The sequence below is a fragment of the Vigna unguiculata genome, chromosome 4 (assembly GCF_037176805.1).
Source record: "Vigna unguiculata cultivar grain cowpea cultivar isolate G323 ecotype 2 chromosome 4, ASM3717680v1, whole genome shotgun sequence".
Lineage (NCBI taxonomy): Eukaryota > Viridiplantae > Streptophyta > Magnoliopsida > Fabales > Fabaceae > Vigna > Vigna unguiculata.
This window is the reverse complement of record NC_140795.1, coordinates 17,791,840-17,863,928: the sequence shown is the minus strand read 5'-3', so window position 1 is coordinate 17,863,928 and position 72,089 is coordinate 17,791,840. Positions and strand designations below refer to the sequence as shown.

Below are 72,089 nucleotides of genomic sequence, written 5' to 3'. Positions count from 1 at the left end.
TGATAGGTTACAAAATTTTTTGTTTTCCAACCTACCTAACCTCAATCAAATGAAAGTGATTACCAACTTTGATGTGCGAAAACTATACATATTCAATCTCAACTCATTAGTGCAAACAAAACAACATGTGTGCAAAAGTAATACCCTGCCTTAGCACTTAAATACTAACAGGTTAGCATATATTTTCATTCCCACATTACATACATTCAAACCAATGCGTTGCAAACCAATCTGACTTCCTATAACAAATTAACCTTGCAAACCAATATCCCAATTAATCACTTCCAATAACAAAAATAAATTTATATTACATCAAGTCTATTTACCTTATGTAAGACCCGGGAAAAATTAGACTAAAAGAAAACACATGGAAAAAAAATTATAGTTTGATTAATATTGTTGAATTATTTAATTTAATTAGGTTATAAATTTATTAAATATGGAATAATTATTATTTAAGTGATGTTTGTATTTTATTTAATTAAATGAGTTATTAAAGTTGCTATTTATCTAATTTATGGAATTATGGTTTATGGAGTATAAGTGTTTTAATACTTATAATGCATGTTATGTGTTGTTTGAAGCTTTACCTTATTTCTTCTCTTTATTTTGTTGATTGGTGCATGAGGATTTAATAAATATACTTGATATATCCTTCTTCTTTTTGATGGCCTGCATGTGTGATTGTTTTCTCTTCATTCACACTGTTGCAGCAAGTTTTTTTCATGAGATTAACTCTTCTACCTCTCCTTTTTTATTTACGTGAATGTGGTGACGAGTTATTAGCTTTCCTCTTTCTTTTTTTTGATATCATGTGTATTGATGTGGGTGCAGTACAAGATTTTATATTTCAATGAGGCCAAGGATTGATTGAACACTTGCTTGTACATGAGCTATTTATTTTGGTGCAGCCACCTTTCCTTTTCTTTATCTCGTTTTGAGCCACTACCCATTTTTCTACACTGCACACTTTTCATAAATGGCGATTTCTACTTCGTTAACCGTTGGATCGAGCTGAAAGTTTAGCAGTTTATCCTTAACACATAGTTCTTGACTTTGATCGGTCGGATCTTGAATCAAAGCTCTATAGTGAGAGCAGTTTTTATCACAAGGTCCTTGTAGTTTGGTTGTTGACAACATTGACCTTTGTTGTTTGTTTGATGCATAACTTTCTCTATAGTTATTCAATTAAGCTGGTTTTTGTTGCATTTGATTCTTGATTCAATCATCTTTAATTTGAATATAAATACATAATTTTTGGAGTTTTACACAAGCTGCAGTTTTACTTATAAAATCCCAAATCATTTGCCTAATGTGTTGTTAAGTTGGATTGGATAAAAAATATAAGAATTAGTTATGTTGCAAGAGAGAGAGATGTAAGTGAGGATTTTGAGGCATGAAGGTGTGCAAGGTTGTGATTCACAGTGGGAGAATGACGTGAAGAAAGAGGTTATGTGATTGGTGATTTTTTCTTGGTTTGTATGGCTTGCATGGTTATGTAGTTTAAACATTGGTTTGAGGATACTTATTTGATTGTGATGTTATATTGTGTTTGAATGAATGTCACTCGTTGGGTTCATTGTATGAATGTATTATTTGATAAGTTGATGGGTTTATGTTATGGTTTATTTTCCATGCATGTGATGGTGTATATTTTGTTGGCAATATGTAATTCTCATGGGTTGCATTATGGGAGTGTTTTGCCTTGTTGAGACTCTTGGTGGAATTAAATGTTGTGTGAGGTTTTCCATACCTAGGAACCCAGTGAAGACTCTTTTGCCTGTGTGAAGAAGTGGAAAAGGTTATCTTGTCTTGTGTGAAGCAGTGGTAGAGGATTGGTTTGAGTGTTGTACCCTCTCGCCTGAGTGAAGCAGTGGGGAGGGGGTAGATGTTTCACCTTATTTTGGCTCGTTGCGAGTATAGTGCTGGTGTGCGATGCATTGACATTTTTACTCATAATTCCTTGAGGAATAAGGAAGATAGGCTGACTGCGTTAAGTGGGACGCATCGAACCATAAAGCTTGATTATGATCACTATATTTGAAGATTTAAGATGAATGTGATGCTATGTTTGGTTTAGTATGATTGTTTGGATTTCGGGTTTGTGTGTTCAAACGAAGGATGGATTGTGATCATAATGTTTTCGTGTTACTTGAATGCGACATTGAGTATTATTGGACATGTTTTATTTGCTAAATTTCTTTTATGAATATCATTGTTTATGGTTAGCTTACCCCTATTTGTTTGTTTGTGTGTTTGTTGTATGTGCGATGATCGTTTAACGTGTGTGTTATACAGGAGCAGATGATATTGTAGATAATCTTGGCATGGAGTAGATGGACGAGAGGCTGGGGTAGACTTGGGAGTTTTTATAATATATTTAGTTATTTGAAATCAGATACTAAAAATTATGTAATTTTCTTTTGATCGCAAATGTTATTTGATGTTTTTGATAAAGTGACGGTTTGAACTATGTAATTTAAATTAAGTTAAAAGTTTTTATTAGTACATTTTCAATGTTAATTCTATTTTCCACTAAATGCAAAAATTTTCTAATGTTCCGTGACATCCCAAATTTGGGGTGTTACACCTTACCCCACTTCCCATAATGGGTTGGGTTCAACAATGGCTTTGCTTACCTCTTTACCAATGTAGAGCCACAACACAACGAAAAAGACCAATCCTTTAGATTCTGATTCAGAGTGATTCTTTTCAACAATAGACCTTCCTCTTCCGCTGTTCAACAACACTATAACAAAAAAAATCCAAACTTTATCAAATATTCTCCAAAAAGCGAAACAAAAAGGCCTCATTTCCACAAACAACACGAAATACCAGGACTTTGTTGCAGTGGGTAAACCAAATATTTTTTGTGCACCACCAACAGAGAAATCACCAACCCCGTCGAAAAGAAACTTGGGGGAGGGAGGGAAAACAAACTTGGAGGATGGAGGAAGAAAAAACTTGGAGGGTGGAGGAAGAACAAACCTGAGGGATGGAGAAAGAAGAAATTGCTCTCCACTTCTCTCACGAGCTCCACTATTCTCTCTCCTTACTCTTTACCCACTTCTGTCACGAATCAACCTCCCTTTCTCGCGCGCTGTCTTTGACAAACATGGTCAATGTGGAAATTGTGTAAAAAAAAATAAAAAAAAACCTTGCAAGGTCAAGTTGTGAGAGAAGTTGTCACTTTTTGGTTGTTACTATATCATTTTTCAACTTAAAATCATAAAGCCACGTCATGGGAACACGTCATGGGGTAAGAAAAGGGTTAAATGATGAGGATCATTGTATCACTATTTTTTTTCTCTCACTCTCATTGCTACCACATGATAATAGGAAAAACAAATGGGTTTAAATTTTTTGAATCTTAACCAAATGTCAAATAACACAAAATGGAAGAAATATTTATTGGTTAAGGTTAGGGTTTTTGGGAGAGGAGAGAAAATGGGAGATTTAAAAGCAGAGATAACCCGGGGGAGGGAAGGAAGAGGCTGCAAGAGAAACACAGGTTGGAAGAACCAATCAAGGTAGAGAAGCTTGACCTTGTCTTTATGTTGATTCTTTTATCTTTTGTATTTAATGAATGAGACTTTGAAGGGTGTGCATAAGTGTATGAGTATTGTTCATGTTGTTGTTTTGTTGCTGAATTGTGACCATATCCTTGAGGTTGAGTACCACCATTTTCTTAGTATGCTTCGAGCAATGCACGAATCATTGGATTGTCCGAAGTTGGTGTAGGTGGGGCTTCCAAATGTCGTTCTATGGCCGCATATGGGTGTCCAGGTTTTATGGGATGCTCTCCATTTGGGGTGGGTTGGGTAGTGCAACTTCTATTCTCCTTAATAACCTACACCATGTAAGGCCCGCTAAATTCCTTTTTCCTTTTCTGCCCTAAATTAAAAGGGTTGCCCTAATGTAATGGGCCTAAGGGCTGGCCTAATAGGGATTCAAACCCTAATCTACCCTAATTCCATTCTTTCATTCACTTTTCAGAAAACACGTTCCACCTTGCCTCCTTTAAGTAGTCGCAACTCTTTGCTAGTGTTAGCTGTCAACCTTCTTCCAGCTAGCTCAAGTCAGGTTTCTGCTCCACGTATGTCATTCCTCAGCTCATGATTCCCCTTTTTTGGGCTTATTTCCATTTTTACCGTTAGGGTTTGGTAGTAACTCGTTCCTTTTTTCTGTTTTACCGTTTATTCCAACTCTTTGGCCATCCTTAGGACAATCGTGCTCACTGTGTGCATGTCGGAGTGTTCCGCTAACTTGTTTTCCAGGTACGGGAGGTTAGGGTTCGCCCTTTCTTTTGTGTTATGCTGATTGTGCTACTGTTTCATCATTTTAATATGCTTGGTGTGTTGATGCGAACTTGTGTATGGTAGTATTCAGCCATTTGTCACCTGTTGAGTGTTTATGCACGAGAGAACAGTGGTGAGCACTGGTTTCCTCGCCCAAGCGAGCATGTGTCGCCTAGGCGAGATCAATAGAGGCTCGCCCAAGCTGCTTCACGCGAGTGGTCGCTCAGGTGACTCACGTTGCTGTTGAGCGAGCGTGCATCTCGCCCAAGCGAGAGGGGTCTCGCCTAAGCGAGATCCCGTGTGAGGCTACTGTTCCCCTTTTCGAGCCCTCTCCTAGGCGAAGGAGGCTCGCCTAAGCTAGAGCCTCTTGCCTGAGCCAGAGCCTCGCGCCTGAGCGAGACCCTTCAGCCTGAGCGAGGAGCCGAGCGAGGTAGTGTGATGTGTGATTGTTTCCTTGAATCTTGAATTGTTAATGCTTGCTTGGATTTGACTATTTTGTTAACAAATAAATATGCATGAGTGATGTGATTCATGAATTGTGAATAATGGGTTTGACATGAACTTAGCATGTGATCTTAATGAAGAGGTTGGTATTAAAGTGGAATGGTAACGAGATGAGTTGGAATGGTATATTCATGGATGAAGTATGATGAATTGGTATGGATTGATCTGGAACCTGAAAGGGATTGGTTATAAAGGGACTGACTCTTGTGGTGAGAGTAACAGGAGGCCTAAAACTCATTAAGGGCTAACCTTATGCGTGAGGTATTGATTCATCGTAACACTTGTAACACAGCTCGGGGGTGAGCAGAGGTATCAACCATAAGTGCAAGCATCCGCTGAATCCGACCAGATTATATATATCTAGATGAGTCGAGTCAGGGTCTAGTGTATTGCTTGATAAAGTCATAACATGTGGGGTGATTTATAAATACTGCTTGAATTGGGTGATAGTATGTGATTGCATGATAATTGATTTCTACTCTAGCTTACCCTACTATTGGTGTTGTATGTTCTGTGGTGTGGTATTTTCTTTTACAATGATCATCAACTTGTTGATGTGAGTAGAGGTGAGAACTCCCCGAAATAATCAGGGTGATGAAGGTTCCGCTGCATAGTCCGCTTGGACTAGATCTGTATCTTGATGGGGTTATTGGTTGGATGTTGTAACTAGTTTGCTTTGGCATCGTGGTGTTCCTAGTATCTTGTAGGGGTTGTGTTTAATAGCCCAGAACTGCGCTGCTATACTATTTGTGCGTGAGTTTCTTTAAATTACGCTTATTAATTAAATGGGACGTTACATTTATGGTATCGGAGCGGTCATTCCTTAGGTATGTGGACTTGGATGTCTGCTTAGCTTTCTCTATGTCTTTCTGAGTGTTCCAGTTAAATTTCTTGTCTTATCAAGCCTAACGAAGTGATTTTCTGTGTGCCAATGAACAATGGCACCTTCTCGTAAGACTCCACAATCCTCTAATGGTGACATACCCGATATCGTAGGGCAATAGAGGCGATGGTAGCTACTATGACACAGCAACAGATAGCGTCGCTCGAGCAACAACAGCTAGTGATGCAGCAGATGGGGGCTGCTAGGGTCGTTACTGAGGATGCTCATTGGTAACAAATGGAAGCCCTCCAGCAGCTGGAAGAGAACAGGACAGTTGCACCTGTTTTTGGTCCCGAGCCACAACCGATAGTTAGGGAGTGGAGCCTAGAAGATTTTCTGAAGCATCATCCGGTGAAATTTGACGGTAGAGTCAGCCCAGATGCAGTAGACCAGTGGCTGAAGGATATAGAGAGGATCTTCGATGCGAAGATGTGCCCGGTAGAGAACCGATTATCATTTGTTGTATACATGCTAACCGGTGAGGCGAAGCATTGGTGGATTTGCATGAAGTCCATCATGGAGGAGAGGGAGGAGTCGTCACATGGGAGGCTTTCAGGGGGAAGTTCCTCTCAGAGTATTTTCCCAACAGCAGCGTGAGGTATGCCAAAGAGGTGGAATTCCTCTAGTTAACTCAGGAAGGGAAATCGGTGACTAAGTATGCTGAGAAGTTCAAACACCTCAAACGCTTCTACACTCTACAGCTCGACAAGGAATGGAGATGCCGCAAGTTTGAGAATGGTGTCCGCGGTGATATTCGCTTGATGGTGGCTCCCTTATCCATCAAGGACTTTGCCGCTTTGGTAGAGAAGACCAGAGCGATGGAGAAGATGAAACATGAAGTAGAAGGCCAGCGCCCTCAGCAGCCACAGGAACCACAGAGGATTGGTGGACCATCTGGGTCCAAACCCAGACATGAGGAGCGGAGGAGGCAATATGATAGACCCCACCTTCAGTCTTAGGTCTCTAGGAGTTTCCCTCCCTAGTAGGGCTGAGTACAGTGTTATATATGTGGATGCCCTCACCTGAGGAACGCTTGCCTGTGTATGGAGTGTTACTGCCGGTGCAACAACTGTGGCAAGGAAGGCCACTTTGGGAAGGACTGTCCCACCATTGCTAGGGCAGTGACACAGCCTCTAGTTCAGACACCCCACCAGCATCAGCAGAGGGACAGAGGCAACAAGCCTTAGGCGACGGGCAGGGTGTTCGCCATGACAGGGACGGAGGCGGCAAGCTCAGGTAACTTGGTTATTGGTTATTGTGTGATCGCTGGTGCTAGTTGTTGTGTGTTATATGATAATGGAGCGACACACTCCTTTGTGTCAAATGCTTGTATGGAACGTTTGGGTCTGCTGGTGTGCGAGCTGCAGTGTGAGCTTGCGATGTCTACTTCGGCGTCGGGTTTTGTCAAGACGTCGTCCTTATGTGCTAGGTGTTCGGTGGAGGTAGAGGGACGCAGGTACAAGGTGAATCTAATCTGCTTACCTCTATAGGAGTTGGAGGTAATCTTAGGGATGGATTGGCTCTTTGCCAATCGAATTCTTATAGATTGTCGAGAGAAAAGATTGTTGTTTCCTAACTCAGAGGAGCCTGAGTTTGTATCTCCTTAGGGAGTGGTGAAGGAGATTCAGAGTGGCGCACAATGCTTCATAATCTTCGCTCATATGGAGGTAGAGAAGGAAGAAATGTTAGTTATACCGGTGGTGCACGAGTTTGTGGATGTGTTCCCGGACGAGGTATCGGGGTGGCCTCCCAATAGAGAGGTGGAGTTCTCTATCGATCTAGTACCAGGAACCGACCTAGTATCGATGGCTCCATACCGTATGGCTCCAGCAGAGTAGGTGGAACTCAAAAAACTGATTGAGGAGCTGATGAAGAAGTAGTTCATCCGACCCAGTACTTTGCCTTGGGGAGCACCAATGTTGTTGGTGAAGAAGAAGGACGGCAGTTCACGTCTGTGTGTGGACTACAGGCAGTTGAACAAGATGATAATCAAGAATAAGTACCCTCTCTCGAGAATTGATGACTTGATGGATCAGCTGCATGGGTCATCAGTGTTCTCGAAGATAGATCTACAGTCAGGATATTATCAGATATTGGTGAAGGCCGATGATGTGCAGAAGACGGCTTTTAGATCCAGATATGGCCACTATGAGTACGTGGTTATGCCTTTTGGTGTGACCAATGCTCCGGCTGCGTTCATGGACTACATGAACTGGATTTTCAGACCGTTCTTAAATAAGTTCATCGTGGTCTTCATAAACGACATTCTCATATATTCTAATACTCAGGAGGAGCATGCTGAACATCTGAGGTTGGTGCTTAGTGTCCTAAGGGAGAAGCAATTGTATGTCAAGTTGTCCAAATGCGAGTTCTGGATGGATGAACTTCAGTTTTTGGGCCATGTAATATTTGCGCACGACATTGTAGTGGATCCGGCAAAGGTCAAGGCAGTGGTTAAGTGGGAAAGTCCCAAGTCAGCAATAGAGATCAGGAGCTTCGTGGGTTTAGCAAGCTACTATAGGAGATTCATTGAGGGATTCTCCAAGATAGTGGCGCCCCTGACGCAACTCACACGGAAGGACCAACCTTTCACCTAGACAGATAAGTGTGAGGAAAGTTTCCAAGAGCTGAAGAGAAGATTGACCAGCGCTCCGATACTAGTGATCCTGGATGTTAGGAAGCCTTTCGAGGTCTATTGTGACGCCTCCCATCTCGGACTTGGTTGTGTGTTGATGCACGAGAAGAAGGCTGTGGCATATGCCTCGAGACAACTCAAGGTGCGTGAGAGAAACTACCCCACTCATGACTTGGAGTTGGCAGCCATAGTATTTGCCTTTAAGATCTGGAGGCACTACCTTTATGGTGCACAGTTTCGGGTGTTCAGCGACCACAAAAGACTTAAGTATTTGTTTGATCAGAAGGAGCTGAACATGAGGCAGAGGAGGTGGATGGAATTCCTGAAGGACTATGATTTTGAACTGCTATATCATTCGGGGAAGGTGAATGTAGTGGCTGATGCATTGAGTAGGAAGACTGTACATGCTACACACCTTATGATTAAGGAGGTGTAACTACTAGAGCAGTTTAGAGATATGAAGTTGCAAGTGAAGTTGGGTCCGAGTCCATTAGGTGTAGTACCTTAACTATATCTAATGATTTCTTAGATTCAATTAGGGAGAGGCAACTATTGGATGTCAGCTTGAACCGAGTACGAGAACAACTTGGGATAGATGAGGCAAAGGATTTTGCTTTGGGTAATGATGGCATACTGCGGTTACAGAGCAGAGTGTGTATACCTGATGATGCTGAGGTAAAAAGGTTAATCCTTGAGGAAGGGCATAAGAGTCGTCTTAGCTTGCATCCTGGCATGACTAAGATGTACCAGGATCTCAAGGAATCCTTCTGGTGGCAGGGAATGAAGAAGGATGTTGCACAATTTGTATCCGCTTATTTGACATGTCAGAAGACGAAGGTGGAGCATCAAAGACCCGGTGCGAATCTACAACCCTTGGAGATACCAGTGTGGAAATGGGACAGTATCTCCATGGATTTTGTGACCCATTTGCCACGGACTTTTAGGGGGCATGATACAATATGGGTTATAGTGGACCGATTGACTAAGAGTGCTCACTTCTTGGTGATGAACTTGAGGATGTCCATGGCAAAGTTGGCCCAACTGTACATCAAGGAAATTGTAAGACTGCATGGAGTACATTCGAGCATTGTATCAGACAGGGATCCTCGGTTTACATCACGATTTTGGCAAACCTTACAAGATGCTTTTGGAACCAAGTTGACCATGAGGACGATCCAGTCACTTGAGGACTTATTACAGACATGTATACTGGATCACTTGGGAGCTTGGGATGAAGTGTTACCGTTGATTGAGTTTACCTACAACAACAATTTTCATGTGAGCATTGGCATGACGCCATATGAGGCTCTTTATGGCAGAAAGTGTAGGACCCCTCTCTATTGGTATCAAGATAGGGAGGCAGTGCTTGTTGGACTAGAGTTATTAGAACAAACCATCGAGAAGGTGAGAATGGTGAGGAGCAAAATACAGGCTTCTCAGAGTAGACAGAAGGCTTACGTTGATCGTAGAAGGAGACCTTTAGAGTTTGCAGCTGGGGATCATGTGTTCTTGAGAGTGACCCGAACCACTAGCGTGGGAAGGGCCCTCTACTCAAGAAAGCTTTCGCCCAAGTTTCTTGGTCCTTATCAGATCTCTAGGAGGATTGGACCAGTGACATATGAGATAGCTTTGCCTCCTCAATTGGCAAACCTTCATCTGATGTTCCATGTGTCACAACTGAGGAGGTATGTGTTTGATCTGGCTCATGTGTTGGAATCTGAGGATATACAGATCAGAGAGGATCTTACTGTGGAAGTGCCACCCATTGCCTTGCAGGAGAGTCGAGTTAAGGAACGTAGAGGAAAACCGGTCAATCTTGTCAAAGTTATCTGGGATCGGAGGACTGGTGACTCTACTTGGAAGTTAGAGGAGGATATGAGGAAATCACACCCGCATCTTTTTACCTGGTAAGTTTTCATTTTCGAGGTTGAAAATTTTCTTGTTGGGGAGAATGTAAGGCCCACTAAATTCCGTTTTCCTTTTCTGCCCTAAATTAAAAGGGTTGCCCTAATATAATGGGCCTAAGGGTTGGCCCAATGAGGATTCAGACCCTAATCTGCCCTAATTCCATTCTTTCATTCAATTTTCAGAAAACATGTTCCTCCTTGCCTCCTTTGAGCAGCCGCAGCTCTCTGTTAGGGTTAGCCGTCAACCTTCTTCAAGCTAGCTCAAGTCAGGTTTCCGCTCCACCTAAGTCATTCCTCAGCTCATGATTCCCCTTTTCTGGGCCTATTTCCATTTTTACCATTAGGGTTTGGTAGTAACTCGTTCCTTTTTTCTATTTTACCGTTTATTCTAGCTCTTTGGCCATCCTTAGGACAGTCGTGCTCACTATGTGCGTGTCGGAGTGTTCCGCTAGCTTGTTTTCCAGGTACTGGAGGCTAGGGTTCGCCCTTTCTTTTGTGTTGTGCTGATTGTGCTACTATTTCATCATTTTAATATGCTTGGTGTGTTGATGCGAACCTGTGTATGGTAGTATTGAGCCATTTGTGACCTGTTGAGTGTTTGTGCACGAGAGGATAGTGGTGAGCACGTGTTTTCTCGCCTAAATGAGCAAGTCTCGCCTAGTCGAGATCAATAAAGGCTCACCCAAGCTACTTCACGCGAGTGGTCGCTCAGGCGACCCACGTTGCTATTGAGCGAGTGAGCATCTCGCCCAACCGAGAGGGGTCTCGCCTAAGCGAGATCCCGCGTGAGGCTACTGTTCCCCTTATCGAGCCCTCACCTAGGCGAAGGGGGCTCGCCTGACCGAGAGCCTCTCGCTTGAGCGAGACCCTTCAGCCTAAGTGAGGAGCTGGGCGAGGCAGTGTGATGTGTGATTGTTTCCTTGAATCTTGAATGGTTAATCCTTGCTTTAATTTGAGTATTGTGTTAAATGCATGAGACAAATAAATATGCATGAGTGATGTGATTCATGAATTGTGAATAATGTGTTTGACATGAACTTAGCATGTGATCTTAATGAGGAGGTTGGTATTAAAGTGGCATGGTAACGAGATGAGTTGGAATGGTATATTCATGGATGGAGTATGATGAATTGGTATGAATTGATCTGGAACGTAAAAAGGATTGGTTATGTAGATTGATGTCGTGTGTGTGTGTGTGTGTGTATATATATATATATATATATATATATATATATATATATATATATATATATATATATATATGCATGATAGGTCTTTCTTGATTGAACGAACATGATTGGTTGATGGTCAGTGCATAAATCCTTGAGATCTCTAGGTGGGATCTAAGGGTCGTGCTTTAGTGGTCGGGATGTAATTCCATGGCCCCTGTTAGTGGGTGGGTGTCCATGGTGGTGCCCCATCTATATCGTCTGGTAAGTATTCAAGGTAAGGTTGCATCCTGACACTCTAAGGAGTCAGTTAGTGTCACTTAGAGCGGACGGACTCTTGTGGTGAGAGTAGCCGGAGGCCTAAAACTCTTTAAGGGCTAACCTTGTGCGTGAGGGATTGATTCATCGTAACACTTGAAACACATAGCTCGGGGGTGAGCAGAGGTATCAATCACAAGTGCAAGCATCCGCTGAATCCGACCAGACTATATGTATCCAGATGAGTCGAGTCAGGGTCTAGTGTATTGCTTGAGAAAGTCATAACATGTGGGGTGATTTATAAATACTGCTTGAATTGGATGATAGTATGTGACTGCATGATAATTGATTTCTACTCTAGCTTACCCTACTATTTGGTGTTGTATGTTCTGTGGTGTGGTCTTTTCTTTTGCAATGATCATCAACTTGTTGATGTGAGCAGAGGTGAGAACTCCCCGAAATAATCAGGGTGATGGAGGTTCTGCTGCATAGTTCGCTTGGACTAGATCTGTATCTTGATGGGTTTTCTTTCTGGGCTATGGCCCATGTATTAGTTTACTGTTTTAATTCCCTTTGGGGTTTTCAGTTGGATGTTGTAACTAGTTTGCTTTGGCATCGTGGTGTGCCTAGGATCTTGTAGGGGTTGTGTTTAATACCCCAGGACTGCGCTGCTATACTATTTGTGCGTGACATTTCTTTAAATTACGCTTATTAATTAAATGGGACGTTACACACCACATGCTTCTTTAATCTGAGGAACCCATGGCCTGCATTAGAAGTGGATAGTTTCAGGGTTCTTTCTTTTTTACGGTGCAGCCATGCGTTTCTTTTTGGGGTTAGTCTCCCTTTAACACATAGAAGGTCTTCTCTTCTTTTCCTGGTGCTATAGTTGGGTTTTTTGAAGTTTTCAGCGCAAGCAAATAGGCGCAACCCTCGTATCATTTCTCTAAACTTGGAGCCTGGTTCGTGGTAGTTTCACAATGAGTGCGAGGAAATCGTGGTTGTTCCATGTTGGTGCAGGTGGTTGCGAGACTTTTTATGTTGTGGGTTTTGGGTTGGATATGTGGTATGGGTGCTACCATTTGGGTTCCAATTTGTGTGAGTTATAGCGTGTGTAGTGGATGGATAGTGTAGTACTTTTCACGATTGGTTCTAGGATTGTTTTCTTTTGGAAGTGGTTAGTTCGGAGTTTTCTTACGTTCATGGATCAGGTGAAGGGCTTTGAGTAAAGACAAGTGGGTGCTATCAAAGGATAGAAGGGTTCTTCATTTTATGGTTTTGACTTTTCTTTACGTTCCTAAAACTCATTTGTTTGAGGGTGTAGTGCATGCGTTTCTGTGGTGTTTTATTATTGGAGGTTGCGTTTCTTTTTCTTGATGCATGGGGTGGTCCATGAATAGTTTTCCTCGACTTAATATATTACGTGTGTTGGTACAACTTCCTTGGTTCTCATTAGTTTTTTATACAGAATTGATTAATTGACAAACAAAGTTTGATAAAGCTGAGGTGGCTTTATGTATCACATGTTTTCATTTTTTTAATTTTGATAAAATTTACCACGCTGGCTTCGAAGGAAAGAAACTCTAGTTTTGAAGAATTTTTCTTTCATACTTTTCTCCTTTCTCACACTCTCCTTTCTGTATCTTTGTCATGCGTTCCCCTTCCTTTTTTCGTGCACCACTACATGTTAGTTCCATTACTCTTGCTTTGTTTTCAAATTTTTGGGTTTACTATTTTTCTTTTTGCACCCTCCAAATTCACAACACACGTCTCTATTGTTTACTACAAGCGCTAGGCAACCCTACTCTTTGCACCCTATAGAAAATGTGCAGCAGAATGGTTAGTGTTTGGACAAAAACCAAGAGAGGCTGAATTGGACACAAGTATTTATACTGGTTCAGCTCAAAAGATCCTATGTCCAGTTGTTAATCACTTTATACAGAGAGATTAACTCAATCACTAATAATAACAGATTACAATCAGATAATCAAGATAATAGGGAAAAGAAAACACCTATCTTGAAGACACAAGAGATGAAAGTAACTTTCTTTGAATCACACAGAGACCTTGACCTAGCTTTCCTAGCAACAACAACAACACTCAATCTCTTTGAAACCCTTTTAGGAAAAGTTATCGCTCTACTCACACTAGGCTTTTGAAAGCACTATTAAGAACACCTAGAGAACTTCTTTGCAAACACAACACTAAGACTTTGGCTCTCAAAAAGGTAATTTCGAAGTAGAATTGCAGTTCTTTAAATAGTGATTTCAAAAAATTAGGTTAAAAACTGAACAAACATGTTCTAACTACAAAGGATAATCGATTATCACTTATGATATTTGATTATTCCAGTAGGTTTTATGAAAACAAAATTTGAACATAATCGATTATCACTACGGATTTTCCAAAAATGAGGGAACCCAAAGAGATGAAGTTTATGTTTCTGATTCTAAGTTAATTAAAAATACTTTACAAAAGCAATTAACTTATTTTACAATCTCCCCCTTTTTATGATGATTCCTATAGTTGAGAGTCTTACAAAGAGAATGGTTAAAATAAGTTAATGTTTTCTTTAAACTTTTCTCCCCTTTTTTTATCATTAGAGAAAAGGCTAAAACTCCCATTATATCAGATAATCATCATACCACAAGAAGAAAAAGATGTGCTTAATCATTCATAATTATATTTAAAAGGGAAAGTACAAATAGTGGTAAATCATAAAATAAGAAATAGAAATCCTCCCCCTAAAATTTTGCACTCATGTCATCATCTTCTTTTGCATGAGTGAATATTTTCTAGATTTGAAATTCTAGTATCTATCCCCCTAATTAGTCCAAAAACTTCTTCGTGACGCGAGTTAGAAAGAAGAAATAATTCTTCTAGCCTTTTATTCATGCTCAATATGTTGTCTTCTAAGAAAAAATGATCCAGCACCACCAGAAGATCCAACATTTTGTGAAGTAGAGGCTATAAGATCAGAAGGAGGAGTTCTTCATTTTCAGCTTCATAATTTGGCTTATCATCTTTATGGACATATACATCACCAAGAGGAATAAGTTTTAACTACTTGAGAGAGTTGTCAGCAATTTCATGTGCACGAATTGTACTTTTACAAAGCTCCCCAATTGTGTCGACTCCTTTGTATTCATAAATCCTTAAGATTAGGAGAGAATATGGTAGAGGATATTGTGGATACCTTTTGGCTTTTAGCATAGTATCAAGGATTAAGCTTGACCATTTGATGGGCACACGATTTAAAATCCCATACATTATAAGAAGATCAATGATGAGTCATTATTTTCCCTTATCCCATTCCCCTTTTTGTACCCATCTTGATGCTTGTTTAGTGCTTAATTGTCTCTTGCTAGAGCATTTTCCTCAATTGGGCTTCAATGGGCCATTATTTCGAATTTTGAGTAATTTGACATTAATTGGTCTATTTTTTGTTACCAATTATTTTTAGGTATTTTGTGGAGCAAATTTTTGAGCTTGGACAATAATCTTAAGATGAAGAGAGAGTTTCCATATCATTGCCATGTGAGCACCATGCCAATCAGCTTGTCCACGTCACTTGTCCACCATTTTGAACCTATAGTGGCATTGTTGTAATTCTGAGTGGTAGATTGGCGATTTGTAATTATAAGTTCCTATGGTAATGTGACCACATTTTTGGAGGGTTTCCTTAAAGTGACAATCCCTCTCTTTTTCTCCCTCATTCTCAATTTTTACTTTTTTGAGAGAACACCCATTTGGGGGTTTTCGTTTTCACGCATTTTCCACACGTTTTGGAGTGTTTTTGAGCATTTTGCACACTATTTCAGTCTGTTTTCTTCATATTGGTGATGTATTTTTCTTTACCTTTGCTTTGTAATTCAAGACTACTTGAAGGACATACAATTAAGCTTTGAGGTTCTATTTTGTATTTGTGTTTTGCCTCTTAATTACAGATTGGGTAATGTGTTCTTGGTTGATTTCGTTCATGCTTAATGAATTAGGTTGGCTGCCATAGATGAATAGACGTTTGTATTTCTTAATTGCGTATTGAAACACGCTTTCAATCCTCGCTTAGTAGGTTTGAACGAGTGGATTGGGTATGACTAGAACCCTAATTACGTGACCCATTATGAGTGAAATTGCATTCAAATTCAAGGAAGTCAATACTGTTTTTAATATGCTTTATTAACATTTACAAAACTATTTAATTTATTATCATAATTCTGGAATCTGCCACCCCCCTTTGTGTTGAATTGCATCTGAAAATATCTTTCAATGAAAGGTTTGGTCACCGAGAGACGACCTTGGTTGAACTATTGAGTACTACATTTACATGTTTTATTTGGTTGGATACGACCTTGATCAATCAGCCTCTAAGCATATGGCATGATTTGTTCCTCTAGGACACATAATCCAGACAATTAAATAGGGGATGAGTCTTTCATCCATTTTGAGACCCATTGCTGATAATTGTCTTCCAACATCCTGTGCAAGGTTGCATAAGAAGGATTAGTAAGTCAAAATTTGATTAAAGCCATTAATACCATTTAGGATAGACTCAACATCATCATTTATGGGAAATTTTGCCACATTTTCCCAAATATAATTATCAATGATGATGCTAACACCTTTGACCTTTGTGTAAACAACTTCATCTCTGATTTTGAGATTGTAGTAGAATACTCTCATAAGATCAAGATAGTATGATCCCTGTATTTCTACAAAATGCTTGATGCCTTGGAAATTGAAAAGAGAGGGAAATTCAAAACCTGCAGTTGTGAACCTGCGAGTACTAATGTAGTTGGGAGAGATGATGGCCTTAGGTTTCCAGATTTGGATAAATTCATCTCTCATTTCTTCATCGAAAATCCAACCTTCAATGGAAGAAGTTCGTGGAGAAGGCTGAGTTGAACGTGGAGTAGTACGTCGACGAGTGGGAATTTTTCTGCGGGATGATTTTGCCATTGTGAATAACACAGAAATTTGAGAGTGAGAGAGAGAGCTGTGCGAAACTTTAGGGTTCAAAAGGGGGCAAATTGAGAGATGTCGATTTTTCTGGGTGAATAGTTGAAATTGGCGGCGAGAATTTATAGGAAGATGTTTGCCAACGAATATATTGAAGAAATCTAGGCAAATCTAGCCGTTACAACGACTAGTTTTTGAAATTTTTTTGCCCAACGTTGCGCGATAATTGATTATCCTTGGTGATAATCGATTATTATTTCAAGGTTTGAATCCTAAAAAGAATTGGATGAGCAGATAATTGATTATTGTAAGTTATAATCAGTCATTACAAAACAGATTTTAGTAATTTGGATAGGGGTCTTGATAATCGATTATTCTCTCTGATAATCGATTATCCTTAAGAATTTGAACTTTATTCAGAGAATGGATAATCGATTATCCTTAATGATATTCGATTATTGAGCGATGCTTTACCAAAATTTGGAAAACTTTAAGTTGTTGCACTTTCAAGATATTTCTAGTATTTCCAAATCTCTCCTAAGTTCATAAAATCCATCTTCAGCTAAAGGTTTTGTAAAAATTTCAACTAATTGATGCTTGGTGTTTACATATTCTATAACACAATTTCCTTTACTTATGTGATCCCTTAAAAAATGATGTCTAATTTCTATGTGCTTTGTTCTATAGTCCATTATGGGATTTTTGGTTAAGTTTATGGCACTTGTATTATCACACTTTAGAGGTATGTGATTTTGATAAATATTATAATCCTCTAATTGTTGTTTCATCCATAGGATCTGAGCACAACAATTGCCAACAACAATGTATTCAGCCTTAGTAGTTGAGAAAGCCACATATGTTGAGTCTAGAAGCTTTGGAGTTAGATATTCGATCGTCAGACCCTTCTGTAACTCATGAGGAAGACTGTTTTCTTTCTTCGTTTCTGAACAAAAAAACCTACAGTCATCAAACTTCCTTTTAAGCAAACTAAAGGAAATGTCTCCACCAAATCCAAACGTCCTGACCATTTAGATTAAAATGCTCCAGAATATCAGTCTATACACATAGATAAGACATACACTAATTCCTTTTGCCACCATCTCTTCATATTCCCATTAATATTTTATTTGGAATTTAATGATATTAATTTAAACCAAAAAATTACATTTGTGATACAATTTAAATTATCTAGTAATAAGTTCAATCAACAATTAAAATCTTAATGACATTATATATCAAATTTAATAATAATGACATTAAATTAAAATTTAGCAGTAACTAATAAACTTGTAAACCAATAACATTACAAATATAACCAAAATTAAATATAATATATCAAACTAATTAATTTTACGTTATTATATCAAAATTATATTTACTTAATAAATGTAATAATTACATATACTCAAATTACCAAATCAATCCTTTAAAATCATTTAAATCGAAATAATTGATTTATATACATAACATTAAATAACAATATATATTAAAAAAAATAAAAATACATATTACAGATATAATTAAATCCTACCTTATCACCAATTCATCATGAAATATACTAAAAAAACATAACATAAAATAATAATTAATTCAACCTAATTATATCAATAATATATCTCTTAAATCAATCTAATCGGTACATATAATTAAATTAACTATTGAAGTCTTGAAAATATTTTTTTTCTAATAATTTATTTATACATAAAAATATAAAAATCTTTTTTTTTCAAAATAACCAAATTTTAAAAACAAAAAACACGAGCCGTGCATATGCACGGGTCTCCTACTAGTTAGATCTTAAAACTAAACAAAAAAAAAGAAAAAACTAAAAAAAAGTGAAAATTCAATTTGTGAACTACGTTACCTCGAAATATGTTGTGCAATGTGTTACTTGAGTAATGTTATTAATTTATAGAGGTATTAAATTAATATTAAATATTTAATTTTAAAAACTTAAATAAATGAGTTGAAATTTCAATAGATTATTTTTTTTTTCGATTTCATATTAATTGATTACAATATTCTTTTTTAGGAAATATGTTTAGGTTTAACTCAATCATACTAAATTAAAATCTCAGCAGTTGTTTTTTTATGTTAAAAATGAACTATTTCGAATATATAAGTAACTAAAATATTTTTATATTTAATGAATGATATTAAGAATCTCTTATCGTTAATCTTTCCGATGAGTCTCATCCAATTCTTAGTTTCCTATCACTTAGCATGAACCTCATGATGTGTTTATTTCTCCCACAATTTCTAATTCATTCAATATGTTAATTCTTCCACTATTTATAATCCATCCACTCAATTAATTCCTCTGGTCCCTGGTGTTTCTTCATCTTATAAACCTACTCATCTATTGCAAACACATTCAAAGTCAAGTATTGTCAAACCACGTCGTTTTCCTACCTTCTCATTATTGCAGAACCAAACATTATCTAACAAGCTTTAATTTCTCCTCATTGATGCCAAGCAATGCAACATGGATATGATGCTTTAATGGCTAATCATGCATGGCCCCTCATTATTCTTCCTCTTGCGTGGACTACAATAGGTTGTAAGTGGGTCTTTCGTATTAAAGAAAATATGAATGACACAACTAATAAGTACAAAGCTCATTTAGTGGCAAATGGGTTTCATCAGAAATTTGGGTGTGATTATCTTGAGACCTTTTCTCCAATTGTCAAGTCGGTTAATATTTGGTTTTTCTCACCTTAGTTCTTACTAACAACTTGTCCATTCAACAGATTGATGTAAACAATGTTTTCATAAATGGAATTCTCCATGAAGATGTATACATGGCTTAACCTCCTGGCTTTGAATATGTAGATTGTACTATGGTTTATAAACTTCACAGGTTTATATATGGATTAAAACATGCCTCATGAGCATGGTATGAAAGACTCACTTCTACTTTGATTGGTTTTGGGTTTGTTCACAACAAATGTGATCCATCCGATATTGATGACAAAAGATCCAGTTTTGGTGCTTGTATATTCTTTGGCAATAATCTTGTTTCTTGGTGGTCTAAAAAACAAACTTTGGTTGCATGGTCAAGACAAAAAGTCAAAATATTGTAGTCTTATTGTCACTGGTCAAAAATCTTGTGGTTGTAGTCTCTTCTTAAAGAGCTAAACATGAATTATGCTACACTTATCCTCTATTGTGGTAATCAAAGCACTACTATTTTAAGTCAAACCTTGTTTTACACTCCCAGACCAAACATCTTCTATGTGCGGGAAAAATTCCTTGACCGATCATTAAATATCACTCACATTCCTACAAGTGATCAAGTAACAGATATTTTCACTAAACCCTTTTCTCAAATCTGGTTGTGTCACTTGTGTTACAAACTCAATGTTCTTGATTATTTTCATGAACCTTGAGTTGAGGGGGACTTTGAACGTGTCTAGTGACAATATATATTTCTGTTTTGATATTTTATTATGTTTTGCATTCTATTATTTTGTTACGTAAACTCTGCTATTTCTCTTATGTATTTTCTCTCTCTTCCTTCTTTATATATATATATATATATAATATTATGTACTCGTATATATGTAATAATGAAAAATAATAATATTTTCACCTCCTCAATTCTATGTTTTCTTTCTTTGTACAATTTATTTCCCCTTTACATTGAAGATCATATTTCATGAATTGTAAACCAAAATTTCTTTTCCATTTTGCCTCTTTATCTATGCTATTTTGATTCTTATTAAGAGAGAATTAACTTAGAAGTATCCTACATTCATTTTTGATACATAAATATTTTTCTACTTGAATTGAAGTTGCTCTCATGACATCAATGTTGAATTAAGCTCATTATGTTATCGGTTAATTTACGGATTCCTTAAACATATAATATATTCAATAAGAAGAATAAAAATGAATAAACATAAACAAGACTAAGATTGAAATAATATATTATATAATTAATCTTAAATAAAAATAATGCTAAATAATAGACTAAAACTATTTCCATCAAGTTAAAATTAGACTAAAATTAAGTTAAGATTGAGTGCCAACGTGACTCAAATTTTCGAGTTTAATTACACATGAGAATTTTGTGTGAGTTTAGTTTTGTTGGCAAAAATACATCAATTAAGAACATTATCATCCTTACCTTACTAACACAGAAATAAGATAAAAATAAGGATACACACAAATATAACAAGGAAACCCCAAAATCAGAGAAAAACCACAACTGTTCTCTAATGACAACTAAAGAATAACACTATATGAAAATTTATACAACACATAGACTACCTTCCCATCCCTTTGTCCCTTTGTCCCCAAGTACACTCACACTCTTCAAAGCAAGAATTTAACCAAACCTCACAACACTCTACTACAAGAGTATAAGAAAAGTAAAATACAAGCTTAAAGTCTCTTTGACTGGAACAAGGAACATCATAGACTTAGAACCCATTATATAGTCACTAACGCCCACTCCCCAACTTATACTAGTCAATATAGAACTTTTTAAGACGTATTTGCCCAACATTCTCCATCCTGATTAAAATAAATACATCTTCGTTGCCGATACCAACAATCATACTCCACCATAAAGAGCATACTTACTTGGAATTAAACTATCCAAAGAATTTTCACTTGTAATTATACCATCCAAAGAATTTTCACTTGGAATTAAACCATCCCTGACCAACCAGGAGCTGCCATGTCATGTCCTTCTTCCTCAAGGACATATGTAACATGTAACATCCCATCTGGATATTAGGATTTTAAATTAAATAAAATAGAAATAATACGTCAGCGTCATTTATTAAATCTCATTTCCCAAAACGCGGGAAAATTTAAAAACTTCATTACATAGTCAAATAAACTAAATCCAAATCATAAACTTGATTAAATCATAAGTATCGCAAAGTGTTTACAAAATTATTCCAAATCATAAAACAATAAAACTCTTAGAAAACTCTTTATCCCAGTCTAGCCCCGCTCCGGTTCTATGCCTCACCAGATCCACCTGCAACATAATCTACTCCCGTGTACCGCGTATACGATCATTGCCAAACAGAAGCAGATAGGGTGAGCTAATGAAATAAACATATATATATCTATGGCACAAATATACAATCATACAATCACACCAAAGGAAATCCATCCTTTGATATTCCATCACATGGCCACCACCATGTTAATCGTGTTCTACGTCTTCTAATGAGTACCCCAAGGTGTCTTGGTGCCATACCTATCGGTCACAACCGATAGAACACGTGCGGGAAACCATTGCTAGGGATCATACACCGTAACGCCAGGTGGAGTTCCCAAATACGAACATAGTTCGTAACGTCCCAAGACTACCAACTCGTCAGCTAACTACTGTGGAGGGCAATCTATCTAGACCCATCCGTATTGGCCACAACCAGCACACCCACACCAGCAACACTCGCCAACCCAAGCTCAACTCAAGGGTACTTCGTGTTCATCCGCCATTCCGAGCTCAACTCGAGGGATGTCATTCCGAGCTCAACTCGAGGAATGTCACGTGCTTAACCCCTACCCGAGAAGGGATACGTTCTGAGCTCAACTCAAGGAACACCAGCAAGCCGACCTTTAAAATATCCTAGAAGCCTTATAGATCACGCACATCATAACAAGTATAACACCAATCTGCTACAGCAAAATCGCCTGGTGGGGGACACGTACCGCCAAGCGTTGCCACTTCCAGATCGCCTGGCAGGGGACACGTACCGCCAAGCGCCTTAATCTTCACTACCACTGCAACTATCGCCTGGCAGGACTTCCTATGCCGCCAGGCGCCGCGTGCCTTAGTATTTACTAAACTACAGACTTCGCCTGGCGCACCTCTCCTTACCGCCTGGCGCCACCGTGATCTTGAACCCCTTGTTTCTACGTTGTCGCTTGGCGGGTCGATCACCACCGTTAGGCGCTACACCAGTACTTGCACAATACTGGTTTTAGTTTAGGTTCAAGCACACTTCACACAGGTTGCTCTCATTTGCTCTCATTCTAGAGTACCCCTAATGAAAGGCATTGCCATCTATAATGTTCCAGGCCTTATAGCACCTCACATGTGCATTCATCCCGTAGTCATATAGACAATCCCAAGCGTGCTCAAACAAAATATAAGCAGGAGCATTCTAACAATTTTAAGCACATGATCTTATGCACCAATGCAATTTAATATTGACACCCATGCCTTCACCAAACCAATTCTCTACATGTGACTAACCCAAAGGAACATTCAAATTGATAGAGACATACCACATAATCCAATCGTGCTTCATTAGAAGTTACTAGAACTTATCAAGAGGTTATTCATGCATTTTAACGACTCCAAAATCAGCAATATTGAGTAACGTATATCTCTAGCAATTGACCTTGAAATCCAATCTCCACCGTTCAAAGTGAAGAACCACATGTTATGGACCACCTGTCAAAATTTCACCTAAATCGGACGGTTAACGAACTAGGTTATGCAGTTTTACAAAAACTGCGCGAACTAGAAGAACATAGTGGCGCCTAGCGCCCAGAAGTGAGGATGTGGCGCCTAGCGGGACTTAAATACCGCCCGGCAGTTTCTGTGCGCGAAAAGTACGAAAAACAACGTTTTTCGTGAACAAAACACCACGTGCATCGCCTGGTATGGCGTCTGGCGGCTAAAGGGGTGCCGCCAGGCGGTTCCTGCACCTGCGAACCTTACCCCCTTCACAACAACTCTAATTTCCCTCAATTTCTAAGTCCATAGGATATGAACCCAGTTATTGGGACTCCAGTTCATTCCTAACACTTCCCATTCACGTATTCATTCACATTTCCCCTTAGATTGCTACCACTATAGAAACTCCCAATTATGAAACCCTAAAATGTGAGTATGTCTCATTCCCCCAATTTTTATTCTTATCACGCCCCAAATTTCACAAGTTTTCAATTCGATTTGGTTAATTAATAATCTTATTACACTTCCTACTAGTCCAAATCTGCCCAAAATCCAGAAAAAAACATCAAAACCAAGCCTCATGGCTCGCGTCGCCTGGCGGTTCAATCAATACCGCCAGGCCCTTCATAAAAAAAAAAACCCAGAATTGGGTTGAATTCTGGCGGTCTCGTTCGTGCCGCTAGGCGGTTTCCCTTCGCAACCCAGAAATGCAGTTGAAATGGTATGAGTCGCCTGGCGAAAATTCATCACCCACCAGGCGGTTTCTGGAAAAATTCTAGAAACACGATTCTCAAGCAATGCAAGGGATAAATCATACATAATGAGTTATAAATCATGCAATTATTCATAGAACTACAATTAAACGCAGTATAACTCCCCTAACCTGATTCCCTTGGCTTAAATTTTGGAATTGTTGTGAATTCTCTCTTGATCCTCAATGATCTCCCTTTGGCTTTCTCTCCCAATTCAGCTTCAAAGCTTCACTCCAACCTTACTACTCTCAAAATTCGTGTTTTGTTTTCTGAGTACACTCACAACTTGCCAAAACCCTTCTTCTTACCTCACATTGGCCTTTTAAAGGTGCCTTAAAGCTAGATAACAACCAAAAACGAATTTAAGGTTTAATGGCAATGTTTATTATCATTCATTGATTCTTTATGGTCCGTTTTTCAGCCTCCCTTGGCTGCCCATGCATCTAGGGTTTCCCTTAACCCTTCAAATTCAAGCCAAAACCCAAAATAGCAAAAATAAAAATAAAGTTTAATTTGGGTTCTCCAAGGGTTCAACCCATAACCATACAAATACCAAATCAATGTTCAACCATTTAACCAATTCATGTTTTGTGATGACTAATATAATTAAATGATTATATCATTTCATATTCATGCTCAACATATATTTAAAAATGAAAACAAATAAGTAACACACAATTGGCATACATAGGACTTGAACTCAAGTCCTTTCACACAATTAAAGTACTCTAAACCACTTGAGCTAATACTTTTCCATATCATAGCAATCCGCATTAAATGCCTTAAAAGCTCATACTACCCGCATTTATTAAATAATTATTTAATTAATTATTTAAATTTCTCGGGTCTTACATAGCAAAACCAACATTCTTCACAACACCACCACCATGGGAATAACACCGGACCCTGCCCTAGCAGCCTTTGCTAGAGAACCAGCCTTCACTGCACTGTCATAACACCAAGATGCAACAATCGCCAACACGTACCACTGTCCCACAAAACTCCTGAATCCCGACCGCAGATCAATCTTCGAGAACACTGATGACCCATGTAGTTGATCCATCAAGTCATCTATCCTCGGAAGGGAGTACTTATTCTTGATCGTCATTTTGTTCAACTGCCAGTAGTCCACACACATACGTGAACTTCCGTCTTTCTTCTTCACCAACAACACTGGTGCTCCCTAAGGCGAAGTGTTGGGTCGGATAAACTGCTTCACCATCAGTTCCTCTATCTGTTTCTTAAGTTCAACCAACTCTGCTGGAGCCATGCGGTATGGAGTCATCGACACCGGACCCGTCCCCATTACTAGATCAATAGAGAACTCCACCTCTCTGTGAGGAGGTAGCCCCGACACTTCCTCTAGGAATACATCCCCGAACTCCTGCACTACTGGTTTGGCAGACTCCATCTTTCCTCTTTCCACCTCTAGATGCGTGAAGATCACAAAGCATTGTGCACCACCTCGCAGTTCCTTCAGAACCCCTTGGGATGATAACAACTCAGACTCCTTCGAGTTTGGGAATAACAATCTCTTCTCTCGGCAATCTATAAGAATGTGATTGCCAGAGAGCCAATCCATCCCTAGGATTACCTCCAACTCCTGTAGAGGTAGGCAGATTAGGTTCACTTTGTACCTGCGTCCCTCTACCTCCACTGGACACCTCGCACACAAGGATGACGTCCTGACCAAACCCGACGCCGGGGTAGACACCGCAAGCTCACACTGTAGCTCGCACACCGGCAGACCCAACCGTTCCACACATGCATTTGACACAAAATAGTGTGTCACTCCAGAATCATATAGCATACAACAAGCTTTCCCAACTATCAAACAATGGCCTATAACAAGGTTACCTGAGCCTGCAGCCTCCGCTCCGGTCATGGCGTACACTCTGTCGGTCGCCTGAGGCCTGTTGCCTCTGTGCCTTTGCTGGTTCTGTGTAGGAACCTGTATTGGAGGTCGCATCACTGTTCTAGCAAGGGTGGGGCAGTCCCTTCCAAAGTGGCCCTCCTTGCCACAATTGTTGCACTTCTTGAAGCCTGCAAGCTGGGGGCAGACATTCCTCTTGTGCGGTCCCCCACACTGGTAGCACTGAATCCTGTTCTACTGGGAAAAAGACTCCCTAGACCCCTGAGACTGGAAATAGGGCCTAGTGTAGGGCTTCCTCCTCTACTCGTGCCTGTGCCTAGACCTAGATGGTCCTCCCACTCTCTGCTGGGATGAGTGTTGAGTTTCCACCTCTACCTTCATCTTCTACATGACCCTTGCCTTCTCCACCAAGGCGGCAAAATCCTTGATGGATAGCGGGGTCACCATCAAACGAAGGTCTCCATGGAGGCCGTTCTCGAACTTCTGGCATCGCCACTCTTCGTCTAGTGGCATGGTGTAGAAACGGCTGAGGTACTTGAACTTTTGTGCATACTCAGTCACCGACTTGCTTCCCTGGGTCAATTGTAAAAATTCTACCTCTTTAGCGTATTTGACGTTGTCAGGGAAGTACTCGGAGAGGAACTTCCTCCTGAAGACGTCCCAAGTAACTGGCTCCTGTCTCTCCTCCATAATAGACTTCATGCTGACCCACCAGTGCTCAGCCTCACCCTTGAGCATGTACACTGCAAACGCCAGTCTACTCTCCTTTGGGCACATCTTGGCATCAAATATCCTCTCCAGGTCTTTCAGCCACTGGTCTGCTGCGTCTGGACTGGTCTTGCCTCCAAGCTTCAATGAGTGGTGTTTCAGAAAGTCCTCCAAACTCCACTCCCTGGCCGTAGGTCGTGGCTCCGGGCCAAAAGTAGGGGCAACTACCCTGTTCTCCTCCAACTGCCGGAAGGCCTCTATATGTTGCCTGTGAGCATCTTCAGCAGCCGCCCTGACAGCCTCCATTTGATGCATCACCAGCTGCTGCTGTTCAAGCGCTGCCGCTTGTCGTTGCATTGATGCTTCATGTTGTAGCATCATTGCCGTACTTTGCTGCATCATAGTAGCTACCATTGCTTCAATCGCTCTGGCGATATCTGGCACATCGCCCTAGGAAGATTGCGGAGTTCTACGGGATGGTGCCATAGTTCACTGGCACACAGGAAAACACTTGATTAGACTTGATAAGACAGGAATTAGCGAAAACTACCCAGAACGACACAGAGAAAACTAAGTGGACACCCAAGTCCACAGACCTAAGGGTTGACCGCTCTGTTACCATAAATGTAACATCCCAAAAACTGAATAACCTCAATTGATAAAACATCACATACATGAATATTCAGAGGGTACGAGGTTTAGGGTAGAAAGTATACAATACGTCAAATATACCCGGATTACAAGAAAAGGTCCCCATGGCCCAACCAGAAATGTACTGAAAAGAACACAATTAAAGATAATAGGTCTTGTTCGGACAAGAAAACATAAATAATAAAATCCTCCAGTAATGGGCCCCACAGTGGGCCGAACACCTGTCCAATCCATTAAGCTGCAGCATTCTTATTACCATCACTACTGCCAGGGGTTCTCACATCTGCTCACATCAACAAGGTTGATGATCATTGCAAAGGAAGAAACCACACATAACACACAAGCAAGTGAAAGGGTAAGCTAGCGAAGAAGTCATTATATCAGGCACTCAACATACCATTCCACATTCAAACACACATAGCAGACACCCACATATGCAGTACCCATTCATATAAAACCCTAAGATTTAGCTATCCGGATACGTAACTGAGGCACCACCACATGGTAATGAAATTATGACCTAGCAATGAGGCGTCACCGCGAGGCCTTCACGAAATTATACCCTTACAGGAGGCACCACCACGTGACCTTCGTGGAATTACGCCCTGGCCCTTAGGCAACACCACGACCCCCCGTGGAATTACGTCCTTTTGTCGAGGCACTACCAGGGACTCCCCTTAAGAGGGTCCATGGAATTACGTCCAATCGATGAGACGCCACTAAGATCTCTCACTACAAGAGTCATGGAATTATGCCCTACCCATACTTTAAACATGTTCCACCCACCAATCAAGAATTTCCCATAACACAAATATCATGTACAATTAACAATTCATACAATTCATGCTTTCCAATTCATACCCAATCAAATAACATGCCATTTCCATTTCAAATGTACATATTAATCATGCTATCATACACAACCCTTCCAGTAAGGCATTTGAGTCAAATAAACAAGCCACATATCGGTGAACCACTCAATAACAACATCAAAACCTGCCCGCTGTCTCGCTCAAGCCAACAGGGCTCGCTGAGGCGAGAGGGACCCTCTCGCTCAAGCGAGTCCCATCTCGCCTAGGCGAGGGCACAACGAGGGAATAGGGAACCCTGCGAGGTCTCGCTCAGGCGAGTCCCTTCTCACCTAGGCGAGAGCACTCCTCGCTCAAAAAGAACGCGCGTCGCCTAGGCGACAAATCACGTAACATAAACCTGGGCGAGCCTCTGAGAATCTCGCCTAGGCGAGACTACCTCGCTTGGGCGAAAAAACCAGTACTCGCCACTGTTTTCTCATACAGCAGCCAAGACCACGAACCAAATCATGCTTTAACTCGATCCAAAACGGACACAACACCAACCAATCCATACAGACACGAAAAGATGTCCAAAACAGCGGAAAAACATAAATAACAGAAGGTCCTAGCTTCCCTTACCTGGAAAACAAGCTAGCGGGACACTCCGATACGAACACAGTGAACACGGCGGTCCTAAGGATGGCTAAAGAGGTGAAGCAGGAGCTGGGTTTAAGTTGGCTCGAAGAAGGTTCAGAGTAAACCCTAGCGGAGCGTTCTGTACGAGAGGCGCAAAGGTGTTGACTGATTCTTATGCAAGAGTGAAAAGTGTAGATTAGGGCAACTAGGAATGGTTTTTAACCTTTGGGCCAACCCTCAGGCCCAACAGACGCAAGGCAACCCTTAAAATGCTAGGGCAGGAAAAATTGGGCCTTACAACAACTTCAACAAATAAGAATGATTCTCCAACAATAAGGAATTAATTTTTTCTGATGTGGAATATGGATCTAAGCTGCAACCACAAAGCATACTAAGAAAAAATTCTACCAAACCATAGCCATGATACCACTTGTTGGGAAAAATGCATTATCAATTAAGAATATTACTGTATTTATCCATGAGAATCACTTTACTAATAGAGAAATAAGATAAAAAAAATATTATACACAAATATAACATGGAAACCTAAAATCGGAGAAAAAACACAACCATTGTCTAATGACAACTAGAGAATAACACTATGTGAAAATTTGTATAACACATAGACTACTCTCTTATGCCTTTTGATTCCAAGTACACACACACTCTCCAAAACAAGAATTTAACAAAACCTCACAACATTTTACTACAAGAGTATAAGAAAAGTCAAATACAAACTTAAAATGTCTTTAACTAAGACAAAGAACATCATGGACTTAAAGCCCATTGTATAACCACTAACACCCACTCCCTAATTTATATTAGGCGATGTGAGACTTCTCAAGACCAAGACATATTATTTTCATCGGTCTAACAAGTTCTATATACGAAATTTGTAAAATATAAGATAATAAAATTAAAAAAAAACATATTGTATTTGAAAAATTGAAATTGTAGCACAAAGACTTGTTAAATAAATGTGCATTGATAGTGATTTAATAATTTTTAAAGTTAAAAATTAAACAAAATTATAATATAAAATTAAAACAAAGATTTGGAACTAAGGTTATATATAATGAAAAATTAAACTATTAAAATTATGACAAAAATATTTAATAACCAAAATTACGGATTTTTTTATAATATACCAAACAAAATAAAATAACAAAAATTCTCATCCGTTAAGTTTACCTTTATCAAAGCCAGTGGATGCGATTAACTTTCCCATCGTGGGGAGATATGATTAAAGCTTCGATCACCATTATAATTCATATATTTTCCTTAATTTGCAATCGTTATTTCAGATTTTTTTTTCTCCCCTACAAGTTCCCTAAATTCAAATACCTTTTTATAAATAATTTTTCAATTCACAATTCAATTTAAGCACTTGTAAAGAGTGAATGGGATAAGTCACAACAAGTTGAGTCAGAAATAAGTTAACTCAATTCTTATTTTTTGATAAATTAAAAATTTTGTAACTTGATTTAACCCAACAATTAAATGGATTGACTTACTTAAAAAATATTTTTTAATTTATTTTATATATTTATTATATTATAATTAAAATAAATTTAATTTTTTAGATTAAATATATTTATAATTCTAAATTTAAATGTAAAATTAAAATTTCTCTATAGTTGGTGAGTTCGATTCGAATTTGCGATAAGTTGGATTGATTTAGGATTGTGAATACATTCTAACCTCTATTTACAACAACCTTTCAATAAATTTACATAATTACACAATTAATATTTTATGACAATAGTTAAATGAAAATCAATTCATAATTAATTTTCTATGATAATAGTTAATTGAAAAACTAATTCAAATAATTAAGTTTCAAAATCCAATTAAATCAACAATTACATCCTTAGTTGAAAACTACCATATACTTCCACATCTTAAAAAATCTCGAAAAGATAATCTGTGGTGGATATCTAAAACTGGAACCAACTAATCCCTTAGGAAAAAAAAATGTTTGGGGTCATATGGCCCTTAAGAAAAATAATTTTTTAATAGTGTGGATAGAATATAATATATTACAATGGAGTCGGCACTTTGCACTTTCGGGTCTCTTTGCCACAGTGTCTGTCACCTTATCCTTCAGAACAAACACGACAACATCTCAGAACTTCCTCTTACCTTGTATATATATATACATATGTTATGAGTCTCTGGTGTCCCAAACAAAAATTATTAAAAAAGAGAAAAACTTTTCCAACCCCAACTCAATATTTTGTCCAAATTCATTGTTTCAGCGTCAACCATGAGGCGACACTTATCACAATTCTTTCACTACCCAATTGGGTTTAACCTATCAAATTCCTTTCCGGTGAGACCCCTCTCTCTCTCTCTCGGTTTGTTTAGCTTATTCTTTTGGTGATGTAACTGGTCAATCAAGTTGGTTGTAATGGATTGAAAATTGACGTTTTGGAACACATCTATGAAGTTAACTGAATCGTTCATGCCATGTCAAATTTCGGGTATAAACTTATAATTTCCCTGTTCTATCAGGATCATGGAAAACCCCCTCATTGTACTTCAATTCAGTTTCTTTTTTTATCGAATGCTCACTTCAATGATAAGTTATAGTGATACCCATTTACATGCAGATGAGAACTGTTATTTTATTTCTTGTCCTAAGAGTACTGGTTAGCCTGTGCTAGATTCATGCTTTGTGTGTTAATCTGGGGTGTGGTGGTACTAATATATGTGCAAATTCAGTAATAAACTTGTACTCCTCCTCTGGTTCTACAAACCTAGAAAATGCAAAAATCAATCACTTAGTTGTTCCATTTTAATATAAATTAAGTTTTTACCGTATGCGTACTTGAAGGATTAAATATTGATACCCAGATGATTATTTTTTGTTGTTTAAGAATTTATTAATCTGGGGTTTTGGTGGAGTTTATATGTGTTCAAATTTTGTTTATGAAAATGTGGCTGGCATGTGACACTACTTTTCTTGAAGCAGTTGAAATGTGATGTGAGTTCGTTCTGTGCTGCCAATAGTATTCGTCAAGGTTTGTTCGGTGGACACTTAAATGAATGTGCCACAAGAGCTTTGGCCACTACATCTTGTGCTTCGGTGTCTGAAGATCTGCCAAAGGATAATTCCGTCTCTGATATGTTGGTAGATTCATTTGGAAGGCTTCACACATACTTGAGAATATCTGTAACAGAGAGGTGCAATTTAAGGTGTCAGTATTGTATGCCAGCAGAAGGTGTGGAACTCACTCCTAGCCCTCAAATTTTGACAAAAACTGAGATTCTACGATTGGCAAATCTGTTTGTAAGCTCCGGGGTAACTAAAATACGTTTGACGGGTGGGGAACCAACTGTTAGAAAGGATATTGAAGACATATGTTTGGAATTATCAAACTTGAAGGGACTGAGAACATTGTCCATGACTACCAATGGTATTGCTTTAACGAGAAAACTTCCAAGGCTAAAAGATTGTGGGCTTACTTCCCTCAACATTAGTGTAGACACTTTGGTACCTGCAAAGTTTGAGTTTATGACCAGACGCAGAGGGCATGAAAAAGTTATGAATTCAATTAATGCTGCCATAAACCTTGGATTTAATCCAGTTAAGGTATTTCTTGGTTACATATCATTACTTTTTGCTAGTGTTTCTCATTGATCACCTTCCCATGAGCAGCTACCCTTTTGCTCAAATTCATTAAGTTAATCAAATGAATTTTTCAACAAGGGTGCATAACCTCAGGTAAATTTCATGTCACTGATGGATGAATTTTAAGGTATCTTTGATGTTTCTCTGCATTTCAGGTCAATTGTGTTGTAATGCGAGGATTCAATGATGATGAGATCTGTGATTTTGTTGAGCTGACCCGGGACAAGCCAATTGATATTCGCTTTATAGAGTTCATGCCTTTTGATGGGAATGTTTGGAATGTCAAGAAACTTGTACCCTACTCAGAAATGTTGGATACAGTGGTAAGGTAGAATTCAGACTGGAGGCCTAACTTTTATACTACATTTTGTTGTTCTCTTATAGCAGATAGAGACCCTTTATAACCATCATTACCAAACAGATGAAACAGTTTCCAAGCTTAAAAAGAGATCAGGATCACCCTACAGATACGGCCAAAAATTTCACAATAGATGGGCATGAAGGTAGAGTTTCGTTTATCACATCAATGACTGAGCATTTCTGTGCTGGTTGCAATAGATTGCGGCTACTTGCTGATGGAAACTTCAAAGTCTGTTTATTTGGTCCTTCGGAGGTAAGTTATATTCAAATCATCAAAGCTCAGTGTACTATGCTTGTCCCCTAAACCTGGTGATGGTAATTGGGCTAAAATCTGTGATGTCACTTCTATTTGAATACTTAATGTTTTTGGTGAATCTGTAACGCTAAACTTGATGATAGTATATGAAGTCTGGATGCTTAGTACGACATGAGTACGTACAACTACAGGAATACGATGATCTTTTTGAAATTTAGGATATGCTATGTTTTGGATTCTTAGCAAAACATTATAGATGCATAATATCGGTGAAGAAAGAGAGAGTGGGGGTAATTTCTCATTAATTCATGATTATGATGATCGCAATTTAATTTAAAAAATTGATATGAATGGAGAAGTATCAGTATTTGACATGGGAACAAACACCTTGATGTTTCCATTTTGAGTATCAGGGCATCGTAGATCATATTAATTGCAGGCCTTCTAAATGTACCGGTAAATGAATTGGATAGTTTGGTGATGAGGGTGAAGGACTCGGGATTAAGAAATTGGTATTTAAGGCCTATAAATTTTTTGGCAAGTAAAATCAAGACTTTCTATGCAAACTTTTAGCAGTCTTGTTTTTTAAGGAGTGTGACTGATTTCTTGCAATTAGTTGTTTTAATGGCTGAGTATGGTTCTGGGAGTTGTTTACTTTTGGATTAGTACTTTGAAACTGTGATGTCTACTGTCAGTTCTGAATTCTTGATATGGTACATACTCGATAATGGGGAAAAGGGAAACTATCTGCCAACTCATAATAGAAAAACATAACTTCAAATATTTGTTTACAAAGATTGAAGTTCCCTGCAGAAAGTGGATTCCTGTAGTGAATCTTGATATTTGTCTGTAAATGGAAGATTTGATACACATTAGGACATGGTCTTTGCGAACATTAAAATATGGCTCTACCTCATACAATATTTTGGATTGAACATGCACTGTCTTGCCCCTTCTTTCCATTGCACATGCTATTTCATTTGATATTCTATTTATTTGATTACTTGTAATTATTTTTTAGGCGCACTAATATACTTTCATCATTATTTTGAATTCTTAATCATTTCTGAAAATTTTCTTATCAATGAAACTGATAAATATTTTCCCTATTCAAGACATGCCGGTCATTATGGATGTTATCTCTACCATTTATGTTCAAGTTAAAGGTGCTTGATGTATGTATGGATGTTGACATCAGTCGGGACAATAAAACGTGTCATGGCATACATATAGCATCTTTAATGAGAGCTTCATTAAAAGATTTTTGTGATTTTCTTATATGGATCGTGTTTCAGGTTAGTTTAAGAGATCCTTTGAGATGTGGTGCAGAGGATCATGAACTTAGGGAGATAATAGGAGCAACGGTATGCACTTCTTCTGATTATTATTGCTAAATCTCAATTATGTTGTAATGATTTATAATGTTTTTATTTCTTTACCAGGATTTATCATCCTTTTAATATAATGATGCTGCTGCAATAGAATTTCACTCACTGCTATTTTAATTTAACATGGTAGTGAACCTTTATTAAAAAAGATATACTTTAGGAATAAGAGGAGCATAGCAAGAAGGGACAACACACCCCACAACCTAACTGAAAAGGAGTTAGTTAGAGATTATGTATATATGGAGAAAAAAGTGGGTGGGGGTGATAGAGTTAGGTGAAGTTTAGCCTCATTTGGCAATCGGTAGACCCTTATAATGTAACTATTCTTATAATGATGCATGGATATGATGCGTGTATCGGATATGGTACATATCGGATATATCAATACACTTATTTTGAAAACAATAAGGTATGATACGTTATATATGCATATTGAAAAATTTTACAAAAACCTTAAAACATGATAGATATATATTGTTATTGTGTGAATTCAAATTAAAATCAAATATCTTAAAAACTGTCAAAATAAAAAGTTATAAATTATTTTTATCACAAAAAGTATTACAAGTTTATAGATTAGATACTTTATTGATAAATATCGGTAAAGTATCAGATATTGATACGTGTCAAACATGAATACATGACACAGATTGAGGTATCAGTGCATCATAACTTATCACCTTCAACCTCTAGACTAACGTGAGCATTTCCATTGAATAATATGTTACTGACTCACTTCTTTCCTATGATTTTCCATCTGTTTGCTCTTGTCCTAGTAAGCTCTTTGATTGCTTTTGAACAATATAGTCAATAGTGGATCATAGACTACTTGAAATTGTGTGTCCAACTTTAGGTAAGCAATATTATGAGTGGTCTTGTACTATCCTATTTCTTAATGTTATCTTTCCTTTGTTCTAGGTGAAGAAGAAGAAAGCTTCACATGCTGGCATGTTTGATATAGCAAAGACTGCAAATAGGCCCATGATACATATTGGTGGATAAGGTCTCTTCTTCTTCCTTTCTTTCATTTTTCCTATAAAGGTTATCCATTCAATCTCTAAAATATTTATTTTACAATTTACTGAGGCACATCATGATTTTTCTCTATTTCAGGTATCACACAGTGATAAAGTTACTTACATAGCAGGCAACCAGAGTAGTCCTAGTGAGAAGTACCCTGAATTGAGTATTATCTGAGATCTTCATTGATACAATCTCACTACATGAAGGGTGATAGATTTTTCAACTATACCTAGCCACATATACTGTTAAATGTTGTTCCTTTGGATAGAACCCATTGTTGTTGTATCGAGTAATAATGCAAATTTGGGCTTAAATTTTCGGGTCGTGTGTTAATCTTTCTTCACTGGTTGTTTGTTTACCAGTCAACTTTAGTTTCAGCATGGCACTGTATTTATTTGTTTTGTTGTAGACATGACAATGAAATTTTGAAAGGTTGGTTATGCCCTGTTACATCATTGAATTTGTACTATGTATGCAGTGAGGTTGTTGACCAGGTCTTCATAGTGCTGCTTCTCAGACTTCATACGGCATTCCCAATTTTCTTTCCTTAGTTTATACTCTTACCCGGAAATTGAAGGAACAACTCTAATCTAGATGTTACCAAGTTCTACTCTTGGGATCACTTCATGCTCCCTACCATTGCTTTTGTCATTTAGACCCTTTCTAATATCTCAACTTTCTAGGAACGCAAAATGTATGGAAATTTAAGAGACCAAAGGTGTTAATTAGAGTTAAATATATGTCTAGATATATATAATTTGAATTAGATTTTAGGAGTGTTTTATGTTTTAATTATTAGATATTATTTAGTGGATGAAGAAAAAAAAATTAGACTATTGTTTAGACTTAGAGAGTTAGATTGAGATATTACTAAACGTTTGTTACATTTGCTTTATGTATGAAATAATGTGGAATATTATACATTTTTTACCCATTTAAAATATATTTTCTAAACATTAAAAACCTAAAAACCAACAATAAGAGTTTTGTGATAGGTTTTTTTAGGGGAAGATTCATTAGGGAGGTATAACAACAATGAAATCTAAGCTCAATTCACATGGATTATCACCATCTTCAACGCACAACCTTAAAGTAATTTAAACTCACTTGGATTTTCAAAAATATATTTTTCAAGAATGAATCCTTTCCACATTGATAATACAATTAACCAACATGTTAAGTTGATTACATAGATTGGATCATCATGACATGAGTATAAAAGGTGGAATATGTCTTTTTAGAACTTGTATAAGAACTAAAATCACTTATTTTGGCTCTGGCACTATATTGTTGGGTGGATCTTGAAAGATAGAAAAAATCTCATTCATAGCCACACATACGACTTTTCAATGGCGGACCATTGTTGTGACAAGGGGAGCCATGGCTCCCCAAAAAAATTTTAATTCTATTTTTTATATATGTTATATATTTTTTAAAATTATATTTATAGATTATTATTTTATTTATATTAAATTTAATAAAATATTTTATTTTATCATCTATATTATTTATATATTAAAATTTATATATATTTATTGTATAAAAAGTAAAATAAAAATCAATTTGATGGACATTGGTTAATGAAAGGTAATAAATTTTATCACTAGTGATGAGGTTCTTTTACAGTAAATCATCAAAAAATAATGAGAATAGAAAGAAATATAAAGAGATAGATTAGGAAACAAAAGATTGAAAAATGCACAATATCTCTCATGAATCGAGATTAGTATCTTATTATAATTTATGTGTTTATGATTCTCATATTACGATGATTTTCTTAAATTAAGTTTTTTTTTTTTCTGAATTAGTTTGCCTAATTATGATGGTAAGGATTCTTTTCTAAAAGTGGCACTAACCCTAATTATATTTGTCCTGAAATTAGTATATCATAGATTATGAAATTTAGAAATTTTGTGTTTTCCATTACATATGGTAAATTTTGTAAGATTTTATGGAGGTATCTTGGGTTGAACTACGAATTTCGTTGCACATAATGAATTAGTTGAACAACTTTGAATTGGATTAAAAATTAGAATATCCTTATAATGTTAATTTAATGAATTAGAAAGATTATAAATTGAAAAATGCATACAAGAATCACTTTATGAAAATGATTGAAACAAAGAAAATGAATTTTTTTATTTAATTAGAAAAAATAATTTATATATAAAAAATCTAATTTGACACTCTTAAAGTTTTTGTCCAAGTTTCGCCATTCCGACTTTCCACAAAATTTTATATGTATCTATAATATTTAATACGAAATTTTATTTACTCACTTGAAATTGAGTACCCCACAATTACTTAAACTCTTTGTTAAGAAGACTTTCAATACAATGACTATATTCAGGGGTAACATCAAGCAGATCTGAGTTCAATCCATATAAGAGTTGATTAACACCACCTTCAATATAAAATTTTAAGATAATGAGTTTATAGACCTAAGTTGTCCAACTTTTTCATTTCTACTTGTAAGACTTAGACTCAATATGAGATTTAGATTATAAGTTTCCAACGTTATGTTGAGTCTATCCATGTGTGGCTAAGTGCGGGGCATGCCTAAACGGGCCGGGCCAACCGACATTGCCACCCCTAATGCGAAGTACCACTTTTGGAGGGAGATCTTTTAATGGTTAGGAGGTTGTTGGGTAATATGAACAAGGAGGAGGATGAGACACAAAGAAGAAATATTATCTATTTTAGATGTTAAATTATGGAAAAGGTGAGCTCAATCATCATTGATGGAAAGAGTTGTACCAATGTAGCAAGTAAAAGGCTGGTGGAAAAGCTTGGTTTGGGAGACATCTATACACCCTAGTCTTTATGCTTTTGCAATGGCTAAGTGAGGATGGAGAGTTGGTGCTGGATAAGCAGGTGGATATTACTTTTTCTATAGGTAAGTATGTAGATTAAGTGGTATGTGATGTGGTTCCTATGGAAACAAGTCAATTGTTATTAGGAAGGCCTTGACAATATGATAGAAAGGTGACATTATGGTCTATCCAACAAGTATTTTTTCTTGCTTAAAGGGCAAAAGGTGCCCGTAACACCTTCATCAACTATAGAGGTTTGTGAGGACCAAATAAAAATAAGGGTAAAGAGAGAGCGAGAGAGAAAAGAAGAAAGAGAGAGAAAAAGAAAGAGAGAGAAGAAGAAAGAGAGAAAATAAGAGTGGGAGAGAAAACCCAAAAAAGGCAAGAAAAGGGGAGTAAAGTTGAAAAATCAAATAGTGGTAAAAGTCCTTTTTTGAGAGAAAAAGAGGTAAAAAGAGTGTTAATGACAAAAACACCCCCTATATATGCTTATGCCTAACAATATTTATTTGTCTTCTGTAAAAGTTTCTTTATCTTTAGGTGTGGAGCACATTCTCAAGGAAAATGCAGATGTATTTCCCAAAGACATTCCTCAAGGTTTACCTCCTAAAAGATGTATTGAACATAATATGGATCTCATTCCAAGGACATCCTTCATAACATGCCAAGCTATAGGAGCAATCCACAAGAGACTAAAGAAATACAAAAGCAAGTAGAGCAACTCATGAAAAAAGGATGGCTTGAATCTCTAGTGGAGTTGCCATCTATTACAACCAAAATCTCGACTAGACGACGAACAAAAAAGAGACGAGCTTAAAAAGAGATTTTGAAGTTGTCACCATAGTTTATTATAGAAAAAGTATGGAAAACAGTAAAATAAGACATGCTATACAAGAACTAGATTTTAGGTCCGGAAGTCCGTTACGCGTAGTGAAAATCAAGATTCACGTAGTTCTTAGAGAAATTGTTTGTTAGAAAGTGTTGATGTTTTTAATTTTTGAAATTTTATATCTTTTTTGATATTTTTAAATTATTTGAAAATTAGTATCACACGACGTAAAAGCTGAATAAACACTAAAAGAAAACAATTTTCATTTTTGTAAAATTTTTCTATTTTGGTAATTTTTTATAATTTTCAAATATTTTTAAATTTTTAAAAAAAATAACATGTGTGTAAAAAAGATGGGGTTTAATAAAAAAACAAAGGTGAAAAATGGGATAAGATGCATGGAAGGGTGCATGCAAGGAGTAAAGGCTGAAAATAAAATTAAAATAGATTGAGGCTGCGAATTGTGAAAAGCAGGGTACAGTAAGTAGACGAGAACCAATGGCAAAAGGGGTGCAAGAATTAAATAATACGGGTGTAACGAGTAAATAGGAATAGGAAAAGAAAACACAAACAAACATACAAATGATGAAGGTGTAAATATTAAAATGGGGATGCGCGTAGGAAACAAAACAAGGCTAGACCCAAGACCTAAGACCCAATAGACAAGAGGTTGAGAATATTAAAAGTGGGGTACGGAAAGCAAAATAACCCAATTTAAGCCCAACCCCAAAATAACTATCAAAACATAAAAATCCCTTAAGGGTTTCTTCTTCCTCTGCGTGAGCAACACCAATCCTCACCCACTCATGGCTGGCCAGGGCCAATGTTGCCGACGCCGATCACCGCCGAAGGAGCTGCCAGCGTTAACATCACTGTTTCTCTTTCATTCCCTTTCGCGTCCGAGTGCTCCTTTGATCTCATTTTTACTCACAAACACGAGACACTCCTTCCACTCATTGCTACCAGAAGCGTCGTCGTCATCCACGGCGCTCCAACTCCCTCATTCTTCTTCTTGCGCCGGCCACACCAGGTCTGGGAGCCACGCCGCTGAGCCCTACTGTCGCGCCCTCAACCGGAATCGCTCTTCTCCAATCGAACTTTGACACGCCTCCGACAATGCGGCCGACGAATTTTTCTTCCCTTTATCTGTTCGATTGGGTGATGGTTGTTCTCTGTTACTTGGATGATGGAATAGTCTTGGGAGTGATGGAAACTGTTTTGGTATTCTGTTTTCTATTGTGCAAGTGGAAGATGTGAGTGATAAGGCGATAAGCGTGAGCGAGTCCTCTATTTGGTGAAGAAAATGAAAGAAGATGAAAGATGGATGAAAAAGGGAGGTGAGGAAGATGGTGAGGGAATGGGTGGCGACAATGTGTAGTTGGAAATGCGAAAGGATGAGTGCTTGTGTGCGCGTGAATGGGGAGAGAATCTAGAGGGAGCTGTTGTTTTTATGTGATGGTATTTGTTGGTTATGGAGAATGATGATAGATGAAAAATGTGGGTCTGAGTTGTAGGATTATGAGGAAAGTTAGCGTCTACCGGTTTAGCGGGAGGAAGAAAAATGTGGTTCGGGTATGGGTAGTGTGCGTCGGTCTCAACGTGGTTAATCATGAAGGCATGATGATGGAAGAATGGGAAGTAGTAACAGTAGGCGAACAACCATGCGGCATCAACCATTTCATACAAGATTTATGTGATCAAACACTGAGTGACAGAATTACGGGGGCCTTTGAGAAAGCTCATGAATATTAACCAAGGGATCCCTCAGGATTCAAAACTGAAGGTCCTTGATACCTCAACATTAGGTTACGTAAATGGGAAGGGGTGGTTAGTTCCTCCCATTGTTTTCTGCCACCTTATTTCTTTGCTTTTTTTTTTTTTTACAAAAAAGGTCATTTTTCCTTTTTTATTATAAAAATAGGTCAGTTTATTAATTAATTACATAACAAAATCAGTTTAACGATAATTTGACTTTTTTCTATTTATTTTTAACTTTTATATAATTTCTAAAATTTTATATATTTTTAAAAAAATAAATTTTTAATAATTTGATTAAAAATATTTTAAATAAAATTTTATTAAAATTTTGATATTTTAAAACTTTGTATTTTAAATTTTATTATTACATTTTATTATAAAATTTGATTAAAAATATTGTAAAAAAATTATTAAAATTTTGATATTTTAAAACTTAATATTTTAGATTTTATTATTACATTTTATTATAAAATTTACAATAATAAAATTTGATTAAAATTATTTTAAATAAAATTTTATAAAAATTTTGATATTTTAAAACTTATATTTTAAATTTTATTATTTTATTTTATTATAAAATTTACAATCATAAAATTTTATTTAAAATATTTTTAATCAAATTATTAAAAAATTATTTATATATATATATATATATAACTTTAGAAATTATTATAAAAGTTTAAAAAAAGATAGAAAAAGATCATATCATTAATCAAATCAAATCTGTGATAGTAGACTGATCCATCTTTATAATAAATAAATCAAAATAATCTAATTTTGTAAAAAAACTAGTCAAATCATTAAGAAATTAACTCTACCATATAATTAATTAGTAAATTAACTGATTTTTGTAATAAACGGATCAAAGGCTCCCATTTTTGGAAAAAAATCTATTTCTTTTCAATCACCCAAAATGCCAGTTTTTTCTATTTTGTACACCACTGCCTAACTCATTAACTGGTGCATGGGAGGGAGTCACCAAATGAGGAAAAGGTGGAGATTGTCACCAAAAGAGAATAGGTAGTGTGCAGGAACATGAATCTTTCTGTGCATCTCGTTTCAATCATCCGTTCCACTTGGTTTTTTTTTCGTTCACTTTTCTTTTAAAAATCAAATAAAAGTAAAATTAAAAATAGAATAATATAAAATAAAATAAAATATAAAAAATTACTATAGACTGAAATGAAATAAAATAAGATAAAATAAAATAACATAAACTTAAACGAAAATGAAACAAAATCATATAAAATAAATAAAATAACTAAAATAAAATAAAGTAATATAAAATAATAATAATAAAAAATAAATAAAGTATAAATAGATATAACTAGATGAGTAATGATCAAATGACTCATTTTTTTACCACTTCTCTTACCAACTTGATGTGGTCTGACATATTTAATTTTCAAATTTTTTATAATTTAATTAAAATTTGAAATCATAATACTGAAGCTGAATGTTTTGATGCGTGCGTGTTTGAAACTCACCCTTCATCACACAACGCTTTCCCCAAACCCCTCTTTTCATTTTTAGTTTTCAAAAATCTCTTTACTCTGAACCTTCAATTACCTCCCCAACCACGTTTCACAAAACCCAACCCGCACACACACGAAACAAAACCCGCTCTGCTATCCTCCATCGTGAAAAATCAAAACCCCCTTTCTCCTTTTAATGTTCAAACCCAAACCCCTTTCACTTCAACAGAAAAACCCTTTCTCCTTTTAATGTTCAAACCCCAAACCCCTTTCACTTCATCAGAAAAAGCCTTTCCCCAAACCCCTTTCTCCTTTTAATTTTCAAAATCTCCCAAACCCTGAATCTACAATTACGAACCCCTACCCACATTTGCTATGCACAAAGACACGAAACAAAACCCGTTATCTCCTTTCCCATCCCCTCCATACCGTTATCTCCTTTCACCACACAGGAATTGCGAAATTGTCGAACCTCAGGGCGAATTTGAGCTGCAAGAAGGGCGATTTTGGAACCTACTACGAAATGGGTTACCCTGATTTTGCTGTCGTTGGTGAGAAGGTTGAATGTTTCTGCCTTTTTAACTAGTTTTTGTGCACGCTTAGTTTCTGTTGGTTTTTCATTGTTTTGTGTAGTTGTTTATTGATTTTTATAAATGACATTCCAATTTGACCCTACCATTTAGTGATGATTGCAAAGAAGTTGTTGATTTTGTGGATTTAAGAAGTTTTTGAATTTGATTTTTGTGTTAACTGTGTGAATTGAAAAGATGTTTACAAAATTGATGAATACATTGTGTCCCTACCATTTATTTTGTCGATTTCGTTCAATGTTCAGTACACAATAGTGCATGAGCATATTCGTTTCAAAAATTGAAGTCCCAAACTAGGACAAAAAGATGGATTGAAAATTTTTGGAAAGATGTTCTTCCCTAAATATATGGTGTTTCTTTATTATTTAGTGACCTTGGTAATATTGTGGATAGTTTGTACAATGCTAATTGATCATAGTGTGTCTCTTTAATTAATGATGAGTAATTCAACCTAGTTATCTGTGCTTATTATAGTGGCTTGTTGTTAAAAACATGTGTCCATACTTGGTATTTTATATATTTTTTAAATTCATCAACCTTTTTTGTAAAAAGTTAAAATCAGGATTGGTTTACAAAAAGTTACCATGAAGCCAAGATTTTATTATAAAAATGATAAGATTGTTATTCACAATTCTAATAAATTATTGTATGGTGTAATTATTAACATTTATATAACTTTTATAATAGATTTAAAATTTTAGTATTTTTGGTTAATCGCGAACTATTATTTGGGTGTCGTGTTTGTTGTTTATTTATTGGAATACCTTACCTATATAAAGTGTTTACCCGAGTAGGAGATTTTAGATACCTATGGCAGAAGAAGAGGGTGAGTCAAGGAAGGTAAATGTTTGTGATTATGATCCATTTATTTATTATAGTTAATTAAGTTCATATCTTGATGTTTTTTAACATGTTTTTTAACTATTTGATTGGTATTTTAGCTTGTGGTTTGTAACCGTTGTAAAACAGACTACATTGTTCAAGTTAATGGTTTATTGAGATCAAGACATCGCTCTCGAATTGGAGTCACTCCATTTAGGTGGTGTGTTGAGATGGTGAAACCATTGGATATCAATGGAGTGTTGTTAAAACATACTCTTAGTCGGTGTGTCCTTGAACATGAATGTATATGTATCAGGCAACATTTGGTACAGTTGTTTGTTTTAGATGTTTGTGTTTGTTTGGGTTTGAATGCTATTGGGGTTGATGTAGAATTCAATAGTGTTGTGTGCGGGGTGATCGAGTCATTATTAGAACATCAACCAATAACAATAGATGACATTGTTAATAGGATATACTTTTATTTACAGAGTGACGATGACGATGACAATGACAATGTAGACAATGTTTGTCATTTATATTTGTTGCTATGTTTTGCTCTTTTGTATTTTTCCAGGACTTCTAGGACTGTGACAAACATGCCATTTAGATTGTTGGATAACCTTGACAACTTGAATCAATACAACTGGTCAAGGTCTGTCCATAGGTTTTTGGTTGAAGGTTTCAATCGTGGTTACCACACTTTAAGGCAAGATCAAAACACGTCTGCCATAATTGTAGCTGGGTCAGTGGCTGTTTTGCAGGTATTTATTATTTTAGCCAAGTTGTATTTTGTTAGCCTTGTGTTTGTGAAGTTGATGATTAATTAGTTCCTTAATTTTTTTAGCTTTTGGTTTGTTGACTACTTTCGCTAAGGTCTTATGAAGGTGATGTTATTTTCCCGAGAATTTTGAGTTGGTCGTCCTTGATGATTAGGACTCATGGAATCAAATCCGCATTTGAATATAACAAGGTATTGTATTGCATTCGTTTTACTTTAGTTGATTAAGTTCTATTCCGTGTACCAATAAGGTATAAAGTTTGGACATCATTATGCAGGTTATTCTTGGTTGGGAATTAACTAAAGAGGAAAAAAACATTGATGTTGTTCATGATGCCTTAAATATTGGTGAAGATGACATCAAAAGAAAGGAATAGATGACATGTCCTTTACTGAATTCAAGCAATGGTGCAAAAGGAAGTTGAAAAGAAATTATTGGGTCATTCGTCAATTAGGACCAACTGAGCAGTATGGAAGAAGAGTATGCCCGTGGAGGTGAGGAACTTGATGCATCTTTCTTTCATCAACCTCTAGCCTTTTCATTTCATAAAGGTGATGCCTTTGATGTTGAAGAACCTCGATCATGTAATTTTGATCAATTAGAGCAATGTACTTCTGAATACAATCATCATGGAATGGAAATTATTCCCATTATTGAACTAGAAAAATGTTCATTAGATGTAGACTTAACTCAATTGTATCGGATTCTTGTCTCAGAAAATGACAGGTAAGTTACTGTTGTGGATATAAATTTCATGATTGTATTTTCACGGTTATATAGTGTTAATTCTAAATTTACACTTTTCAGGAAAGTTGTGGTTGACATAAATCAACAAATACTAACCACAATTGAGTGTTGGGGATTTCATCCTCGTGGAAAGCTTTGCAACATGGTAATGTCCTTAAGTCATGTATATTTATAAATTTGTTATTTTGTCTACTCAAATTACATTGTTGCTTTCAAATTTTGTCAGGCCATTTTGTTTGCTTGCAATACCTTCATGTATAGACAAAGAAAATTGAATGGGTTGATCAAGAGAGTTGTGTTTGGTCCTCTGTATAAGGTATTATAATTCTTATTGTTTTTTAAGTTTTTATATTTGATGGATGTTGTTGATGATGATTTATCAAAATTTAATTGTGAAATGTTGAATGTAGACCGCAGTTGTAGAAGATAGTAGAAAGGTAAAGGCAAAGAGACGCCAATGGATCTTAGGGGACGCGTGGGCTGGTTTCAGTACACGATATATTGACAGCAGATTTTGTAAGAATGAAGATTTGTAATTTTATTTATTAAATAGTAATTGTGGATGTTTAGTGATTGTTTTTTTGGAAGGTATTTGCTTCTATAATCCATGAGCAGCATTGGTGGTTTTATGCAATCAACTGTCGCACACACCAATTTTTTGTCCTTGACTCTCTTGGGAGGACACGACATGGAAGAAAAATAATAGACAATGCAATTGTAAGTTTACTTCTTAATATAATTGTTGTAGTTGGCAAATTCAATTATTCATGACTAAAATGTATGTTGATTGTAACATCCCAGTCGGATATTACTAATTTAAGTAATAAAAATTAAGAAATATGATGAAAACCTCATTTATTATACTTCGCTTCCCAAAAACGTGGGAAATTTTATAACATTTATTAATCAGATGTTATCCAAAAATCCATAATTTATGAAACTCCAATACAGTATCCAAATTCACAAATCAGTAAAACACTGTTTACAAATTTCATAAAAACAATAATGATAAAACTCCAGTAAAAGCTTTTCCCAGTTAACCCTCTCTCCGATGCTATGCTTCATTAGCACCACCTGCAACATCATCTGCTCCCGTGTAACGCATTACACGATCATCGCCAAACACAAGCAGATAGGGTGAGCTCATAAACAATTAACATATAAGTTAATAAAAAAAAGTCAAGATACACCCATCTATTTTATTCTAGTTAATTCTTGGCCCAAACCTTAATCCCCAAGGCTTTTCAACCTTCACAACACATAAATAATTAGCCTCGGATTCAGGGTTTATGATGCTCACACGAACCTGCCCGCTCGTGGTCCTGCCTCTACGAACCTCCCCGCTCGTAGTCCTGCTCTACGGACCTACCCGCCCGTAGTCCAACACACGTGATCCACCAGCTATGTACCTTCCCGCACGCAGCATCTCTCAAGTGTGAGCACGGAACATACGAACCTACCTCGCTCGTATCCTCACACGAGAGTAACATGATATGAACCTCCCCGCTCATATCATCACGTGTTCACCACCATCCATGAACCTACCCGCTCATGGCACAGCATCCCCTGATCTAAGTTTCACAACACAACATGATAACGAAAACAACCAAAGCACACCACCCTACACAAGGTACATACTCAAGCTGGTCTTAGGGATTCCAATGCTTCCACGAACCTGCCCGCTCGTGGTCCAACTCTACGAACCTCCCCGCTCGTAGTCCAACACACGTGATCCACCAGCTACGTACCTCCCCGCACGCAGCATCTCTCAAGTGTGAGCACGGAACATACGAACCTACCTCGCTCGTATCCCCACACGAGAGTAATAGAATATGAACCTCGCCGCTCATATCATCACGTGTTCATCACCAGTCATGAACCTACCCGCTCATGACAACATCAAGCATATCCCAGACCAGGACCCACACCACAAACCATGCAAAACATATCACAATGCACCCTACCACTACACCATCACCTAGTGTAGCCTAAGCGCCGCTAGGCGAAATGGCAGTACAGACCGCCTAGCGGTTCCACATCACCGTCGGGCGCCACAACTTATAAGACATTCCTGTTTCATACTATCGCTTGGCGGTTCAGTCTACACCGCTAGGCGCTACACCAGTAATGTGACACTACTGGGTTTTAGGTACTCTAATTCATTTCCTAGAATTCAACCATTTAATTCTCAAACATCCAGAAATCAACATACACATTCATATATTCCAAATTACAACATCACAACACATATGCATCTTTCAAGTATAAGCACACATTCCTCTCTTTTATAATTCATATATACTTACCTCTTAAATCAATTCCAACACACACTTTATTTTCCCCTTCTCATTTTCCCAACCCTTTGCATGCTTACAATTCCATTACATTTAAAGTATGATTATCATGTTCCCATACTTTTCCAAAACCCGTCATGATCATGCAACACTCGGTCATAGTGATATCATCAATAGTGGCCTTATTCCCACGCTTATAACATCTTACATTCGAGCTAACATATATAGGTTCATATATTCAACATGCCTCAGCAAGCACTACCAAAAACATACTCATCAATCATGCATCAATATATTTATATATATACATTCACCAATCAAGGCCATACCAGCACTTGATCACACTCAATCATCCATTAGTAATAATACTATTAGGGAATTCAACAACCAATCATGAGTGACGTATATCTCCCTCTTCAGGCATCAAAAATGAATCTCCACCGTTCAAAGTGAAGAACAACATGTTGTGAAACACCTTACAAAATTTCACCTAAATCGGACGGTTAACGAAGCGGAAATGCAGTTTCACAAAAACTGCGCAGACCAGAAAAATCGGTGGCGCCTGGCGGCATGAAACTACCGCCGGGCGATTCCTGTTCCACGAAAAGTACGAAAAATAGCGTTTTTTGTGAATCAGAGCACCATGTCTCACTGGTATGGCGCCTGGCGACCAAATGGGTGCCGCCAGGCGGTTCCTGCACCTGCGAACCTTACCTCCTTCACAACAACTCTAATTTCCATCAATTTCTGACTCTATAAGATCCGATTCTATCTTTTAGGATTACAATTCATCTCTAACACTTTCCATACGCGAATCCATTCACATTTTTCCATTTAGATGTGTGTCGTTTTCGAAATCCCCAATTCATCAACCTAAAAAGGGTGTTCTTAATAGTTCTCTCAAATTAACTCTAATTGATAGTGAAATTCCCCAATTTCTTTAGTCAAGTATTCAATTAAAAGTTAAGGATCCCTTTCCTTCCATTTAGAATCCAATCAGAACACTCAAAACACCAAAACCGAACCAAAATTGGTCCACGTCGCCTGGCGGGTGTTCATCACCGCTAGGTAGTTCAAGCAAAACCCAGAATCTGGGTTGGTCGTCACGCGTCGCCTGGCGACACAACGCTCACCGCCAGGCGGTTCCTCTCTGGAACCCAGGAAACAAGTAAAAATTGGATGAGTCGCCTAGCGGCAGTTCATCATCCGCCAAGCGGTTTCTGGAAAATTCCAGAAACACGAATTATACACAGCAGGGTATTGTACATGCATCAATTTAATCATACAATTCATGAAATTAAACAGTACGCAATTAAAGGTACAATTCCAGCTCCTCTAACCTCTGATCCTCGCTCCAAACACGGATTGCACGTGACTTTTAATTCAAACTCACCCTTGCTCTTGCCTCACTCTTCCACAATGGTTTCCCACTCCAATTCTCCTCTACAATTCGTGCCAATCGCCCAGAAGTCTGTGATTTCGTATGCACTCCCCTGTCTCAGACTCTTAATCCCTTAATTATCCTCTCTCACTCTAATTCATTCCACCCTTAATTTCACTTAACCTTTTAAAACGAAAATTACAATAAAAGTGTGTGTTAATGTCTACTCAATATCCCTCACAATGTATTTTTCCAGCACTCACGGCTGCCTTCTTGGCTACTAGGTTTTCCAAACCTTTTCACATTCATGCCAAAGGAAAAATTGGCAAAAAGAAATTATTTAGTTCTCAACAAGGTTTGAACCCACACCCATGCACATACCAAACCAAGGCCAAACCATTCAACCAATCCAGATTTCATGATAACTCTTACAATTCTAGGAATTTATCATCACCCCATGCATTCAATATATAAACACACAAAAACGCATAATTTAAATAACACCCAAGTGGCACACATAGGACTCGAACCCAAGTCCTCACACACAATAAAATACTCTCAACCACTTGAGCTAGTACTTTTCCATGTCATAGTTCCTCACATTAACTGCTTTAAATGTTTCTATTACCCGCCATAATTAAATAATTATTTAAATAACTATTTAATTTTCTCGGGTCTTACATTGATATTTTGTACTGGCTTTTTTTAAGGCCTGTAACATGGAGATTTTATTTGGTTTGCTTTGAAATGATTCTGATGCTGATAAACCTAAATTTGAAGTCCTTACCCAAGACCTTCCCCTTCAACCCAATTTGTAAGCACCAATTTTTGTCTTACATTTTATCCAATATTACTATCTTCATATGATACTGTGATTTAATTTATGTTCACATATTTAGAGATATGATTGTGGCATGATAGTGTTGAGATATATTGAGTTGTGGGATGGTGAAACAATCTTTGATGAAAAAAACTTCCCTGCATACACTTCTATAAGTGCCTTTTATTGAATTTCGTTTTGCTCTCATGGTATTCACTCGTTATAATTTCATTTACTTTATTCCATACCGCAGGAACAACTTCAAGCACTCAGGCAACATTACATATGTGATTGGTTTATGGATCCCGAAAATATTCATCGGAATTACTTGCTCCAAGTTTTAGATGTATATAAACGTAAATAGTTTTTGTTGAAAACAATTGTAAAATATGATTCGAATATGACAATTGTCATTCAAACATTTCACTTTTGATTATTTATGTATTAGGGAAGGAAATATTTATCCTCCTGTGCTTTCCATAGCCGTCCACATTAATTTGGTTCCAAAATTCAGTGGTGGTTACTAATTAATGTTTGTAAACTTTCATCTTACTTTGGAAAATGTTAAAGGAAAATTGTATCCCAAATTCAATTACAATTAATTTTGTAAGAATAAAATGGTAATTGGAATAAAGTTCCTTTTCTTTTTTGCAAATTAATTTTACGAAAAAAATATGTGGGTTTCATATTAATTGTTCTGTACATGCAACTTCACTTAAAAAATGTAGCAGGGTTGTTTTCCCAGGAATGCCCTATGATAAGGTTTAAAATAAGTGGAATGTGGACTGTCCCTATTGTGCATAGGTGGCGTTTTCCCTTTTATCGAGGGCTGAAAAGTTGGTCCATCACTTGTCAAATATGTTACTTTTTATCTCGTGCATTAACTCGTACGTGGGTTACAACTTAATTCGCTTCGAATTACAATGTAGTCTTAAGACTGATCCAGGTTAGTATACATATGAATGTTAATTCAAGAAATAATGGAATGGTAAAAATGATTATATGAAACGTCTTCCCAAATCCACTTAAGTTCATACACATGTTGGTGTGGCTCCCTTTCAATGAAATCAATGATGATAAGTTTTTATTGAAATGTATTGAATAAAAAATATCCTCGAAGTGGATCATGCATTGATTATAAAATCAGTTGGTCAATGTACAATGAAGAAATCATCCATTCAAGTGTTAAATGTTTAATACGAAAGACTCATTCACCATACCTATGGCACAACAAAAATTACAATCATGTTTAATCCAAAAGAGGACCAACCCATGGCCACATGTTCTAAATACTCCGTACAAAATAATAAATTTGTGGACAATTCAGAGATGTCATTTATAGACACATGTTTCATGTAACGATGTTTGTTGATGCCATTTCATTTTCAAGTGCCCATGTCATCAAAATAAAAGACCAAACCATCGTCATTCCTGCAAAAAAATTATTTAATGAGTGTTGGGTGAATCTGGATACTAAATTTTCTCTTAATACCACAAATAAGAACGCCATGCATAAGTTATTTTACTATACCTAAAAATTTGTTCCTTGTGACACATTTTGTGTTTGATGTGTAGTATTTTGAATTGAAGTCAAGAGGGAAACAAATCCACTACACTGGACGTGTTCAAACTGCCAAAAAAAAATTAAGTAAAATTACTATATGTTGGCAAAAGCAAATACAAGTCTAAATGCTGAAGCAAGATTTTGATGATGATAAAAGAAGCCTAAAAGCCATCTGGAAGTCAATATGAAGAACATGTGTTGTTATGTATAAAGCTATCTTGTAAAGTGTAATTAAAATAGTTATAATCAATACGCAAAAAGCAAATTCTGGTATTTCTCGAAAAATCAAAGTGATAATCGGTTATCACTTAGGATAATCGATTATCCTGAGCTGAGTTAATTTTTTCACGAAAAGCACTGGAATAATCGATTATCACCTCTGATAAATGATTATCTATTCAAAAATTTGTTTTCAAAAAACACACTAGAATAATCGATTATCAATTGTGATAATCGATTATCTTGGTCAGTTGGGCGCGACTATTCAGCTTTTGACCTAATTTTCAGAACCTTTATTTAAGGAACATTAGAGTTACTTCTAACTTACCTTTTTGAGAAGGTAGAGTGCTAATGCTGTGACTGCGAGAGAGTTCTCTTAGTGTTCTTAAAAGAAGCTTTGAAAAACCTAGTGTGGGTAGAGCGATAACTTTTCCTGAGAGGTTTTCTAGGAGATTGAGTGCTGCTGCTGTTGCTAGGAAAGCTAAGGTCAAGGTTCTCTGTGTGATTCAGAGAAAGGTGTTCATTGCTTGTGTGTTCAAGAGAGGTGTTTTCTTTCCTTACTCTTTTTATTATCTGATTGTAAATCTGATATTTGTTAGTGATTTAGTTAATCTTGTTTTTGAGAGATTAACAACTGGACGTAGGGTCTTTTGATCCGAACTAGTATAAATACTTGTGTTCAATCTTCTTCTCTATCTCTTTGTTTCATCTACTATTATGTTTAAAGGAATTAATATTTGATTTAATTGATAAAATTTTGGAAAAATTTTAAAGTATTAATTTTACCACTTAAAACCAATTCACCCCCCTCTTGGTTTTTGTTCAAACGCTTAAACATTTCGCTGCGCGATACCAACAATTGGTATCAGAGCTTGCTTTGATAGTTGTTCAAATTTTTCGAAAATGGTTGGACAAAATCAAACTTTTGTTGAGGGTGCGTCTATCAACAAACCTCCTCTATTTACTGGTGAAAATTATCCTTTCTGGAAAGTTAGGATGCAAATTTTTCTGGAATATGTTGATAGAGGTATTTGGGATGCTGTGTTAAATGGTCCATTTGTTCCTGTTAATATTGTAAATGATGTGCAGGAACCAAAGCCATTCTCGCAATGGATAATAAACGAAAATAGACGCGCTCAGTATGATGTAAAAGCTAGAAATATAATTTCATCAGCCTTAACCCTAGATGAGTTTTACAAGATCTCAGTCTGCACCAGTGCACAAGATATGTGGGAAATATTGCGTGTAACTCATGAAGGAAGAGACAATGTGAAAAGGACACGCAAGAACTCCTTGATTCAAGAATACGAAATGTTTCGGATGCAACACGGAGAAACTATCTACGATGTGCAGAAACGATTCACACACATTGTCAATCATCTCACAGGTCTAGGTAAAACTCTTGATACTGATGAATTAAATATAAAAATTCTTAAATCTTTGAATAGAACTTGGCAGCCGAAGGTGACAACCATCACAGAGTCACAAAATCTTGCGACAATGACGATGGCGGCCCTATTTGGAAAGCTGAGAGAGCATGAGCTTGAACTGGGCAGACTAAATGAAGAAGAAGATATTGGAAGAAAGAAGAACATTGCCTTCAAAACTGAAGTGGTTAAAGGCAAAAAGCAAAAGGAAGAAGATGATTCAGATGACGATGAAACTCTTAGTCTTATGATTAAGAAGTTTACAAAATTCATGAAGGCCAAAGGTAAAAATCAATTCAAGAACAACAAGAAGGATAATCAAGGATCATCCTCAAATTTTAAATACTACGGATGTGGAGAATCTGGACATGTCAAGGCTGATTGCCCAAATTCAAAGAAAAGTGAAGAGAAGAAGGGCAAAAAATTCTTTAAAAAGAAGGCATACAAAGCATGGGAAGACAATGCCTTAAGCTCATCAAATTCTAGCGATTCTGATAATGGAGAAGCAAATCTATGTTTGATGGCTAATCACGATGATTCTGACAGTGAGGTAAATTCTACTTGCAATGAAAATGAGTATGATGATTTGTATGATGCTTTTCAACAATTACTTCTTAAATCTAGTAAATTGGATAATGCTCATAAAAAGTTAAAATCTGATTTTAAAGATTTGCAAAGTAAATTTGAAAAATCTCTTGAAGAAGAAGAATTTCTAAAAAATAAAATTTCAATACTAGAAAATAAAGAAAAAGAAACGGTTGAATGTGCTTCATGTAAAAGTTACATGTTTGATATATGTATTTTGGAGAAACATCTTGAAGATGCCTTAGAAAATAAAAATTGTTAAAAGTTTGATCTCAAGAAAAATCCAAATAAGTCCAAGCATGCTCATAATCATGATTTAAAAAATAATACTAAAAGAACTTGTAGAGTTTGGGTAGAAAAAGGAACATCTCATTCTATGAATACATATGCATGTACTGCTACATGTTTTTATTGCATGAAAAAGGGCCATACTTCAAACAAATGCAATATTAAACATTTTGGTGTTCCAAATGGGAAGTATGATTGGGTGCCTGTTCATAAGTAGATATTTTTCTTCTAACCCTAAGGACCCAAACAAGTTGTTGACAATGTGGTATCTTGACAGTGTTTGTTCAAGATACATGACTTCTAAATCCAGAAGATCAATGTGGTATCTTGACAGTGGTTGTTCAAGATACATGACTGGAGACAAAAAGAAGTTTAAGAACTTTAAAAGAAAGGAACAAGGATTTGTCACTTATGGGGATAACAACAAGGGAAAAATACTTGGAACATGTGATGTAGGTGGAAGAAATACTTTTGAGATCAAGGATGTACTGTATGTGGAAGGACTAAAGCACAACCTTATCAGTATAAGCCAATTATGTGATAAAGGACTCTAAGTAATATTTGAGAGTGGCTACTGCACTATTCATCAAAAGGACTCCAAATAAGTAACCTTAAAAGGTATGAGACACAATAACATTTACTTGATTGATCTTGATACTGCATCATCTAGTGATATAACTTGTTTGGTTGTTAAAGAAGAAAATCCTTGGTTGTGGCATAAACGAGCTGCTCATATTCACATGCAACAATTAAACAAACTAATTTCTAAAGAATTAGTAATCGGATTGTCAAAAATAAAGTTTGAAAAAGATAAACTATGTGATGCATGTAAAAAAGGAAAACAAGTAAAATCTTCATTTCATTCAAAAAATGTGATTTCTACATCAAAGTCTTTAGAACTTTTGCATATGGATTTGTTTAGTCCTTCAAGGATAAAAAGTGTTGGGGGAAATTATTATGCTCTTGTTATTGTTGATGATTACTCAAGATATACATGGACCTTCTTTCTCACATTAAAAAGTGAGGCCTTTAAAGCTTTTAAGAAATTTGCAAAAGTAATTCAAAATGAAAAAGATTTGAAAATTAAAGTTTTGAGAAGTGATGATGGTGGAGAATTTTAAAATGAATTATTTGAAAACTTTTGTGAAGAAAACACAATTATGCATAATTTTTCTACACCTAGAACTCCTCAACAAAATGGAGTTGTAGAAAGGAAAAATAGATCTTTAGATGTTTTTGGTCTTAGGTGTGTCTTTCAATCTGTTGAATGGTTTTTCAACAGGTTAAAATGTCTCTTTTAGTCTGTTGAATGGTTTTTCAATAGGTTAAAAGGTTGGCTGTAGTAGTTTTAAACTGCAACAAATTCAATCAGTTGATTTAGTTTTTAATCGACTGATTTCACTTAAGTCAAGTGAAATCAACCGATTGATTTGACTATAAAACCTGCCATTTTCGGAAGAGAGGTTTGTTGATCATTTTAAAGCATGAATTTGTTCTGGAAACTTGTGGAAACTCTCTCCTTCGTGATCATATGTGTTGCAGCTGTTGAAGATTGATCTTGGATCAATTCTTGGAGCTTTTGGCTTGGTTTAAAGCTTTGAGAAAGTGGTTTGTGGTAGGATAGGTTGTGCTACCACTGAGGTTTGATCTTTCTCAAGCTTTTTGTGTGTGCCTGGTGGTTTTCCAGGTCTGCAACAGGGTTCTTGCTGTGCTGGTGTGATTCTTGTGTGATTCAATAGTCTTTTGTGGTGTTTTTGCATATTTTGGAAGTGTAAGGGTGGATACTTTGTAAATCTTTTGAAATAGTTCAAAGTCAAGCTCAGGTTGCTTTGACAAACTGGATGTAGCTCAGGTTTGAGTGAACCAGTATAAAATTTTGTGGTGTCCTCTCTTCTCTAACCTTTCTCCTTGCATTTTCATTTTAAAGTTTAAAGAACTTGTGCTTTAATAATCTTTTTCATGTTCTTGCATGTTTTCATAGCATTTGCAGCATTGAGCATGTTTACATAATCATTTGGAACCTATCTTGATCATTCTTGTGCATTGTTCTTGGTTTAAAATTCAAATTCGCATTTTTGCATTTTTCCCAGTATTTCAGTCAACTGTTTTCTTGTTTCAATCGATCGATTATACTAGAACAGAATCTGTTTAGTAAAATCAATCAATTAACTCTATTTTTGATCGATTGAAAGTGGACAGTTAAGTATTGTTTGCATCTTAACTTAGTAATCTATTTGATTCAATTAAAGGTGGTTTTTAGCTTGCAAAGATGGCCTAAATTTTTTTAACTAGCCAATTCAACCCCCCCTTCTTGGCTTTTCAACCATTTCAAAACTAACAATTTGTGCTACGATTCAATGTTGAGTTGGTAAACCAAATAATGAAAATTAATAGTGTCATGTGAATAATTATTTAGTGTTAAGGAAACTACTTAATTGAATGAGGATGTCCTTGTGTTCAAAATCTTACAAAGAAAAAGACACATAGTTGTATACAAAAAAACACATTGATACTATGGTATTGAGATGACATTTGAAATGTTCTTTCGTGGTATGATTCAACATTGAGTTGGTCAACCAAATAATGAAAATTAATAGTGTATTGGAAATATGGTTATTTTAAGTTCGGTAGAATATAATAAATTCTTTATTAACAAACAATAAGATAACAAAAATCATTGGATTTATGTTCAGCAGAAATTAGCTTTCTTTTTCAGACTTTTTGGACCAAATATAAAGTCCACAGTGAAATACTTGTTTAGGAAACAATAATGGTTTTCTGCCAACATGGAATGTTAGTGGCCTTAACTGAATTTACCTTTAGTAGTAAGTGTTTTCGTATTTCAGACTTTTTGTACAAAATAAATTGCAGTATGACATACTTGTTTGGGGCAAAATTAATGTTTTTCTGCAACCATGTTCTAAATTTCATGCACATTAGACAAGCCTATAATGGTAAAAACGTATATGGAATTACCTTTAACACTAATTGCCTTCTTGTTTTAGATTTTTCATACAATATAAAATCCAGAGATTCTTCTTTACAAGTGAGATTCTTCTTTGCAACACCAATAATGCTTTTCTGCCAACATAAAATGTCATTGAGTTTTTCAGTTGACTTAGTTTTAATTTGAGTGCACGTTAACTAACCATAAAATTATAAAAATAGTAATTGGACTTCCCTTCAGCATTAACGACCTTCATCTTTCAGACTTTTTGTACAAAGAAAATCCCATTGACATGTTAATTTCGGAAATATGGTAGCCCTTATTTTACCATATTCATAAGGACAAATTAATAATATTTATATAAGGCAGTTATACACCTAAAGATGTTATCCTAATCTTAAATGTTTAGCGACTCTCCTATGAATTCTTGGTTGACTACTAATGTTAATAGAATTGCTTCAGGATATGCTAAGACTTGACATGGTTCTCTATCTCTCTTTCTTGACATGTTTCTTTGCCTTTCATCTGACATTGCCATATAGTTGAACCTACGCCAATTATTTTTCATTCACTAAATTACAGAGTTATCAACAGTTGCCTTTATAATAATCAACATTATAAATTTAAATATAAATAATTTTAAACTATAAAAAAGTACTTTTTTTTACTAAATACCAAATAAAAAGTAAAAGCTTTGACTTTTTTTATTCATCAAAAGAAAACCTTTTAAATATATTTTTATCTTACCTGCATAAAGAATTTATGAAGCATTAAATTAAAATACATTGAAAGATTTAATAATTAAATGAAACTAATATAGAATTTTTATTAAAAAAGCATCCAATATCTTAATTATGCAATAATTTTCTTGTACACAAAGTATTATTAATTGAAGATAGGATTCAGAGCACACGAGTTCAATTTTTAAAGTTTAAGCAATGAAGCAAAGCTCATGTGAATCTAACCTAAGTAACAAGGTTCTCTTGTCCACTTGATTGTGACATATCCATTAGTTTCCTTCCTGTCAACAATTCCAGCAAGACTCAACAACCCCATAACTTGAGATATTCCAAAACTCATAAAATTGCAACTTCGAGTTATAGGATCATACAAACTCGTATGTCATGCAAGTGATTGTTTGGTTTCCTATTTTTTATCAAATACATTTTCTAATATCCTCCTTTTGGGCAAGTCCAATATTCTTGAAAAATGTCAAACAAAATAAGAAACATTTGTCGTAAAAGAACCTACATCACGCCATTCCACATTTTATTAGTTAATTCTAATTCCACAAAAAAATAGAATGTCTTACCTTGGACAAACCTAACTCTGATTTGGAAGAGAAGCAAATGAAAAATTGCCTGAATTTTTTCCCCAAAATTTTCTCAACCTATAAGCATAAAAAACTATTTCATGAGTGAAGATAAAAAAGCCATAGGTGCATTTAGAAATATTCACAATTCCCAAATAGAACATAACAACAAATTTAGAATTTTAGATCAACAAATTCCAATCCTTGAGCGAAAATAAATGTTACACCTGATGAATTCAAACATTCAAAATATGCTCACAGTACAATCTAAACCGTGTCAAATAATCTCTAAGGAAGCCTTTCCATTTAGTTAACCTAGTGGAATCATTATCAAGTTGGATCAAGAAGTAGACATAAGAAATACAAACAATAACAACAACCAACTAGATCAAGTTGTAGATAAAAGAATCTTATTTTAATAGTGAGGGAAAATGAGTCAACAAATGGTGTCAATTACAATAATGATACAGATTCCTAGCTTTACAATTTGAGTTAACAATGGGCAGGTTTTTGTAGGGTACTAAAGTGTCTCTACTCCTCATAGGTTTTAAAGAAAATAAGGGCACATAACAGTAATGATCTTCATGCAAACAGAAACCTCAATTTCCATGCTCACACGCAATGGATTCCTGTACAAATGAACCCAATGTATGCGATTTGTGCGGGTTCTCATTGGATTCAAATCACATGGTCATGTTAATTTAAAATACACATAAAATGGAAAGCTCAAATGGGACCACAACCCAATCATAGTAGATACCTCAGTTTCATATCAATAGTAAAACTGTAGTCCATGACCTCTGAAAAATGATGCGACAAAAAAGTTGAAACTTAACAACCATTCACAACCATAAATGAAGAACTTACTACCAACAAAGGAACAACTTTGATTGCTCTGAGTAGGTGACTAGTGACCTATGACCTTGACAAAAAAGGAAGGCAAAACCGTTCAGTCTTCTTTCAAATGCTCCTCTTCAAAACCAAACCAAATTTGTAAATGCTTGGTGTGGGTTACCATTAAGCCAAGAGGAATGACATAAAAGAATGCAAAAACGATAACTAGTGGCCACAAACCTATCTTCTTTAAAATGATAACTAATGATGATAGCCGAACAACTTTCTCAAGCACCGACCACAATTTTCCCTTGCTTTATTAAGTGTTGGGTGACCACAAAGGTGAGAAAACATATTTCACCACTTGGCTTCCTTTCTTTGGAGAAAACACTTCCTTTTTTTCACACATACTCTAGACATCACCACCACTCATAATTGCCACATCACAAGGGTTAAAAAAAATCATAAAACTTAAAAGGAAAATAATATAGTAACAAGAAAAAAGTGACAACTTCTCTCACTATCTGATGTGGTAAGGTTTTTTTTAATTTTAATTTTTTTACACAATTTCCACGTTGGCCATGTTTTTGAAAGAAGTGCGAGAGAAAGGGAGGTTTTTGTTGTTCGTGTGAAGAGCGGAGAGCGGTTACACTGTGTTGCAGAACTAATCAAGTGGAAAAACAGTTACCATGGTTTCGTCTTCTACTTCCTCTGAAGTTCTTAATCTTCCCTTGAAGGTCATTACTTTCCTCTAAGCTAAAACCCCACTATCTTCTTCCATTCACCGTTCGGTGTGTTTGTTGGCGACGCTTTAGTTGGTGGAGAAGGTGTGGGTTTACAGAGTGGTGGAAAATTTTTGTGGGTAGTTGATGAGTCATTATTTTCTTCCATTCCACTAGCCTTTGTGTACCCATTAGACAGTTGTTCAGTGCTTAATTGTTCATCTTTAGAGTGTTTTTCATTTGTTGGGCTTTATTGGGCCACTGTTTTGAATTTGGACTAATTTCACATTATTTGGCCTAATTTTTGTTTTTAATTATTTTTAGGTATTTGGGTGAAGCAATTTTCGAGCTTGGACGTCAATATTCAGTTGAAGAGAGTCGCCACATCATTTCCATGTCATTTCCACGTCAGCAAAGTCTATGGGTCAACATTTGAGGCCTAGAGTGGCATTTTTGTAATTCTGCAGCTCATAATGGTAGTTTCGTAAATATGAGTGACAGGGGGTGAAATGACTACGCAAATTAGGTCTGCATGGAGGAGGAGCCGCTACTTCATCTTCTCCATTCTCTCCAACTCCATTTTTTCGTGCTCCAAGCTTCCATGGATGTCCCCTCTTGCAATTTTTCACGTTTTTAGGTCATTTTTACCGTTTTTATGCACATTTGACAGCACCCATTGAGGGTTTTGTGTTTTGATTTCGTTCTACATTGGGCAGCTCCTTTTGTGATTTCATTGACTTGGAACAATACCCATTCATGGGGTTTTTACATTTATATATGATAGCACCATTTTGCATTCCATTTAAGCTTTGAAATATCTATTTTTTCTCTTAAATTGCGTTTTCAGATTTCATAAGTTAGGGTTCTTGGTTCTGTTTTTGTGATACCAGTTTTGAAGTGTTTAATTGCTCATTTCCATGTCTAGCTAAATTCTTGTAATGACTCCTTGATGAAAAATGCAATAAAGCTTTGAGGTTGTGCTTGTTTTGTGAAATCTGCCATGCTTTTGTTCTGAATTCGTGGAATGCATGTGGTGAATCTGTTAATGCTTAATTTACAGAGTAATTACATACGTTTTGGTTAAGATATGTTCATGCTTAATGTATGTAGCTTGGCTGTCACGAATTTAAGGAGTGTGCATTACTTAATTGCATAATGAAGCTAGATTGTAATTTTCGCTTAGTGAATTATTATCTAGTGGATTGAGATAAGGTAGAGTTGGTGTTAATTTGGTGACCTATGATAAGTGAAATTGCGTTTGAATCAAGGATGTCAATACGGTTTTAATCACTGTAGCATTTAATTTAATCTGTTGATTAGCATTCTGAATCTGTCTGCCAAACCCCCTTGTGTTATTGTTGTGTTCATCTGGAAATTTCTCTTTGAATGAAAATATTGGTCGTTGGGACACGACTTGGTTCACTTTCATATACTGCATTTAATATGTTCTAATTTGGTGGGGTACGACCTTTATCAGTAGTTCTTGTTCTGAATCTTCGTCGAAAGGAGGCCTTTTTCCAGTAGTGTAGTCAGTGGCGTGGATATTTCAAGAGTTGCATTTCAATTTGGTGTTCGATCAGTTGTTAGAAGGTAAGTAAAACATTCGAAAGTGATTTTAGTTTGTATCCTTGGTTGTCTTCATGGGTTGTGTTGTACTTAGATTTTTGTGGGTGAAAGGATTTTTTTTTCGTTTAAGGTTGATCTTAATTCCATCTTCTAGCTTTCTGTTTAGACGAAGGAAATGAGGTTACATGTTGTGGTTGTTGTTGTTGGTTATAAATGTGATATTGCTTGGTGACTGCATTTTCGTTTTGGGTGGAAGGTGAATATGTTAATGATTTGGTTTTTGGTTAAAGCGAAATGGCTGGGAAACAAAAAAGAAATTCTTCATCAGAAAATTTGGAGAAGGATGTGAGTAAAGGAAAGACATCATGGAGTAGAAAAAAAGCATATGTGAGTGATGTCAAAGCTTTTGATAAGAAAGAGGTAAGTTAAATAATGAATGAATTTATGCATTACATTTGGTATATTTATGATATTGTTGACATTTGTGGTTATTGTAAGTTGAATTGTTTGGTTTTTTTTAGGTTCACATTGAGCATCGATGCCAAATGAAATACATTGTTCAAGCAAATGCATTACTGAGTAGTACTCATCGTGCAATACTTGAATTTACACCTTTTTCTTCTTGCCTACGGCTAAAGAAGGAGTTGAACATCAACTGTGCGTTGCTAAGAGAGGTCTTGAGTAGGGATGTCAACGGGGCGAGTAGGGTACGGGTAGTAGCTCCCCCGTACCCTACCCGCTGGATAAATATTTGCCCCGTACCCGTACCCATATCCGTTGGGTATCCGTTATGCGGGTACCCGTCTATTTTTTTCATATCCGCGGGTATCCACGGGTATCCGCGGGTATTTACAAAAATATTTTAAAAAATAAATATTTAACCATAATTATTGCTTAGATCAATGAGTCCCCTTTGTCCGATTGATTCTTGAAAAACAAACAAATAAAAAATTACTACCAATTTATATTGTAGTTTATTTTTGAATAAAATATTAAAGAAATTACTAACTTCATCAATGTACACCTCTTGCAACATTGTATAAAGTTTCATGTTGTCCAATTTTAATCTAGAAGAGCCTTAAAACATAAGAAGTTCAGTAAAAATTTCTAACAATCACTTAATTAAAATATCTAAGTAAAAGTGTTAATTTCATTACCTTCCATGTTGGTCCATAACCAGTCTTAGAGACACATCAATACCTCCACAGTATATGGAAGTAATTAACTCATTTGTATGGTAAGAATCTGACCACCATTATTGGATGAAGACTCATAATGTTGTTTACTAATATATATATATATATATATATAAGGTAAAGTTTAGCGGGTACGGGTATCCATGGGTACGGATACTATGATACCCGTACCCGCCCCGTTAACATGCGGGTATCAAAAATACCCATACCCGCGGGTAGTGGGTATCCATTTTTAATATCCATTTCTTACCCGTTGCGGGTTTTATCCGCGGATACCCGCGGGTACGAATTTTTTTGACATCCCTAGTCTTGAGTCAATGGGTTCCCAACGAGGAATCCATCCAAATTAGGCAGCAGTTGGTTAAATTAAATTTTCAGATGTGAGTATATGTTTGGGGTTGAGTGCAGCAGGCAATGATGTTGTTTTTGACAGTGACTTGTTCGGGGAAGTTGATTGCTTTTTCGTTCTAAGGATATAAAGATCATTCACATAATTGAAAGGATGCGTGAGTTGGTTAGTGAAGCAGATCATGTGGAGAGTGTTTGTCGACTTTATGGGCTTGTATGTCTTGTTGTTTTATTTTTCCCTAGGACTTCTAGGACTCTGACAAACCTGCCTTTTAGGTTATTAGATAACCTAGATAACATGAGGAAGTATCGGTAGGCCAATTATGTTCACAATTTCATCATTGCTTCTTTGAATCGATCATCCATAGTGTATAGAGAGAAGGAAAATGAGCACATTATATTTGTGTCCGGTTCAGTCATTGTGGTTCAGGTACATGTTTTTTCAATTGTAATAATTACAGTATGTCTTAGTTTTTTGACATGTATTAATAATGTGAAATTTGTTGAAGGTATGGGCTTGTCAGAGGCTTTCTTTGGGAGATATAATTGGTACAGTTATGTTCCCTAGATATTTGTCTTAGCCGTTGCTGAGAATGCAGGGAGAAAGAATCATGAAGTGTTTTGAACGCAATCAGGTGCGTTATGTTGTATATATTTGTGCATTTTATTGAAATACCGTGTATAATTGCCAACCTATATGTATTGATTTGCTAACTATTTGTGTATTGTTAAGTATGCACTGTATAACTACGAAGCCATTGCTATTGATTTTCAAATTAGGTAATCTAGAAAACTATGATGGTGGTAGTTCATAAATTGGAAGTTTGGGTTTATCATTTCAAAATTTATCACTTAGCATAATTTGGCATTGGATTAGTGGAATATATTGAGTGCATTTAGAAAATGAAGTATTTGGTTATATAGTATTACATATTTGCGAACCCATGTAATATTATTTGCACATATGCCTTTAATTGTAATTTGATAAGAGTAGGTTTAATTTGCCTTCAATGTATTTAACTACAAACCCCTGTGTTTGGAAATGCAAATCCATGATATGTGATATGAATAACTGTATTTGTTGTTTTTGTTTCCTAATAACTTTTACTTGGGATTTGGAACCAAACTCTGTGTTGGTGTAGGTTCAAATGGATTAGGAATTAACCCAGGAGGAAATGAACCTTCCTATCTTGGTTGATGAGGCACGTCCAATGGAAAAAAAAAAGAAAACAGAATTGCTGGACAAGTTGAATGCTAATGCAAAATTGCTACTGAAATTGAAACAAGAATTGGAGAAGATGAAAATAAATTTTCACAACAGGGTTGGAGTAGACGGTTGATGAGGACCATAGTGCTGCTTGTGATGTAGTTCAGGTCAATGGTGGAAGAGATAATGATCAAGAAATTAATGTTGAGGAGGGCCACATTGAGTTTGACAACACTGGTGGTCCAAAACCCCTAACAATTGGTGAATGAGCGCCAATTGATAGTGAGTAGATGTTGCCTGCTGCAACCAATGCAATTGCTGAAGCTGTTGAAATTTGTGGAGCATCAACATTGCATAATGACGACATTGGTGCAACAGCTGCGTCTATAAGTGCTGAAGGTGATGGAACTCCTGAAGCACAAAATTTAGGCATTGAGGAGACAACTGGTGGTCTAGGGACAAGTGTTTAAGCTGTCACCATTGGTGGACATGCAACTAGTGTTAGAGCCTCAATCAGTGTTGTAGGTGCAACTAGTGTTGGGCTTGCCAGAACTACTACAACAGGCATCAATGGTGAAGATGGCAAATCTGTTGAAGCAGCCTTGAGCGCTAAACCTCGAATTACCCCTAAAGCTACCCAAACTATTGAAGAAGAAGAAATTTACAAAGAGCATAAGGTCGGTGATGATGCCACTTTAAGTGACGATTTTGTGATAATTGTTGAGGCACTAGCCTTTGTTTCCCAGTAGTTAGGCACTAGCCTTTATTTCCCAGCAGTTAGGCGATCTTGAAATGGTCATTTCAACATTTTGTATTTTAGTAGGAAGGTTGTAACACATGAATTTTGGTGCATATTTGTCATCAAAAAGCCCATGCATCCCATTCTGAAGTTACAGATGCCATCTTGAAGGAAGAAAAGGTAATGGACAGTGAAGTAGGTGATGACAACCTGATCGCCTAGCCATTATTCCTTACGTCAAACTAAATAATCCTCCTACTGAAGTAGTTCGTCCTTACATGGAGAAGTTATTTTTGTACCAAGTTATAACTTCAAAAGTGAAAAGGTAATGGGAATTGTCTTTTTTCATTATTGTCGGTGTTATTTTGATGACTTTAATATCATCTTTTTCACATGAAAGATGTATATTTGTTGAGATAAATGAGTAGATACTGACCAGTAGTGAAACATGTACTGCTTTATTTATAAACAATTTTAATTTGTTTGCCAAAGTTAATTGTATTCATATTTTATGCATGATAAGGTCATTCGTGATTGTTCAAAGTGGAAGGTTAACAGACGCGTTTGGTCTTTAACAAACTACAATGAGTTATTTGTGCATTGACTTCTTTCTATAAATGATGTCTTCACGACAAAATTTGTTAGTATTGTCAATGTTGTCTGTTGTGGCTATAGTCAGTTTATGTGTTTCAATTATTTTACTTAACTTGTTTCAGTTAGTGGCATATGTGCTTCATGATAACCATTGGTGGTGTTATGCCCTTAATTGGGAAACAAGAAAATTGTATGTTCTTGACTCCCTAGGACACAATGTCCTAGGAGAAAACAAATTGATAATCATATTAGAAGTAGTGTGATGTTCTTTAATATGCAGAAATGATTTTTTATTTCTTTTGGCTATAAAGTAATATGACATGTTACTTGGTTTGTTCAAAGGCCCATAATTTGGAGCATTTGTTTTCTATGCTATGTCTCCCCTATCCAAAGAGAAACCATGTTTCGAATTAATCATTGAAGACTTGCCACAACAACCTAACTTGTAAGCTTTTGTCGGTGTCAATTGAAAGTAGTAAGGCATGTCAGACATGATGACTATTGTCATATTTCATTTCATTAAATTTGCTTTTCATGTACAATTTGACTATGGTATTATGGTACTTAAATATCTGGAGCATTAGGAAACTGACAAAAAGTACAATGGAAAAAGTATGCTTGTTTATAGTGGCATAAGTACATTTTGCAAAGAGGAAACTAATGATTTGATTTAATCATGTCATAAGTAATTTTGTCATCAATGCTAATGTAGGTCAATTGCTCATCATCACTGATATCCTCTATTGTCTCTAGAAGGATTTCATCTAGGTGCTCCCCATTTGCATCCACATTCTTTTCCAGATTTGTTTGAACATTCATGTGTACATCACTGTCTACAAGTACTTGTTCATTGGGGTTCAAATTGGCTTGAACACAGTCTTGGGCTTGTTCCTTTTGTCCCTCCATAGTATGTCAAGGTTGTACCTCTTCAATTTTTGGACTACTGATGTCATGGTTGACGACCTATGCATTTCATGATAACTTATCACATTAAATATGTTTTTGGACAGCACACAAAATAATGAATAAATTATAAAATATCAAATCTTAACAATATTCCTTTGTGTGATTTTTGTGTACAACTTATCTGGCTTGGGCTTGAATATGACCACTTCTTTCAGTTATATGACAACCCCAACACCAATTAGTGGACCACATTAAGGATGTGAAACTGCTTTTTTGTGGACGTTGGCCTGGGCAATATGTTTTTGGTCCTGATATAAATTTTTACGAGCATTATAATCTGTATTTAGCATGTTATTTGGGGACAAATTGAGAACATTAACAACATAATATAAGATCAACAACCTTAACAATCATAAGCAGATTACCCAACCCATTTGGCTTACACTCCTTCACAACACAGGCCACAAAGTGCAATCTGTCAAAAAGAGTAACCTTTTTCATGTGACCCTCTTCTACCAAATTTGCACTTGGTATTAGTTACGCCATTCAGTTCTTTGCACTGATGAAAAAAAAAAGAGGTTCATTATATATATATATATATATATATATATATATATATATATATATATATATATCTACAACAAGTTCATCCACTAATATTTTATCATGGTGTTTTATGTACATGGTGGCCCATTTCCAAGCATTTGTTCCAAAATCATGAGCAAATGTTGTTGCAGCGATGTCCTCCATAAATTGTTGCGTTGACTGCCCTCACTCTGCCTCACGGTTCATCATCACAGCATGAAAATTTCCTGCTGGACCAAGGATAAAAGACATAGTTTCATTGCACCGTCGCATGAATGTGTGCAAGTTGAATACATTTACTTCCAGAGCCTGCCATGGTTCCATTTTCTCTACTGTAGATACCCACAAGAATAAAATTCTGAGGAAGGAGACCCATTCAATGGGTCTTATTTGAAGTGTTGACAAAACTACCCTTTAAAAGTGATAATTTAATTGACGTGACTTTTCCGTCTTTATAGTCCATCTTGTTACATTGCTTTTCTACGTTTTCTACAAGCCACTCTCTCACAGTTGTCCTGTCAACCATCAACATTAAATTGCATTCATTGCATGGAAGGCCACTGTCTTACTTTTCAGGTTGCAGAAAATAAATAAAAATAATTAAACCCTGATAACGCTGTCGTTGACGATATCAAATTAATACTACTAAACTATAACAACTTCAGTATTGCTAAGATAGTAGTCAAGAAAATAGAAAGGGTAAAGTAACCCTAAGTCGTCTCCCAACGAACATGGAATTGATTTTTAACAAATTAGTTCTTATAAAACTATACAAATGAGTTAGTCAAATAAAATAAAAAATATAGGGGATTAAGATAAACAAAGATAGAAATAAAATTTAAAAGATAAAAAGAAATAAAAACAATAGTAAAGAAAATAGATTGATTCCATTGCTTTTTCAAAATAGATTCATCATCGGTTATCTAAAGATTATTGCTCAATTAATTATTGTTATAGATTTACAAATTAATCAATGTAAAGTCTCAATTAATTTGTTGGCGTTCTCACTTTTAACCAAAGTACAGTCTCAATTAAAAGTGAGAACTTTTAGATTATCCACAGTAAATTCAACCAAAGTACAATCTTAATCAAATTTACTATGCCTAATCATGTCTATTCTTTTATCTCCTCACCAAATAAAAAGCTTAATTAATCAAAGTAAAGTCTCAATTAATTGTAGTTAGAGTAAATACCTTTAACCAAAGTAAAGTCTCAATTATTGGTAAAAACTCATTTAATCATATGAAAGTTTCTAAATAAAATCAAAGTAAAGTCTCAATTCAATTTAAAAACCCTTGGACTCATATGACCAACATGCATATAGATTTAAAATCATTACTTCTTACGTGATTTAAAGATAAAAGACATAGATGAATGAAAACCTCAACAATAATAAAAAGAACAAATAAATTAATTGATCTAACATCAGAATCCAATTAAGAAATTACAATGGAATCAACCCAAGAAGTTTAGAACTCCATGAATGCAAAATAAAGAGAGAAGAATAGAGAAGAAAAGAGAGAGAAAGAAATTAGGCCTCCCTAAGGGTTCCTCAATTCCAACGTGCCGAGCTTCTTGGAATGCTTGGCTTGGATTTTTGTGATTGTTATAATTTCCTATTCTTGGATTTATCGTTAAGGTGTCATGAAGCTTTAAGCAATTTATTTCCACACCTCCATGAGCTCAACTTAGCTACAACTGCACTAACACACCTCAAAATATCCAAAGCACATTTATGCAACTAAAAAGCTATTTTTAACATGTTTTTGTATCTGATGCTCAATAAACCCAATTATAGGAAATCCCAATTAAATCAATCTTTAAGTACACAAATTCAATTAAAATACCCAGAATTAAACATTAAATGAGGGCAAAAACACGCACTCATCAAACCCCTTTAAAGCAAGTTAAAGCAAATGAAATCTGCCATTAATATTCAACGCATAAGAACTGTTGAGTTTTTGGATGCATTGAAGAGGTTCAAGAAGTAGTAACTAACATCATTTTCTTTGACCAACAACCACCTTCCACCCATTGTAATGGTGCGTTTTTCTATGTTTAATGTCTTCCAGCTACATTACACTTTATGAAAGTAATTGGTATAAAGTCATATTTACTTTTTTCAAATCCACTCCTTACTCTCAAATGAATTAGAAACATTGTTCTAAATTAAAAAAAAATGATTTAACTCATTGAATGACCATAGTGATGTTGAATGTGTGGATAAAATTAACTCATTCTGATTTTAATCTCATCCGTAGATGCAAAATGGGGAACGAGATGACCTTATATGCTTGGATGACATTACTTTACTTGATGAAGATTGTGATCTAGGTACATCATATGGGGAGGATACCTTTGGTTTTGCTGAATTGATTAACCACACTGAGGATGGTGCTTTGCCCACTATTGTAATGCAATTTGAGACTACAAAAGACATTAAGAGTTTCTACAAGAAACATGTTGTCAAATGTGGTTTTGGGGTGCGAATTCACACCTCAAAAAAGGATGATGATGACCACTTGTGTTACCTGAAATTAGTTTGCTCAAGGGAAGGTAAGTATGTGTCCCAAATCCCACCCAAATTGAAGACCCACCCTACCCAAAGAAGACAATGTCCAGTATCCTTAACAATGGTGAAAAAACCACAAGCATGGATAGTAAGCGCTATGGTTCATAAACACAATCATGACATTAGTCCTACAAAATCAAGGTTAATACGTAGAAATAGAAGGTTGAATTTACAAGCCAAGCGAACCCTATATATTAATGACCAGGCCGGTGTATGTTTGAACAAGACTTTTAAGTCCTTGGTAGGCCATGTAGGAGGTTTTGAGAACTTAGATTTCGTCAAGCGAGACACAAGGAACTACATCGGGCAACAAAGACGTGCCTTTGGGAAGGAGGGAGATGGCCAGGCTTTGATGCAACATTTATCAATAATGAGAAAGTTGAATAATTACTTCTATTATGAAATTGACATTAACGCAAAAAATATAATCATTAATGTTTTTTGAGCAGATGCAAGGAGTAGAGCTACCTAAGTGGATTTTGGTGATGTTGTCTCATTTGATACTACATACCTAACCAACAAATACAACATGCGTTTCACACCATTTGTTGGTGTTAACCATCATGGGCAATCAATTCTACTAGGTTATGGACTGTTGTCTTTAGAAGATACTTCAACTTTTACATGACTCTTTCAATGTTTGTTGTGGTGCATGGGGAACAGGGCACCGGATGGGATCATAACTGACCATTGCAAAGCAATGAAAAATGCTATTGCTTCTTGTATTTCACAACACCAAACATCGGTTGTGTTTGTGGCACATCATGAAGAAAGTCCAAAAAAAATTAGGTGGATTGACAACCTACAGGACCATAAAGCATGGTTTGAAACAATTGGTTTACGAGTCCACCTCCACTAGTGATTTTGAGGTAGGTTGGGAATAATTCATATCCAAGTTTTCCTTACAAAATAACGAATGGCTTTCAATGCTTTACGAGGAAAGAAGTAGATGAGTTCCTTATTATTTGAAGTCACAATTTTGGGCTAGTATGTCCACCACTCAGAGAAGTGAGGGTATAAATGTCTTCTTTGATGATTTCATTAATTCTACCACAACACTCAAACAATTTGTCGTCCAATATGACAATGCTCTATGATCCAAGGTCGAGAAGGAAATTGAACCCGACTTTGGTTCGTTAAATACCACCCTACCTTGTGCCACTCAATCATTTATTGAAAGGCAGTTCCAAGAAGAATACACTCATGCAAAGCTTGCTGAAGTTCAACAAGAGCTAAGGAGTAAGATTAAATGAAATATGAAGACTTGCAAATGTGATGGCATTTATTCAAAGTACATGGTTAAAGAGGAGTGCATACGTAATGGGGAAAGTGCTGACAAAAGGTAAGTCCATCTTGGTAAGAGAAAAAAAATTCTTATTTCACCATTGCGACGTCAAACAATTTAAAATAAAAGGCCAAAGGTTAGTTTTTGTCCTTTATTATTTTAACTTGAATATGGATATGAATGAAAAACAAGTCACACAAATTCGCACTTATGCAACCACAAGTTAGCGAATAAAGTGTACACTGCAATTTAAGAGTATATATGACAAAATTAGTATTTCCAGCAGAAATTATGACTACTTCCAGTAAGGTCACAGACTTACAAAATTATAAATATTCTTCATGGCATCAAGCGGACTCTTGAAAGTATTATTTATAAAGAAAATTAATAAGGGAAAATGTTTTGTTAAAAACAATTAACTTGGGTTAGCAGTAGTTATGTCATTGCTTTGCACTTATAAATTGAATGAAAAACAAACATACGCATGGGTATATTTGACTTGAGTATATTCCACGATGGACAACCTTGAATATTTAAGGCCTCCTCCCAAGATAAACGTAAGTGAAAACTAAGTACTACTGCTTAGCACTTATGAAGCCACGAGTTAGCACATCAACTATGCACTGGAATTTAACAGTATATAACACAAAATCAGTTATTCCTGCACAAATTATGACTACTTTCAATTACTTCACTTATTTGCTATATTATAAATATTTCCTATATTCTAAAGAAAGTGAAATATGCCAGAGGTTCTGTACAAAACATTTGACATGGCTTAGCACAACTTAACTCATTACTTAGCACTTATAACCCATGGCTTACCAAATACATGACAGCGGAATTTAACATTACTCATTGTGAATCTTTTTAAGCCCTTCAATCTAGGCACCATTTATAAGATGCGCACTTCAACATAAAACGAGAATAAAACTAAATCATTCTAATCCATTCAACATACTTCAATAAAATACAAAAATAACAAGCAAATAGTAAGGTTGGTTAACCAATTAACAATAATAACAAAATTGGTGTTCCAAACATCACTTTTATAACTTTATAATTAATCAACAACTTATATAAAAAAGGGAAGCAGAAATGTATCGCACTGTATACATAAAATGAAACTAAATTCTAACATCACTACAAACATGCAACAACTTCTAAGTAACCTGCTTCCTCCTCCTGTAAGTCATAAACAGAGTTTGTATCGCTTCCTAGGTTCTTCCTTCAATTAGTAGTACAAATTAGTGCTTTCAGCTTCCTCCTTATCAAGGTGCCCACCAACCTCTTGGCCCTATTGCTGTTGAGGAGTACTTTCAACAAATTCAAACCTATCATGCTGACCATATTCATGAAAGTCTTCCTATCCCCCATTTTCATATGGTTATGCTAGAACCTCCTGTTTGAAATTGTTATTCCACGTATCATTCATTATTGCTTTAAACTCTGCCATTGCCTTCCGTAGTTCCAAAATATCTGCTTCTTGTTTATCTATTTCTATACTTAAATGTTCCTTGTCTTCTTTGTCGTCCTCAAATCCTGTACCATATTTATCAAAAGCTTCCTTCACAAAAGGATGAGAAAGCTCAATGTTTGATACACCAACATCCATGACAACTTGAAACATTACACCAAAAAATTACTTGAAAAATTCAAATCAATAACTACAACTAACTAATCATACAAAGTCAACTTTCATACCTTGTTCTTATTCAAAGCAGTAGTTGTTTTGTCCTCAGCCACTTTCATATCCATCCATTGCAATAC

The 72,089-nt window shown here is 36.1% G+C and overlaps 2 protein-coding genes across 2 annotated transcripts; one reads left to right on the top strand and one right to left on the bottom strand.

The window, feature by feature from the left end:
* Positions 1 to 24,978: 24,978 nt before the first annotated feature.
* On the bottom strand, positions 24,979 to 26,790 carry LOC114172393 (uncharacterized). Its single transcript, XM_085671908.1, has 3 exons — positions 26,062 to 26,790; positions 25,653 to 25,902; positions 24,979 to 25,343 (listed from the first exon to the last, which is right to left on the bottom strand). Exons 1-3 carry the CDS (start codon positions 26,788 to 26,790, stop codon positions 24,979 to 24,981), a joined length of 1,344 nt encoding a protein of 447 aa, XP_085528034.1.
* A 4,713-nt stretch (positions 26,791 to 31,503) lies between these two features.
* On the top strand, positions 31,504 to 35,094 carry LOC146886870 (GTP 3',8-cyclase-like). The gene is made up of 5 exons (XM_085672248.1): positions 31,504 to 32,049; positions 32,244 to 32,411; positions 32,510 to 32,701; positions 34,000 to 34,068; positions 35,011 to 35,094. Exons 1-5 carry the CDS (start codon positions 31,582 to 31,584, stop codon positions 35,092 to 35,094), a joined length of 981 nt encoding a protein of 326 aa, XP_085528374.1. The 5' UTR covers positions 31,504 to 31,581.
* Positions 35,095 to 72,089: the final 36,995 nt, after the last annotated feature.

Bases quoted from the DNA above. Each gene is read 5' to 3' on its own strand.
- LOC114172393 (XM_085671908.1), bottom strand. From the start codon at position 26,790: ATGGTAGCTACTATGATGCAGCAAAGTACGGCAATGATGCTACAACAT. The intron at 25,903-26,061 runs GTCATGTAGAAG...TTTTCCCAGTAG, and splicing joins CCTTGGTGGAGAAGGCAAGG to AACAGGATTCAGTGCTACCA. The intron at 25,344-25,652 runs GTAACCTTGTTA...ACATTCTTATAG, and splicing joins AGCGGAGGCTGCAGGCTCAG to ATTGCCGAGAGAAGAGATTG.
- LOC146886870 (XM_085672248.1), top strand. From the start codon at position 31,582: ATGTTGGTAGATTCATTTGGAAGGCTTCACACATACTTGAGAATATCT. The intron at 32,702-33,999 runs GTAAGTTATATT...ATCGTGTTTCAG, and splicing joins GTTTATTTGGTCCTTCGGAG to GTTAGTTTAAGAGATCCTTT. The intron at 34,069-35,010 runs GTATGCACTTCT...CCTTTGTTCTAG, and splicing joins GGGAGATAATAGGAGCAACG to GTGAAGAAGAAGAAAGCTTC.